General features: G+C 38.9%; 3 protein-coding genes across 4 annotated transcripts in view; 1 reads left to right on the top strand and 2 right to left on the bottom strand.

Moving 5' to 3' along the window:
* Positions 1–3001, top strand: part of LOC113121088 (insulin-like growth factor-binding protein 3) — a 14119-nt gene extending 11118 nt beyond the window's left edge. Inside the window, exon 4 of one of the 2 annotated variants that reach the window (XM_026291327.1) lies at positions 673–3001. In XM_026291327.1, coding sequence (XP_026147112.1) covers positions 673–780 — 108 coding nt within the window. In that variant the 3' untranslated portion in view covers positions 781–3001. The remainder of the gene's footprint in view (positions 1–672) is intronic. The other variant, XM_026291326.1, reaches the window with a different exon arrangement.
* Positions 3002–4906: 1905 nt separating this feature from the next.
* LOC113121089 (insulin-like growth factor-binding protein 1) lies at positions 4907–7513 on the bottom strand. Its single transcript, XM_026291328.1, has 4 exons — positions 7023–7513; positions 6153–6310; positions 5481–5609; positions 4907–5230 (listed from the first exon to the last, which is right to left on the bottom strand). The coding sequence occupies exons 1-4, from the start codon at positions 7396–7398 to the stop codon at positions 5105–5107; spliced, it is 789 nt and encodes a 262-aa protein (XP_026147113.1). The 5' UTR covers positions 7399–7513; the 3' UTR covers positions 4907–5104.
* Positions 7514–25713: 18200 nt separating this feature from the next.
* LOC113121087 (adenylate cyclase type 1-like) lies at positions 25714–71114 on the bottom strand. Its single transcript, XM_026291325.1, has 20 exons — positions 69942–71114; positions 65958–66107; positions 56092–56210; positions 54273–54384; positions 48045–48172; positions 45847–46005; positions 45610–45751; positions 44496–44651; positions 42273–42467; positions 37445–37542; positions 37204–37288; positions 35645–35734; positions 35220–35473; positions 34819–34945; positions 33489–33605; positions 31265–31411; positions 31041–31139; positions 29293–29407; positions 26767–26891; positions 25714–26683 (listed from the first exon to the last, which is right to left on the bottom strand). Exons 1-20 carry the CDS (start codon positions 70557–70559, stop codon positions 26381–26383), a joined length of 3339 nt encoding a protein of 1112 aa, XP_026147110.1. The 5' UTR covers positions 70560–71114; the 3' UTR covers positions 25714–26380.
* Between the last annotated feature and the right edge of the window lie 975 nt (positions 71115–72089).

Raw genomic sequence — 72089 nt, 5'->3', positions numbered from 1 at the left:
ACTTCAAAAGTTTTGTTATAAAAAGTTACTTATTTTTTAAAATAGAATTGCACACAAGCAGTTATTATTGTGCATAGCGTTCTGATTATAAAATTTGCATCGCAAACAATACGCATACCCTAGCAATCACATAAAAAAAAAAAAAATATATATATATATATATATATATATATATATATATATATATACTTTGGGCTTATCAATAACATTTTTGTCTCAGCCAGTACAATTGCTTTGGGGTCCAAGAGGGATAGATATTTGTGAGGGGACTCTGGGATTCACATAAAAATAATAAATAATTGCACCCTAAAATTTTCAATTGAAACTCCCCAAGAGCAGTTGAATAATTTACACACTGAATATAAATTAAATGGGATATTTTATATTTGTGCAAATTATATATATATTTCAATGCATTTCACTTGCTCTGTCCCTCTTTTCCTAACATACTTCCCCTTAAATCCCCTCTGGCATTTCTTTACCCCAATCTCTCTCTCTCGTTCTCTCTCTGGCTCTAGTATCCGTGTTACTCGCTCTCACATAAGTGTGATGCGATGAGAAATGTGTTTATGCCACTGTCTCTTCCATTTGGAGCATGTTGTCTGTTTTGCATATACCTGTCCAAATATCATATGGTTATGCATTTCTCTTCCTGTCTCACCCACTCTGTCCACAGTGCAGTCCATCCAAAGGCCGCAGAAGAGGCTACTGCTGGTGCGTAGACAAGTATGGACAACCCATACCCGGCTACGACGGAAAGGAGAAAGTCCACTGCACTAACATGGAGACAAAGTGAAGGGGAGAGAGAGGCAGAGCGGTGGAAACAGGGAGACAAGAGGGATATCCCCCCTTTAAGAACTACATGAATACAAATTCAAAAGTGCTGTCCCAAAGCTGACCTCCCACTTGTATGCTGAGGCATGGACTCACGTGACCAGAACCTCACTTTACACTTCAGGAGAGTGGGGAGAACGAGAGGAGACAGAGAGAGTGTCATGTCTTCAGTTTTGGACTGTATCCTGAGAGGGAAGTGTGAACATAGTCTAAAGTACAAAAAAAATTTAACTCCGTAACGGCATGCTATGTACTCTTGTGTACATGAGGGAGGTTGTGTACTTGTTCCGTCTCTCTCTTCTGCTATAGCGTGTATCGCTCTCTGCCGGCGGGTCTCTCTAAGTCCTACTTCCTGTTTCTGCCCTCCTGGTGTAGGGTCGTTTAAACTGGGCATGCTCCGTGGCACTAGGCGGCTCTAGCCATAGACTCCATCTGAAGCACAAGCACTTCATGCACTTTGGCCCCTCCTGAACACGTACTCCAGCCTGTCACCAGGCCAACAGATAAATAAAACAATTAGACCAATTGTAAACGATTCTATACCAGGACATATTTAGATCTACACCCTTTTTGTTTATATAGTCTTACATGGGACGCAGAGCTGTTAGCTTGTGTTGTCGGGACAGCATTGATATGCACCGCATGGGCATTATCTCACTTTCAATACATTATGAAGCACTTTGATTGTTGCTCCAGTCGCTGACTATCATTGTCCATCACATTTCTAAGTCTTTGCTGAAAGCATGTATTTTGCGCGACGTCTTGTTTATGGGTTTGAATGTAACCATAACGCCACAGTGCCCTGAATTACTTTTGCAAAATCAGTGTTGCTATGGCAGTTTGTGAAATCGATGCCTTAACAGAAACCCGTGTGGAAATGTGTCGCAGGTTTGTTCGCCCTCTGCCTCTCTAAAAATCCATATCGATCGCCCCAGTAGGAAAGCTACAGGCTAACATGGTGGCCATGTTCGATAACCAGGGCTAGTGTTGTCTCAAAACTGACCTCCTGAGAAAAGACTTGAAAGGTGGAGGGTGCCAGAGAGGTAGCCCACAGGTTAGCTTATTAGCATAGCGTCAACAAACAGCTCACCCCTTTCCTAAACAGCTTAAGAAAAGACGAACAAAAATATTTGGTGCTACACCTTATCTGACTTGATTTTGGGGAAAGAGCATACGAGTGTGCTAAGCTATTAGCCCTTCCTTAACTTGTAATTTTGTCTTGTGAATTTTTTTTATATGAATATATACAGTATATTGTTTCAGACCAGCTAAAGAGGCATGTGAACTTTATGCTAAAAAGATTATTTATCCAAGAAAGAAATATAAGCTGATCCAAACTTTATCTTTGAGAACAATTCAGTGACCCGTTGATTGCACAGTAGTGAAACATAGAACTCAGCATATTTTTGGGAATATAATCACTAAAGTCTTTTGTTTTTGTTTTAGGTTTGTTGTTTATCTACAGTGCGGAGTACGATGTGTCTTTTGTTAGCTTAGCGAAGATGCTGTCCTCGAATCGTTTTGTATAAGGTTTAGTTTAAATCTTCAGGTTTTGTAGGCCTTCTACGGTATGAATTAAGCTAAATCTAAGCTTAACTTTAGCTAACCTAAGCTAAACTAAGCTAAATTAAAGTGAACGCCAAGATTCAGTAAAGCTGAGGCCGAGCTTGTGTTTCAAAGAACATCAAGGTCAATGTTCAAGCTAGTTGATCTTCAAGAAAGCTTGCCATATTCTTTCTGTGCAATGCCAGGGTCTCTTACCCGCAAGTCACTTTTAAAGATCCCTCCGTTCACGGGTAATTGCTTTTTCTTTTTCTTTTTTTTTCTTTTTTTCATTAAAATTTTGATTCTTTAAAAAGCTTTTATGTTACTAAACTAGAAATTATACAGCTATCACTTTCTTCAAGAAAGGAAATGTTTTTTGTCCAAATATAATTTGTATTTAATGCCTTGTTTGTTTGTTTGTTTTTAATAAAAAATGTAAACACTCTTCTATTTACACTATGCCAGAATTAATGTAATTTCACAGCTTCTACAAAATTTAAGGGATTGTTCACCCTAAATTGAAAATTCTGTACACGTTGTACATAGAGTGAAACTTTGAAAAAAAAAAGTTTTCAAAAATTTTGTCTTCCACAAAATAAAGAAATACATGTTTGGAATGACACAAGGGTGAGGCAATTACAGATTTTTTGTCATTCATGGGTGAACTATTCCTGAATTGTATTCAGTTTGGATTTGTTTTTAACATTTGGAGCCCATTCATTCATTTAAGGTGAATAGTGTCACCGTCAAGAGTTCCAAAACAATGGTTCTTTCACAGAAAGCGTATTTGTTAGCTACAGTAATTTTGTCATTAGTATAACAGAGTGCCAGGGGCAATGGAGATTTCAAATCTTGTGTGTAACAGGTCAACATCTTTGAAGCGCTTCATTTCACACTCTAGCTTGAGCCCCACACAGGTCATTACTCCTCAAATCTACACACAGAGACCCCATTCACATTAGCATAGTTATTCGCTTGTCCGAGCCATGTCAGCGCAGCCAATTCTCAAAAAAGAAGCTGCGATGCTACAATTCATGAAATGAAATCGCTCAAACATTCAAGAAGGTACTCTTCTTTTTTTTCCTCCCAACTTAATTTTAGGTGTCTATAATGAATTCTAAAATTCCATGAAAATACCACAAACAAAGTGTTACAATTACCTTCCATATCGTGTTTGTTTGCTTTTAATTGAGTAATTTAGACACCCCCAATGTCTGGCTGGATTATTTCAATGAAGCAACTCAATTTCGTCTCCTGCGGTTTACAAAACTGAGATTAAGGTGTAAAGGGTGGTGCCACGGAGGCTGGTCATCAGGAAAAAGGAGCGAGGGGGGTTCTGCTGGCTGGCCAGCACAAACACAGCCCAGGTCAAAGGCACCGTAGAGAGAGTGGAGCCCGGTTCCCCAAAATACTGAGCTATAGTTAGTCTGGCTCATTTGAGATTACCACGATAAGGACACACATATGCGCCCACACACACGGTTCTGCCTGCAGGCAGTTTTAAATATAGACAAGACAGAACATAATCAAGCCTTAGCAGGAGAAATCGAGAGAGGTATGGGGATTTTTTGCACTTTGTGGTTTTTGTTAACCAGCTTCCCATTATGTTCAGGTGTTGTTGTTTTTTCCTGACATTACTAATTGAGTTTGATTAAGTCTTGCTTCATAGTTCACTGCAGCTTCTCGTCTGACCCGAGGGCGAGTTTAAACAGCTGACAATGAGGTGCTTGTAAAGATGATTTATTAAATAGTTATTTTTTACCCACAATGACTTACAATTACAAACCATGAAAAATATATTATACACATGAGCGACTGCTTTGGAATGAAGCAACGTCTGAATCTCTTTTCCTCATCATTTAAAAAAATAATAAATGGACCACAGTATTAAACAACACAAACATGATCGACAAATACAGTAAGACTGTAATCTCACTTTGATGATACAGACAAGAAATTTACAAACACTTGATAAAGAAACAAAAAATCTTAACTTAAAAGACAGAGAGGTAGGAACAGGCAGTTACCCGTTTCAAAAGCTATGAAAATCCATACTCTTGCATGTAAAAAAAAACACAGGATTGTTGGGAAAAAAAGATTCCCACTTTTATACCCATCTAATCTCAATATTTATAAACAAAAACAAAGAATTCATTATTAAAATATGATGATGATAATAATAATAATAACATATACAGTATAAAAATATGGCAATGTAAGGACAGTGACAAAGAGGTTTGGTCATGCAGTGCTTTTTTCCCCATAATAGTCCTTTCCGACAAAGCAAGCCTGAAGGAAATCTAAGACAAGAGACATCTATATACAGCAAATATACAGATTTACACCATACAAAAATATGTATACGACATAAAGAATAAATATTCTTATTCAGATATTGAAATTAATACATTCAGTTTAAATAAATAAGTATTGGTTACTTCATGTAAAATACATATTCTTTTTTTTTTTCTTTTTTTTACAGAAAAATATATATATATAATTTTTTTTTTTTTTTTTTTTTTTTGAGTTTTGGGAGTTTACCAATCAAAAACAGTGTACCTGAATTAAATACCACCACTAATAATAAATAAATACTAAGATATTTTAAAAAATATATAATGATAAAAATCAGTGGTATAATATGTATGTGTGTGAGAGAGAGATCAGTGGTTGAGCACTTCAGATCCTCCAGCATGTGTGTGTGTGTGTGTGTGTGTGAGACAGATTAGTGGTTGAGTTCCTCGGGACACTCGGCATCTGCTGGCAGGTCACTTGATCCAGGAATCTTCTTCCCGTTCCAGGATGACACACACCAACACTTCCCCCTCTGACCATCCAGAGATGATTCACACTGCGGGGAGAACAAGACAGAGAGAGTGAGCGTGAGACGGGTTATTTCATTCTCTAGAAACACAAGCTTGCATGCACAGCCTAGTTCTCAGTGAAGTGTGGTTCTAACACTCAGACATCACACATATATCATCGTGTTGATGAATATCACACGTTAAGCTTTAGATACCAACACACAAACTCTCAATGTGAAATCAAGATGTCAGGTGGTTTCTGTAACACATACTTGCACACAAGACCCTTCTTCTTACCTGCTTGACTTTGTAGCGACCGTGTTTGTCACAATTTGGAAGGTAGAATCTGGTCATTTTGTCTCCCAGTTTCTGCTGTGATTTAGTGATCTTGTCAAGGGCTGTCTGCAGGTCAATATGACAAGGACCCTAGAAAAATCAAATATAGTTATTTAGAAACATTTTTCAAATAAAACACAATTTTTCAAAAATGTCAAAAAAATAAAAAAAAACGAATTCAATTGTTTAGGACTTGATCATTAATAAAAACTACAACTAATAATAAGAATAATTGGTGGTTTATGTTGTTGCTGTTGTAAAAATAATACAATTCAACTACTTTTACAACAACTACTAATAATAATGATTATTGTACTAAATATAATTATTAAGAATTGTTTTATTTGTTGTTATTTTAATATAATTATGCCAGTTTTGTGTTATTTAATCATTTCTGGTTGTTGTTATTATCATTTACAACCTCAATAAAAAAAAATCGGCTAAATATAGTCACTCTTAAATGCAACTGCTCTGAAAAAGTGCATTAAATGATGCATCCTAATTCCCCTTGCAGCATATACGAAACCATTGCAAGAAACCTTCTACTGTCCTCTGGTGGCCGCACATTGTACCACAGTCTCGTTTTACTAAGCCCTTATGCATTTCCATGCAACTGAGGCGCTGTAGACTCACCTGTTGTATGAGTTTATTGCGTATTGCGTTGATTTTGGCCTTCATGCTCTCTTTAGCAGCGATGACCCTCGGGTCGAAGGGCTTGCCGTGGCCGGGCACGAACACCGCTGAGCCGCCTTCATTCACTGCGGTTGGCCCGTTGTGTGACTCCGGCTGATCTGAAAGAAAAGGAAAGGACAGAATTATTGGCGGGGTTCCTTGAACAGACTTTAGTTAAAGTAATTTCCCATTTTAATTGTCTCTTCAGAATGCTACATACAGGTTTAAAACTTTTTTAAAAACGTTTGTGCTAAATACCGATAACTTAGTCAGAGCTAATAGTTCCCAAAATGGCGCTAAAATAATAGAATAACTAGAGTACGTAACCATAACAACGGAACGTCTCTCACGCGCTTTCCGCCGAGATTCTTTTTGACCGGCAAATCGACACAACGTGACAAGTCTTTTGTAGCCTATAATTGTCTTTACAAATGTACATACCACGAAACTTTGTGTTGCTGTTGTTATTTTTTTAAGAAAGTTTTGTTTGTTTGTTTTTTTGCTTAATATAATTGACGTTTGCGCCAATTTGCATTGCGCTATAGGAACCTCGACAGATTGCGCCCTTTTGCATTTAATAGCTAATGAAGCAGACATTTATTGAGATATGAACATTTCATTTTTTTTAAACTGAAATTCCATTATAATAATCTCTCCTATTGTTCGCTATATTTGTTCGCTGAAGATGCATTTTATCTATACATCTAGAATATCCAAGTGAGTTGTTAATGCTGATGATGAAATCTCGCGAAGGGTTGAATCAGCGAGATCACATGATGCAATGAACTATTAGGACCAGAGCTGCGGTGCAGTCCTGTTAAACGCGGGTACCTGGCGTGTTGTCGCTTTGGTTCTGATCAGGCTCGGGGTTATCGGTGCACACCGCCTGTCCTCGGGTGAGCGCGTGCAGGGGCCGGGCTTCTCCAGGTTTGGGCAAGCAACGGAGCCCCGAGCCGCAGGGCGCAGTGTAGATCCCGCACGAGTCACCTCTCTTCAACGCACAGGCGAGGCAGCAGCCGCAGCCCGGCTCTCGAAGCACCTCCTCACAGCCGGCATCCACCGCTGGACACTCGGCCAGCCGCTCCGGGGAGCACGGGACGCAGCGGATCGGTTCCTGCCCAACCACTGGAGAAGCCCGGAGCCCCGGCGCTGACAGGAGTGCGCTGAATGCTGCCACCCAGAAAAAGTTCAGAAGCAGTCTGTTCATCCCAAAGCAAGGCTCAGAATAAATAGATAAATAAATAAATATCAGTTGAAGTGAACTGAGGAGTTCCTCGCTGGCTTTGTGCTCTCCAAAATGACTAGCTCTCTCCGGGTCGCCTCGCGGTATTTATACGCGCCCTGGGTCCCGCTGACACGCTCATGTTTGACGCATTGGCAATATTAATGATTTCTAAATGATCCCCCCTCTGCTCCTATTGGCTGGTGGAGATCCAGTCCTAGGTGTTTCCTTGAACACAGTGCGTAAAATGCGTCACTGTTTGTGTCGGAACAGAATGTGTATAATAGTGAAAACGTGCGCTTAGGCTACCCCAAAACATCATTTCGGAAATAACAACAAGTTGTCTTCTCCATAGATTCAATCCGGCTATTTGCAGACTAAATACGAAATGTGTTCTTTATGAAAATAAACTAATTTACATTTATTAGTTTTAAAATATAGATATATTAAACAGGACATTCAGTGTACATAAAAAAGTTTTTGTTTGTTTAAACAGTTTATTAAATATTATATTTTTGTCCAAATTCCTTATACATGCAATGCAAATTCTCAAGGCTATTAGAAAACTATTAGTTAAACCAGTAAAGCATTGAAATAATGATTTTGAACTCATTTGAACTATATTCCGCGACCTCATTTTGGACCTTAATTCATTTATGCTATTGAACAACAACATCTCCAAAAAAATGAAAGTAGGAATATGTCTAGCTCTTTCCAAACTAATTTTCCATGCAGTTTTGATAGACTGAAGAACACTCTATTCAGGTTCATTTCACAGCTATTCAGGTTCTATTCACAACTTACTGAAGCTGAAAAATTGAGTAATGCAATTTGTGATTAATTTTTGGACAGCGAGAACCGAGCTCATCACTCATTAAGTTCCCTCTTGAAAACTCTTATACAACCCATTTCTAATGCCAAATTGTCGCATCCCGTTCCTTTGGTCCGGGATTCAATTTGACGCGTTTATTTGGCGCAGTAACGAGATGATAGACCGCGCGCTCCTACATCTCTGTGGCACCGCGTGCACTCGCATCGTGGTACGTGACCTCACTCAGGTCAGGACGGGACCCCGTTTTGGACAGCTCGAGAACACTCGAGAATAATAGCTGCGCGGGAAAAAAAAGACATAGCCAGCTACACGTCTCCTCCTCTCCTCGACGCGCGTCGCGAGGCCCTTTGTCGTGCTTTCGCCACGGAGTTTATGAATGGGCTACAGGATGTAACACTCAGCTGGAGAAGGTTGCTTTAATAATGTGTCAACCGCGGGGGTCTCAAATGTCTCTGCGAGAAGTTTTGTGAGATCACATGATCCACGCAATTGTCTTTCGGAGTTGCATCATTTATTTATTTTTTTCTCCTCAGAGCGTGGAGAGTTTCTCTGCGTGTCACGTGACAGAGTTGTCCGTTCACGCGCGTGTGGAAGCTCGCGTATCTGCTGACGGAGATAAAGAGGCACGCGCGTAATACCGGTAACAGTACCTACTTTACTCCTCCAACAAAAACCCCAGGCATGACTGCCAAGAATTCATTTAGAATGAATAACCTGAAGTGTACATGTTGTCAGACTATATATGAGCTTATTAGAGTGTCAAAAGCGTTTTCTACAAAGCCTGCAGTTGTTATTAAGCCAGTAAAACCATATAAAAATAAGACCTATAAATGAATAACAAATAAATACATATAGCATCTCCCACACACACACAAAGTTTTAAGTGTATTTTAAATTCAGTTATTATAAGGGGGGAATGTGTTTTTGATAATACCACCCTCATGTCACATCATGTTCTTTCTTTATCATGCAATAACCATGCAAACGTCCAAGTTTTTCATGTTGGTGGTCACTAATGTCTATTACGATAATTTTGCAGCCTACCTCTCAACGGTCAGACACTGATTTGGAAGTGCTTTATCACTGAGGACACAGATATATTTTTGCTTAAGTGAGTTCGAGATAAAAGAAAAAACACATTTGCTCATCTGTGATGTATGAAAGCCCATTTCTGCCATGTAAGAAAGAAAAAAAAAACATGTCATAATTTTGACTTTTAAGTCATGGACTGTTTCTTACGCATCGGAAATGGGCTTCCATAGTGATGCAGCAATTTTTGATACTCAATTATTAATAATAATGCTGTTTTTTTTTTCAGCATCATTACTCAATTCTTCAGTGTCACATGCACCTTCAGAAATCATTCTAATATGCTGATTTGCTACTCATGAAACATTTCTTATTATTATCAATGTTGAAAACAGTCATCACTGCTTAATATTCTTGTGGAAACAAAAACAGAATGCCGATAGAAAGTTAAATGAACAGCATTCATTTGAAATATAAATCTCATGTAACATTTTAAAATGTCTTTACTGAGTTATAAATATTTACACCCCTTGTTAAGTTTTAGTTTATTTGTTCTTTATTAATCCACATCACCACCAAACAAAAGTTTTTGTTTGCTGTCGTTCCTAAATCTTTAAGAAAAAGACATTTCCAGCGTCTGGAAAGAGCTGGGGTTATGTTTACAGTGCGTGTAACTTAAACAAGAGTGCACTTGTGCATGTCACTAAATAGCAAGTGGTGTTTCTGCCATAGCATGACAGGTGTTAGTTTTATTGTCCGGCAGAAGCCATGTGCATCTACTTTTCCATTCACGGTGTGGCTTCTATGTTTCTGTTTTCAGCTCAAATGAGACAAAAAAAAAACAGTCAGACATTTAGCTTAAAAAAATATAACCCTCTTTAGGCAATAAAATCATGAAAACATCAGGTCAGTGTCCTTAAATAACCATCAGAATGGAGTACCCCCACTCCACCCCCGACAAGCCCACCTTTATTAACAGCCTACTCAAATGACCTTGTTTTTCTGAATAAAAGAATGTGGGAGTGTGTTAAGCCTTGTGGGAGTGCAATTACTGACAGAATATCCTCAGACTCTTGAATTTGGTTTTCCATGACAAGCTTAATGAAGTAAATCCGTTGTAAAAGAGAGCCATTTAGACATGTTGTCTCGAGAATCTCGGGAGGCTGGTGTCACTAATGTTTTCGTAACTTTGAGATCAAAGAGTATGAAAAAAAAAAAAGTTATCAAAATAGTGTCATTTAGGGTCAGGGCCAGACCCAGTTTGAAAGAGGGAGAAACAACATGCACACCCACAATGACATCAGCAGATCCAACATAAAAGGTCATGTGCATTGCAAAAGCTCTCATGTTCAACTCCAAAAGAAGACAAAAACACTCAGAATGACACAGGAGAATTGCTGGTTAAATAACAGAAGTGCGGAGCACTCGCATTAAAAAAATAAAAATAAAATAAAATGGACAAGCATTTGCTTTTAAGTCATGACCACTCTCTGAAATTGTATTTTTAAAAATGAGCACAAAACAAACTATACTGTACTAATTATATATAGCTTTAGAGCTTGACACGCTGTGACATATTGTTTTTCTGTTGGTCATACATCTTGATGTATTCACTAAACCTAAACTCTGAAATGCAGAGAAACTCATCTGAGCTTGTGTTTCAGTCTCCCGCTTTCACATACATGTAAATTGAAGTCAGCGTAACAAAAGTTTAGTGCGACCAAATGTTAGTGTCTTAAAAGCTTAATTTGGCACAGAGAGCTTAAATTATGATGCTGGATGCGACTTTTTTTAGTCTTTGCCTTTGTAATGGCTATAATTCTCTCTTTTATGATCAAGGGGTGAAAGTTTAGATGGTTAGCATAATGGCAGGTTAGCCCCTACTGGTAGATGTTGTAATTACAGCATCTTGTCCCACAAAACATTTAATATGTATATTGCTTACATTTCATATATATAGTATAGTAAATATAGTAGATTTTTACTGGTAGGCGATTTGCTTTCAGAGACCTTTAAAAGCATAAATTAGACATTTTTCCATGTGTGTTGACTCTCATCATAGCTCAGGATAGTCGCTAGTGAAGGGCTTGGGGTTGTCTGATTTCTATCAGCCATTAAATGTATTCACATGAAATGTATGGCTTGTGTGATTGGCTTAAAAAGTTCTGTGGTCACAAAAATCTAATTGCATACTTTCAGGAGGTCCTGGACTAGTATAGGTTCATTGAGATAAATGCTAATGGACAACTTTCTCCAGGTGTAGACTTATTTGTCCAACCAAGGCTTGTTGGAAAAATGTTCCTGTGGTGATATTTCTGCTAAATACATAACTGCATGTGACTTTAAAAGTTAATGTCCAGTAAGTGGTGCTAAATGTATGTTCACTTTTATCTAAAGCAGATGAAGATGAATCTGTTAACTTTTTATTACATTGGTTGTACATTGGAAATTAAATGTCCAGTCTATGGTGTTTGAAAATAATGCACCACCTACACTAAACTCTCAACCGATAATGTTGACAAAAGTAGATCAAATGTGAGATCAAAACGTATTTATTTAAGGGAATAGTACAAGGATATTTGAATTCCATTATCATGTACTTACCATCATGTTGTTCCAAACCTGTATAAGTCACTTTTTTTATCTGCTGAACACAAAAAAGTTGTTAGTAGCCATTGCTTTGAATAATACTTTTTACCTACTATGGTCAATGGCTAGAGTAAACTGCTTGTTACCAACATTCTACAAATATCTTTTGTGGTCAGCAGAACAAAAGAAAATCATACAGGTTTGGAACATCCTGAAGAGGAATAAATAATATACAGCTTTTGTAAAACAGTAAACTTGCTCAGGAGCTCACCTGGTTCTTATGTGATTCCAATGATAAAATGCATTAGTTTTTCAAATCATAGTTTGGACTATGATAAAAGTGTTTTTAGATTATAAAATAGTAATGTGCAAGGAACTGAGTGAAAAAAAAAAGTTTTAATTAATAAGTACACCCATCATCATAATTTGTGTAAAAAGGAATAAAAGTGTTCATTGCAGTGAATCTTATGTACAGTACATTTGTATTTAATTTTGGAACATTGTATGTAGAGGCACTTTTTCCAGTGAGTATATGGTGTTTTTATATCTTTAAAAAGAAGAGGGGGAAAGAAAAAGAAAGATTATACTGCAGATTGAGAATCAACCATTCTGTTTCACACGATTGTGTGACATGATAAACTGCACCTCTATCTGATCCGTTCTATATATAGTATCCCACGTTCACACTACCGGAGAGGTTAAGTAAGGTAATGCGAGAGAAAACATTTTTTCCATTCCTGCTCCTTAAAAGCATGATTGTGGAATGTTCTTTAGGGTCAGGCATGGCTAAGGATGATAATCTAGTGATTAGTGCATCTTAAATCCTTCCAGATGTCTGTGGAACACACATGTGAAGAGATCTATCAGTTTAGTACGGTACCAGCAGAACTGAAATGTGAGATGAAAGAAGTGACACATACACAAGTTCACATGTACACACACACACACAGTCTGACACACGCTCGCCACCTTTCACCCACATTGTCCACCAAGAGTTGAATAAAATGTTCGCTGGTTGTGAATACATGACTTTGGATCAGAAATCTCATAGATGATTGTGGGTGTGACCACACGTTTGTTGTTTAAAGAAGCAGCTGCTCCGGTGCCAGATCTCCTGTCACAGCGTGCATTTCCATCAATTCTCATGAAAGCCTTTATTCCCGAGATGTACACACACATATAGGATGACTCTTGCCTCGCAGGACCCGAAGCACTTTCTTTCCTTCTCTGTGGTTAGTTACGTACACCATGTAGCCTACTTCAGGAAATCGTCTGTAAGTGAACGGCAGTTTAACTCTTTTATCAGCTTGGATGTGTGTTTGTGGTTATTTGCGCATAATGCTTAGAAGTCAAAGTGTCAAAATGGTTTTATATGTGTGTGTGTGGGAAAACTTTTTCATATGCGCTCTCATGCGCAGGCCTCCATTGTGTGAGGCTTCCTCTGGCTCGTCTCTCCAGCCAGCATGGAAATGGCCAAACGAGTGGTGTTTATTTGGTCAACGGTAAAGTCCAGGCATATGTAACACTCATTCATATACATACACTCACTCACACACACAGTCTCCTCATCTGTGTCAATTCAAGCTGGGCAATCCCACATTTCTTGGATTCAGCAAATGTGATTATGCCTTTACCTTCACCAGAGATGGACAGATTTTTGACAGATGTTGTAATGCTAACTTTTGAATTCTGTTCCGTCTGTTACAGATCACTTGTTAAACCTGACGGAATTTAAGTAACCTGCAGTACAGTACAATGATGTTGACACGTCAGAGTCGAGCCACTCCTGTAGGATGCAAGTTTCATGACGCAAGCCATACGTAATCTGCAGAAATACAGTTTGGGGATTGGTTAAAATATATTTGTTAATGTATATAAAGTCTCTAATGTTGAAAAATACAAATATACAGTATTTATCAATGTTGAAAACAGTTGTGCTGCTATAGTATTTTCTTTTTATAAATGTGTTTACTGCCCAAAAACATCTTCCAATTTTTGACAATATTTTAGCATTTCTGCATTTTTTTTTTTTTTTTTTTAGAAAATGTGTGGATTTCTGTGACATAATTAAACTAATTATTATTAACAAAAAGAAAAAGTTAGCTAACCAAAGCGTCATATGAACAAACAATGTAATTAATGCATGTTCTCGACCACAGTGACATTATTAAATTAGCCAAAATATTCAATTAAATTCATTCTTTTTATTTTTATTTTTTTTATCTGTGGTACTCGAAATTCTGCAGGTCTAGATATCATCTCAGTCTGCTAATTACATATATTTCCCACTTTCTACAGTCTTTCTCTATTATTGTTTTTGTTAGGCATAAAAAGACCAATTCAACTAAAAAGTAACCTTTCAACAAAGTAATTTTCGACACTAATTTAACCAATTATAAAAAATACCTCCCTCCTAGCAAGCTCTGACTATAGCATAAAGAATTACATTTATTGCTGTAATCCTCATAAAACATTCCATTTGTATGACAATGACTTTTTGTGCCACATAGTTCTCTGTTTATTCCTGCTCACCTGCCTCAGTAAAATCTTACAACTAAAAGTCATATAGCTAATACTTAAATGTTATTATTATACAGGTGAATCATGCTTTTTTTTTTTCTTGGTGGCAGTAAAGTGGATTGATGATCTGGCAAAAGCCCAAAACACTGCGAATACAGAATACTCATCGTATTCTGAAATGAATGGAGGAGTCTGTTTCGCTGCTATTTTGGTGTCTTTCATGTTGCCAAGTTTGAGCTCGTTAATCCGTGCAACTGAGTTTCATTGTTTGAGAGTGTGATTGATGATGCAGATTGCACTTTCTAACAAAGAGACATTGCCGAAAGCCTTCGTTGTATTTTTGAGGGCAAACTGGAACGTGTGGCACTTTCACAAAAAGACTACAAAACTGAAAATCATGAAAAGGAAGCCTTTTATTTATTTAACATCATTTTTTTAACAAATGGTCTGTGAAAAGAGCTAGGTGTGTATGTGTGTGAGAGACAGTGTTTTTCTTAATTTTTTTCTTGGTTCAAATATTAATGGAACAATCAGTTGTGTTATTTTGCGAAACATTATGATATTTTTACTTTAATTATTACTTTACTCTGAAGATTCTTAAACAAGGAGTAACCTAGTAACAATTTAGACAAACATCCAACTAATATTTAAGGGGGGAAAATGGTTCTATGAATGTTTAAATAATGTTTTTGTGATAATATTTCGAAAACTGATGAAACATAACCAAAAAAATATTATAGATTGGTACCTTGAGCTTTGGAAGTTTGAACTTATGTTCTTTCTTATTGACAAATTTTAAGTTTTCTATACATTTAAGAATTATTTTTTTTTTTTTTTTGGAATATCAGTGGCTTTTCTAGCATGGTTGAAGTGTCGAAGATTTTTAAATGTTTAAAACTAGCTACTTTTCATGGCTGGCTTAATTTTATAGTACATAAAAGTTTATCAGCATATCAAATAGGAAAGTCGTGTATAATGCAAAGAACATGTGTTCAGCATTTCAACAGTGATTTATCTTAACACTAAATACACAATCAGTGCTTGACAGTTTTATTTGTGTGTTTTATGATCTTAAAATAGAGCAGGCCATGCCTTGCGTAAAATCAAAATACAACACGCTTTCATCAGTGCACACAAAACAGTCTTTGAGTCCACCACTGGATCCTCTTATCAGATATGCTTTCTGCACTCAATAGCCTTGTACTGTATGCCTGAAAGCAGTTTTGAAAGTGTTTTGTCACAATTGTTCAGTTGGCTAACTCAAAGTGGAAATTGATTATTAGCCCCATGCTGATCTGAGGCCATCTTATCCAATCAAGTATCTGCGTCGTTGTGATCTCAGGAGCAGATGGGTTTGATGTGTGCAAGCTGATGACCTGTTAGCGCTGCTGTTTATCTTGGCATGTCAGCCATAAAAAAAAGTCATGAGTCATTTCCTCCCTGCAGGTAATAAACACTCCTACGCCTTACTCATCAGCATTTACACAGAATATCCACACATCTTCATTTAGCAGGAAATGTTTAGAGTTTCCCGTAAGAGGGGACCGACTGTTAAAAAGGGGAAAAAGACAAGTTCTGGCAAGACATTTGATGGGAGGAAAAATGGGAGTGAGTGAGGGCATCTTCGTATGAAAGTAATTGTAAGCGCTGAGGGCAGAGATTATCATTTGAGAGATGAGGAAAGGAATGGGCTTGGTTAAGAACTGGAAAAGCAAGCCCAGACCTGATCTGAAACCGCTACAGTATGTGAGTTACATGACAGACTGCAGATCTTCCATAAGCAAAGCTCCTTGTTAACTCACAATGGGTTCAGTAGGCTGGGCTGATTATTCCATTGCATTCACTCCAGCGTAAGGGTGCAGATAATTCAGCAGGGATAGTTTGCACATACGAAAATATATATTCTGTCATCATTTTCTCACCCTCATGTTGTTTCAAACCCATATCACGTTATTTCTTCCATGGAACACTCATCAAGATGTTTTTGTGTTTTCATTGGAGTTTTTTTTTTTTTTTCTTTTTTTTTTTGCGCAAGAGAAGACATGACTGAAAGGAAAATAAACACTTTCTAATAATAGAATTGTTTATAGGAGTGTAAGATGTGTTAGTCTTGTGCTTAAAGGGGCAGTTCAGCCAAAAATGAATATTCTGTCATCATTTACTCACCCTCATGTTGTTCCAAACCTGTATTTCCTTCTTCCCTTGAGAATAAAAGATATTTTGAAGAATAATCAAAAAGTTGACAGTAGCCATTGCTTTCCACGTTATGGAAAAAAAAGTTTGTGGAAACAATGGAAGTGTTGCCCTTTTTCTGTAGATTTGTTCGGCAAATCCTTCCTTCCTTTTAGTATACATATTTTTTCTTACATATTAATAGTGCAAATTATCTACAATAAACAAAGGAATTACACCAATTCAATTATCATTTGAGGTCATTACACCCTCCTTCACACATAAAAAATTAATAATAATTTTTTTTTTTACTATTTCTGGGTAAATATTTAAAAAGTAAGTTCCATTTACAATGTAAACAATACACAGCTTAACAATACAATCAACATCTTCTACTTCCATACAATTGTGACATTACTTCAATTATCTACGTGTTGAGAGGTGTCTTGTCTTTAGGTTCGCTGGTGGACCCCCCAAAACATACTGTAATGACAAGTGGACACAACCATATACACTTCAACAATGTACCGGCACATTTTCAAAGTCACTTTAGCACTACATTAATCTCTGAGCATTTCATCCAGCCTTTCAAATATCTCTTAAGCTGGCAAAAGTATAATTCTGCTGTAGAGCATTACTACGACTGTAGAATTACAATACCCTGAACTGTTTATAACCCACTTAACAAAAATATCCCTTTGAACTTAACTATTTCAACACTTACTTAGAATAAAGGATAAAGATTCAGGTGATCAGTACTAAGCTGAGGTTGTACACAGCAGGTTATCACATCAGTATTTCCACCACAAACACTCCAGTTCACAGGTCGAAGTGTGGGCTCACCCAGGGTGTCAAACAAGTAGAGATTCCTAAGCCGCATGTTTAAGGCAGAAATTTTCCTCATAGGTTCTGATGCAAAGTCAACCTCTTAATGTTCTGCTTCTTCTATGGATCCTTCCTCCTGCTCCTCCCCTTGAAAATCTCACAGTACCTTATCATCAGATTCCTCTGGGTGCCCCTCTAGGTGACAGGTTCTTCAGTGGCAGGTTCTTTCTCAGGTTTTCTGTTTCTCTCCCATCATCTAGGTTGGAATTCTGCTGCACGTGGATGCAGATATGTTCCTGTTCTCTGCATTGGAATCCACAAGTCAAACTCTTCATCACAGGAACTGTCCGTGCTGTCATAGTGAGTATTCCATTGTGGTTGTGCATCATGTTTTGACCTGTTGCTCTGACCTCCTTTTCTTTCCGAAGGAACATCGGCTGTCCACTGCTCATTAACCAGGTAAGGACAAGGTAATAGAAAGTTTTGGTGTAGCACTCTTTCCTTTCCAGTCCCATCCAGTGGTACTACTTCATACACTGGGCCATCCTCTCCTCTCCTTCCTTTCACCACTTATGTTTGTTTTTCCCAATACGTTCCTTTCCTATAGGCTGCCTCTTTCTGACAGGTTCCTCACCAATACATGATCACCTGGCTCCAAGACAGAACTCAGTGCCTTCCATTTGTAATTCCTCTACCCCATTGCAGCAGCCTTCTCCATGTTCTTTGTTGCAATCTAATATGCTTTTTGCATCTTTAGACCTCTTCTATCTTTCAACATAGTCAGTATGAGACTGAGTGTTCTTAACTTGCTTTTTGGGGAGCACCAGATCAGTGGGGAGGACTGCCTCTCGACCAAAGAGGAGGAAGAACAGAGAAAATCCCATTGACTCGTGCACCATAGAATTATAGGTATGGACAACTTTGTTAAAGTGGTCTTCCCAATTCAACTTCTCTGTCTTCTCTAGGGTCCTCAACATCCCCCTATTGAACCTCTCTGTACGTGAATGCCTAATCCCAACCCAGATTGCACACGTATGTCTGCAAGATGTCTGTTAAAGATCTTTTGATCTGGAAAGCATCTGCTCTCTACAAACGTCTGACAGACGTCTTTCAGATGTCAGTTTTGCATACATTCCAAATCATAAACATCTTATAGACATCTAATACACATCTATTTGACGTCTGAAAAGGAAACGTCCTATAGACGTATTGAAGCGGAGCAAACACTCTAGATAGGTGGATCTTTGGGGGGAAACCAAAGTGCATGATGAAATCTTCAAAGATTTTCTTGGCTGCTGTCTTTCCAGACTTGTTTTTGGTAGTGTATGCCTGTGCAAACTTTGAAAAATGGTCTATGACCACGAGGATATACTCTGCTGCACCTCTACTTTTCTCCAGGTGGAGGTAAACGATCGAGACCATCTAAAATGGGGCCATTTTTTCAATGCTCTGGATTGGGGTTCTGGTGATCCATTTTGGCTTCTTCTATCTAAGGCATCGACACACTCTTGTTATAAAAAAAGAAACACAAGCTGCTGCCAATGAGGTGAGCCATGTCTTCATGTAAGTACTTGTATATTATCCTTTTCAAATTTTCTGGGAATACTAACTGAGTTTTAGTCATTATGTTTCTTTACATGATACCTTCCTCATCAATCTGCAGAGCCCCTTTCACACTGCACGCTGGACCCGGAAAATTGCTGGAACATTGCCGGGTTGCCTTCTGTGTGAACGCAAACACGTCCCGGGATTGATTCCAGGATTGATCCCAGGATTGATCCCGGGATGAGGACCAAGTAACATTGCCGAGTTATAGAGTTGTTTCTTTTTCAGCTGGGCATTCCTGATATCCAGACATGTTAGCCGTCGACCGGTCTCTGATCCACCCTTCCGCTCTTCAGGCACGACATCTATGTTGCAGGTGAATATTATGCCGATATCCAATCCATGTCTCCCCATCGCTGTGCTTTTAGGGCTTCTCTGATTGATTTCAGAACTTCTGGCTCACATTCCTGAGTAAGCTCTCTGACTGTGACTTCAATGGGCACTGGTCTCTATGACAAGAAGTCTGCATCCTGATTTGCCGTCCCTGGTCTATACTTCAAGGTGAAACTGTAGTCTGCAATATCCCATTGCCCCGCTGTGTTGAGCTTTGCAGTTTTCATGGCATATGTTGTTATAACGGGTTGTTATCACTGTAGACAGTGAAATGTGGTGCATGAAACAGGTAGTCATGGAAATGCTCTGTGATCATCCATTTGAGCCTCAGGAATTCCAGCTTCCTTTCGGCAGGGGTCAGAGTCCGAGACCCATAACCCACAACTTGGAGTTTGCCTCCCTGTCATTGGTACAGTACAGCTCCTAGCCCTTCTTCTGAAACATCCATGTGAAGAACAAATGGCTTATTGAAGTCTTGGTATGTCTCCCTGTCCACTCTACTGGCTATGATGGGTGTGTTTGAGAGAAAGAAATTCCTTTCTTTCCTGACAAGCCAATTTCAACCTCAAAATGTACACTTTTAAAAAAATACTAAAAAAATAAAAAAATATAAAAAAAAAACGCTTCTTTCTGATTTTCCTCGAAAGTTGTGCTGCCAACTTTTGTCACTGGTTTCCGTGACGGGTCACATTTTGAATTTTTCTGTCTGTTTTGGCACATTCTGATTCTATTACCATGACTTTCACATGTTTTTCTGGTGCAGTTCCCATAACCCCCACATTTAGGTTGAGCAGTTCACACAAACTTCTTAGTTGCAAAGCGGAAGTTATTTACTCTCAATTTAATTTAGCATAGCCTCCCACACAGCCAATATTATTGCCACTCACTGAACAGTCTCATGTATATTTGTCCACCATTTCACAGATCTTTAATATTAAAGATCTTTCCCCTCGCGCTGAATTCCAAGGCCATTTCATCACTCGCTGGCCACTCCATTGCTGCATTTCCTGCTTTCTTCCTTTTGAAATCTGTCAAAAACTGAGCAGAAACATCAGTTTTATGTTGCCCCATGAACAATGACAACCTTTGCTTTTCTGTAGATGTATTCACCCGGTTGTTGTTTTTTTTTTTTTTTTAAATAATTATTTGAGGTCATTACAGAAGTCGATGGCTACCGGCAACAAACACACACATATCAAAATATATTATATTGTGTTCAACAGAAGAACAACTCATAAAGTTTCAGAATGAGGTGTCAAAACTCGGTGCTGGAGGGCCGGTGTCCTGCAGAGTTTAGCTCCAACTTGCCTCAACACACCTGCCACACCAGCTTGATAATCTGCTTTAGATGTGTTTAATAAATACACTAGCATTCAAATTCAAAGATCAATAAAAATATTATAATTATTATAATTTATTTATTTTTTCCACAAATTAAAACTTTTATACAGCAAGAATGCATTGCATTGAACAAAGGTGACAGTAAGGACATTTCTAATGTTACAAATGTAATTGTTTTTATGCCTTAGAAAATGACTTAAAATTGCCACAGCACTGTTTTTATGGTGTAATGGCTGCTTAAAATTCAGCCATCACAGAATTAAATTACATTTCAATATTAATATATTAAATCACCATAAATATATTTATAAACAAAAGTTATGTTCCATTGTTAGAATATTTGTTTTTACAGTATTTTCACAGTATTTAGATGCAGCCTTGCATGTTGAGCATAAGAGACTTCTTTCAAAAAAAATAAAAAAATAAATAAACAATTAGAAAATCTTACCAAACCCAAACTTTTGAATCAAGCAAAATGTGAAACTTGACGGCTGTGAGCATCATGCAATTTTATTTCTATGAAAAAATTTCATTCATGTTGATTCAAATATAGCATGTCAAGATTGTGGTGGATTTGCATTAACTCTTCTTTTGGTTTATAATAACATGAAATTGAGTAAATATTACCAAACTATAATTTTTAAAGGAACAGTTCACCCAAAAATGAAAATTCTGTCTTACATTTCTCACCCTCGTGTCGTTCCAAACCCATAAGACTTTTGTTCATCTTCGGAACACAAATCAAAGGGATCATACTTTGTTAAAAAGAACATTTTGTGTTTTTGGTATAATGAAATGTTTATGCGGTTTAAGGTTAAAAACACATTATTTTCCAGAAAGTATACATTATTGTTTCTCCTCTATGCCCCGCCTTTCTGAAACGCATAGTTTTTTCAAAGGTCATTGGTCTGAAAAGTGAGGTGTGCTGTGATTGGCCAGCGATCTGGTGCTTTGTGATTGGCAGAATATCTCAAGCATGTGATGGAAATGTTACGCTGCTTGCTATACTGTGATGGCAATTCATACATTCACGGATTTGTGCTGCACAGGATCTTCACACAAAATAAATACAATTTAAATTCAGATCTCGCACACTTCAATGCACTTTAAATGGAACATATACATTCACTTCAAACTTGAATAATGGCATAATATCCTGTGATGTCATTTGCAGGGCAGTTACGTTCGAATAGAACAAATGTCTGAAGTACAAAATGTGCAGAGCAGGGGGGTCGTGAGGACTGGAATGGAGAACTGCTGCTCTACACTGCTCAAAACTTGTGTTTAAATCATTATTGACAAATTCTTTGCATATGTAAATGTACTTACAAACTGTGAGTCAGAACAGCCGGCATCATAGTCTTCTCTCCCAGGATCAGGAAACAGTCCTCCATAAAATGCACTTCACACATCTGAATATTTGGGGTGAACTGTTCTGGAACCGTGTTGTAAATACAACTTAACCACTGATTTCTAGTTGTGTCCTCTTTTGGAAGATATTTCACAACGAAATAGCGTCTCCATGACATGGGGCTGGCAGCAACAGCAAGAATCAAAGGTATGTCTTCTTTCTTTGCATGGACATCTGGGTGGCATTATGCAAATCTTCCCACATCGTGATGTAGACATGTGGGGGCATGTTTAAACGAGGCATTTTAGGAGGGCGGGGACGAGTCTTAACTTTTATAAAGAATATCTATTTGGGTTTAAGACTTTAGTCTTTCCAACTTTACAGATCTTTTCTATGCACCCAGAACTTGTAACACTCCAAATGGAAAGGAAAACATGAAAAGATATATTTGATGAATATATGGGTCAAATATGACCCTGCAAAGACAACAATTCAATTACCATGTTCAAAGCCCAGACTGTTAAGATGTTAAGTGTACGTAACTTGAAGTGTACTGGTTCAACCGTAATTTTATGAAGCTACGAGAATACTTTTTTAGTCAAAAACTATTTAAAAATCTATGTCAGAATGCCAGTTCCTGCATCAGCAGCACAACATACATGCATCCTGATACTCTCGTGGGCTACCTTTCTGGGCTTTGAATGTGTCAGTTGTATTGCTGCCTATGGAGGGTCAGAAAGCACTTGTATTTCATCCAAAATATCTTAATTTGTGTTCTAAAAATGAAAGAAGGTTTTACGAGTTTAGAACAACATGGGCGTGAGTAATTAATGACTGAATTTTTATTTTGGGTGAACTACCCTACCCCTTTTAAACTCCTTTTCCTATGTTGTTGGGTAGGGAAGGATGGTTTATACTACAAGATGCAGGCCCTACATTGCAGGGTAATGTCAATTTGACACTATGTAAAGTTAAGAGTGACAATTTGACCCCAGCAGGCCATAATAATCAGTAAATATGGCGATGATCATGGGTCATGCTGAAAGGTCCATCCATCCTAACACCCTGATGTGATTGTGCATAGGTACGTTTTCTTTCATAAATAACATTTGCAAGTCATTTCTGGCAGTACGATGTGTCACATCCTATCTATTTGCTGCTTACACATGCCAGTCTGATAAGACTTCTTTGTTTTCCCCTGTTCCCCAAAACGCTTCGGAACGGGCACATCCTGTATATGAAAAAAAAATGCAGTTCCCGGTCGGAAAAGCTGTGGAAGTATGCAGAAAAGAGTAGTGGGACAATAGGCCGGATCTACGGCAGTTCCTAAAGCCTCGATGTTCTGAAGCACTTCTGTTTATTTCACACATTAATCTAATGCAAATAGCCAGGCAGGAACAAACAGTCTTTTGTGGGAGAGGAAACTGGTTCATAAACTCAACTCAACAAAACAATAAATAAATAAATGTAAAAATTTTATATGAAGACATGGACTTATTTGGAAGAGGAAGCATTTCCATCGTTTTCTGTAAGATAAAATAAATGAAAATATAATTAAATTCGATATATATATATATATATATATATATATATATATATATATATATATATATATATATATATATATATATATATATATAGGGTCTGAATCTTCCTTGTTTGGCCCATTTATTTTTCGTGAGTTATACAATGTCATAACTCCCAGGTCATTCACTCTCACAATCAGTCCATAGACTGACGTCTCTTTATTCAAGGTCAAGGCCACAGCCATGACAACACAACAATTGCAAAAATAACACAGAATCCCCATGTCATCTCTCATTGTTATTTTATTCCCGAACAGTGCAAACACAGGTATAAAAGATCTCAATATGAAATTTACATTCACATAGAACCATCGCAATAAATGCAACCCCAAAAATAGCACAAATATTACAAATCATCAATAAAATACTCTTTTCGTTTACTCTACAATATATTTAATACGTACAATAATTTTGACCCGTATCAAATATGAAAATATCTAATCGACATGAAAATCTATTCTATGATTTTACTGTGCACACTTTATGCAGTAATAAAGTTAATATATCATTAATGTTCATAACAGCAGTAAGTTAGGCCACTTTAGTCAAAATAGATCATATTAAGCTATATCAAATAGAACCATTTAGCTGTTTGGCTACATCTGTTGGATCATAGAATCTGAAATATTCAGTGATACGATAAGCATTTTGGCATTTTGCATTCATATTCATTAAAGAAAAAAAGAAAAATCTATGTATATGAAACTCGAATGAACAGCTCCTTACTTTACGTTAATAAATATGCGAAATTCCGTACATGGCAAATGAAGCTAAATGCAGCGAAAAATAGAATCAGAGAGAGCATTCCTGAATATGTAGCTTAACATGTATTAAACGTCGAAAAATATAAAGGAATAGCCCATTTGCGAGTCGGTATTGAGCCCCATGTGGTTCAATCCGTCCATATGAGAGTTAAGTTCGAAACGGAACCGAATGCACACATTGTTGCAAAGTTGCGCTAGAAAAGAACACCGTTTGATATGTTGGTAACCGTATGTGTTGGCACATATTCAAAGAAATACACTTTCTCCAACAGACCCTGGATAAAAAGGCAGTCACTTCAAGAGCTTGACAAGGCGCCAATGCTACAAAACTCCCAGAAAGCTTTGCCCACAGCACCACACACGGACCAGGTAAGCAGATACACCGTCAGATAATGAAGAAAAAGATGGTTCGTTTCATCAAGGCCATTTTTCTGGGCTCATGCAGTGCTACTAAAGCATGTTTCGCAACATATCTTCAACACTTTTCACCCTCAGTTGTGTTTTTGCAATAGGCATGCATTAGAGACACAAATCAGTTATCAAATAGAGCGACGTGACAGAATTACGGCATGCTGAGAGGGACATGCAGAACGGCATGCTTGAAGCCAAACTTCTTTCGCTAGGCATCATGGGAAATCTATCAAAGATACAGTAATAGCACAGAAAAAAAATAACAAATAAAAGATCATTCTGAAATCCGAAATGAGGCTTGTGAGGCTTTCCAAACCGAGAGCAGGTTTGAGACGTTCACATGCTCCGAAACAGATGCACTAAAATCCAGATGTTTAACCTAAGATCTAGAGAGTACATGACACATCCAGCACTAAAATATCATGCATGTTCAACCGTGTGGGAAAGATCGTTCTGCAAGCACAGTGAGAGATGCTACCTTTGATAGGAGAATCTGAAAGCGAAGTGCCACCACCGACAAAATGGAATAAATGTATATTAAGCCACTTGATTACATACTGGAAGCCAATCTGGTTGCTTTTTGTGAATAGTATTATCGGTGACAGCCTTGATTGTGCTGGCTTCTCAATTGTACTGGTATTTCACTTCACCGACTCTTAAATGCAATGGGATCGCTTGTCGTGTTATTACTGGAAAGGATTTCCCAGAGGGCAAAGGGCAGCAGCAAGTGCATACAGATGTTTTGTCCAAGCACCAAGTGCGTACACACATCACATACAGGAAAACTGTGCTGAATCAACCCACGCAAAGTTAAACATTTACCCACGTCACAGACTCGACCGAGTTTCTGTAAATGATTACAAAACAGGATAGCGTTCACATTCGCTAGTAAATCATTGCAGTCTCTGATTCACTGCGGTTGTTTAGTATTTCTGCCTCTCTCTCTCTGCAACCGCAGACGAGTGCTTGAAACCCGAAGAGCTGGGAATAACTTTGCTATCAGGTCTGTAAAACCCGTGACGTGTTCCTCATGTAAACAATTTATCCAAAGCAGATCTCAATATGAGCAACCAGCTTTTCTTTTGTCTCGGTGGGAAAAACCCGACATGTGCTCCGTCGTCTCAGAAACTGTCCTGACTCAGTCTCGTACGAAATACAGCGCTGTTTTAAAATGAAATGTTTGGTCCTCACCATTCACATGTTCAAAATATTCACCACCGTGGCATCTCTTGACATTTTCAGATGCAAGATAACACAGACGCACACACACACACACACACTCACACAAGGTGGGTACTTGTCTCCTCGGCTGGTGTGAAGCTGCCTTTTGCAGTAGATCGCATGCTCCCATTTAGGAGACCCTGATATCCTGTTTGTCGGGGAAGACTCATTAAAACACATGCATACGTGGACACAGAAAGACATACTTGCTTATTATGTACTTGCGTAAAGGGGGAGGACCTTTCTCGGTTTGGCACATTTGAACGTGCAAAGACTGTCTCGTCTCTCCTCGTTTTTCATCTCGCTCCTACCTTGAGCTCGGTTTCCCTCCCTGCCTCTGATTTAATAATGCATCAACTGATCACCGTAGAGCCCGTCTCCTTGTCGATCACACCTCCATGTCAACGGACACAGAGGGCAGGTACAGAATGCTGTTGTTTGGGGTGCTAATGTGCCCTACAGTGTGACTTTTCACCCCGTAGCTGCTGACAGCGGGCGCTGATCCCAGTTTGGTCCGGATGCAAGGGCTCGACCCACACTCAGGGATCTTGGATCGTGGGTGCTGTGCGCCTTGCGTGGTTCGGCCTTCCAGAAAGTAGGTGAGCATTTGACCTTTGCCCTTCACGCTGACCTGGCCGCGACACTGGAAGTGATAATAACTGGAGAGTAGGCGGAAGACGTCCTCGGTCACCTGGGATGAAGAGGCCAATGAAGTCAGATTTGTTTGTTTGAGTTGTGTGCTGGATTGTTTAAATGATGGTGTATTTGTTTCACCTGTATTTTTCCCTGAACTCCAGTGCTGTCCATTCTGCTGGCAACGTTGACGGTGTTTCCCCAAATGTCGTACTGAGGCCTGCGAGCCCCAATTACACCAGCAACTACTGGACCCACGTTGATACCTGATCAGTGATCAACAAAAATAAGATCAGATTTAATGTCCTTTTATCTGCCATATTTACATGTTAAACATATTTTGTTAAAAAATTAGGGTTGGTAAGATTTTTTAATTTTTAATTGTGATTTTTATTGCTTCTGTGTGTGTGCGCGTGTGTGTGTGTGTGTTTGTGTGTGTGTGTGTGTGTGTGTGCGTGTGTGTGTGTGTCAAACTTAAATTTATTCAGACACCTTCAACGTTTCTCACACTATCAGTTTATTTGATACAGTTTAGAAAATGGTAACACGCTATCAGTTTATTTGATACAGTTTAGAAAATGGTAACAAAATATGACAAGAACTCAGAGTTAAACTGCGTCAGAACAAATTCTTATTGATAATGTCTGATGGCTTTGATAGAAAGGTATGAAATGAATTAGGCTGAATAGATGTCAACTGTTAAATTTAAAGATATAGTTCACCCAAAAATTCTGTCATTAATTACTCATTAATTAATGATCTTCTTTCATCTTCGGAACACAATTTAAGATATTTTTGATGATATCTGAGGAACGCTCTGACCCTCCCATAGACAGCAAGGGAACTACTTCTGTCAATAGGGTTGCCACCCGTCCCTTAAAATACGGAATCGTCCCGTATTTGATAATAAAATAGCGCTTTTGTTTGTATTGTTTTGAATCAATACGGGACAGGGTTTGTCCTGTATTTTCGGAGTTGTCTTCAATGAAGCATCTCATACAAATCTTCCCACCGGCATTCTGTTGAAGACTCGTCCTATTCTGCCCCTGATTGGGTAAGACTCGCTGCCATCGTTGGATTGATTGTTTTGTTTCAGGTTCACAGCCAATCAGAGTCAGAGGAGGGCGGGTCAATTTGTCGATTTGTTCACTGTTAAGCACAGTAGCTTTTCAGATGTGAGACAGCATGCCTCGGGAGAACTCAATCATCTCCTGAGGCAGATAGTGTAATGACAGTGTTTTTATCACCTCAATAATTTTCTGATTGATTACATTAGATTTCATCGGCTGCCTATTTGTTAAGAAATAATGTAAAAAATGTTAATGTATCATGTTATGGTATGATTTGTTGGTAACACTTTACAATATGGTTGTAATAAACATTAATGTATTAACTAACAATGAGTAAGTAATACATTTGTTACAGTATTTATTAATCTTTGTTAATGTTAATTAATAGAGATAGTGAAAAGTGACGTGACATTCAGCCAAGTATGGTGACCCATACTCAGAATTTGTGCTCTGCATTTAACCCATCCGAAGCACACACGCAGAGCAGTGAACACACACACACACACACACACACACACGGAGCAGTGGGCAGCCATTTATGCTGCGGCGCCCGGGGAGCAGTTGGGGATTCGATAACTTGCTCAAGGGCACCTAAGTCGTGGTATTGAAGGTGGAGAGAGAACTGTACATGCACTCACCCCACCCACAATTCCTGCCTGCCCGGGACTTGAACTCACAACCTTTCGATTGGGAGTCCGACTCTCTAACCATTAGGCAAGATTTTAAATGTGGAAATTAACATGAACAAACATGAAAAATTGCTGTATAAGTGTAGTTAATTATTAGTTACTGTTAATTAATGTAGTTAACTAATGAATCTTATTTTAAAGTGTTACCGATTTGTTTATTACAGTTAAGGTGTACAGTCAAAGCATTATTTTTATAAGAGATAAGAGAGATATTTAATAATATTTATATAATATTTAATAATATAATATAATATAATATAAACTAATATAAATTGTAGAATTTCATTTTTCATTACCATGTAGCCTTGGTTAAATCAGCAAAAAAATATGATTCGGAGGTGGAGAAAGCGATTACATTTTGTCATTAGTTTCCTTCTCGTAACTGCAGTTTGAAATTATGCAAATGCGACTTGTCAAGTGGCTTAAAAATGTAATTACAGACTGATCATTTGGGACAGTTTTACAGGATTGTGCCAGTTCTCCATTCTGTCCGCCCTTCTCATTAAAAATGATTTGTAGCAGGTATGTTTTTCTGAGCAGCTCCCTGTGCTAAAGAAAAAAATGAATTCTACTCAGCACCTAGAGGCCATCAGAACTGAAGGGATGGATATTGTGTTAACAGCAGGGTACCAGTAGTGATGTGTTTAAATTCATGACATTTTGTTAAGAAGTGTGTATGTAGTGTACCTTGTTCATGCATGTGCGTAACTGTGTGTTTGTTATATGTAATCTGTTCCTTACAAAACATGTTACACTCAGGACATCCTACTGGATGTGGGATGTCCGGCACAATGTCCACACTTACTGAGGTATTTCCTCCACTTAAACAAAAGCACACACACTCATCTACACTTACTAACACACACAAACAGACATGGTTGACACCTCGCTTTAACAAGGTCACTAACCAACTCGAAGCACAAAATCATTGTAGGACTGGTAGTTGATGGCATCCAGTACATCAAACATCTCGATGGCGAAATCAGCCACTCTGCACAGGTGCTCAGAGATAGACTTCTTTATCTATTCAGAGAGAAAACAGAAAGACATTATTCATGTACCACCACCTCTATATTTGTTCTGAGATGATGGTAATGAACAGAGTAATTGTTGGATGGATTTATGATCAGAATAGGGACTATTTCTGCCAAACAAACAAAGGTTATGTTATAAACGCAACCATTTGAAGTTTTTGTGAAACACAAAAGAAGATATTTTGAAGAATGTAAATGCTGCTCTTTTTTCCCCCTTCAAACAACGTATAACAGAGACCTGGAGCTGTCAATCTCCAAAACAGACAAAAAAAATCTTCCAAGTTTTCTGAAGTCACATGACAGCTTTGTGTCGAAACAGACTGTTACAGTTTACTTTCTCAAAATCTTGACCTATGCCATAAATTATATCAATCTGGTTATCATGTGTCTGAATATGAGGAAGGTCAAATACAGTTTACTTTCTCAAAATCTTGACCTATGCCATAAATTATATCAATCTGGTTATCATGTGTCTGAATATGAGGAAGGTCAAATATGATTTCAGGTCCACTTGCTTTTGGTGCATGGAAAATGGAAGCTTGAACATTCTGAGCATTATTTTTTTTTTCCAATTGAGGAATTTTACTGGTTTAGAGTGATGTGAGGATGAAATCATTATGAGATATCATAATTTCATATTACTAACACATTCATAATTTTCATATCACTAATCTGAGAGAGAGGTCATCATAAATTGTTGTTCCAAACCTGTATGGCTTATGAAGGAACTTAAAAGACTATATTTTGAGAAATGTCTCTTTATTTATTTATTTATTTTTCTTTGGTCCATTAAATAGAAGTCAATTGGCTCCGAAATGGTTTGTTTCCCAACATTCTTCAACATTCCCTCTTTCTTCCTCAGAAGGAAGAAATGCATACAGATTCAGAGCAACATGAGAGTGAGTAAATGATGACAGAATTTTCATTTTCATGTTAACTATCCCTTTAATTAAGCCGTGGGCTGTGTTTATGTTAGCTTTAGGGTGAGGACAAAATATCATTAGCTCGGTATAAAAATCGATGAGAAAAGTCTCCACTATGAAAGAAAACCAAACATGCACGTGCGTTTGCATTTGATATTCGTTTTGCTTTCACGGCAGTGGCAGGTTTGAGTGGTGCCATGACATGATTTTCATCATTCAAGGGCAAATGCAAATACACCCAAACTGAGATTACCTTGAAAACACACACACGCCTGCACACGCGTGCCAACACACACACGCACGATGATTTCTGCAAGATCATGTGACACTGAATGACTGCAGAAAGTTTAGCTTTGCAACACAAGAATTAATTACATTTTAAAATATATTCCAAAAGAGACCAGTTATTTTGCATTTTAATAATAATATTTCACAATATTGCAGATTTTTTTATATTTTTGATCAAACAAATGCTGCCTTAATAGGTGTAAAATATATAATATAAAATAATAATAATAATAATAATCTTACAAACCCCAAACTTTAGAACAGTGCATTCTCTAAATCTAAGTCTTTTTGCTTCTCAAATAATATATCGTTTTAAAGTTGTTTAGATCATTTTATTGAAAAACATTGCAAAAATCCTGATTGAGAGAATGATTTTTTTGCTGTGTTCGCACACATACACACTCTGTGTACCTTTGATCCCGCGGTGGGGACGAGGCCGACCGCAGCCATGTAAGTACTCCCAATAGTTTTGATCTTCTCAATGTCTCTGTAGCATTCCTTATCCATAAGCTACAGACAGAGAAAGAGAGGGATGATGTGATGGGAGAAATAAATGAAGCCTATGTGGGATAAAGGTAACTTGCACACTGAGCCAAAACATACATAACTCGGGCTGGGAGACTAGAAATTCTCACCGCATCAAAGTCAGCGATGATCTCGTTTAGCAGCCGGAGGCATTCCACACCCATGTTGTTTCCATCCAGCTCAATGTAGAAGTCATTAAAGTTGGGGATGGAGGCGAACAGGACGCCCACCTGAGAGTAAGACTGATAATACAGGTCCTAGAACAGTAGAGCAGGAAAGCAATGAGACCCTCAGGGGACGATACCACTGATCCAGGCTGAGCTGATATATAACAGCGGTTAAAGAAGTTAAGTCTACAGTAATTAGTCACGACATGCATGAATTGGACAAGTTGATTTTGGTCAAAGCAAAACTTGCTTTCGGCATTAAAATGTAGAGTGCATTAGATTGACCCTTCCATCTCAAATCAAAGATTCAACAGCATCACAGTGGTTTATGAGCACAAAAAGGGGTTTTCTTGCTCTTCTTAAATAGAAGGATTTGATTTACTATGTAGACATATCGGCCACGTACACACTGCAAAATTTTGGGAGTAACAACCGCATTTAAATACAGAAGTGACTCCCTTTAATTATCATTCTACAGTATATGTATGGAGTATAGGAGTCACTCCCAAAATTATGATTTTGGAAATAACCATAGCAACAATTTGGTGTTTCATGGCTGCAAACAAGAAACATGGCACCAAAAGATTAATATAACGGTGTCATTTTGTTTTCCAAACTAATATTAGTGTTTACATGCATGTTTGATTTTAGACAGGCTAATTTGTCAATGAAAACAATAATCTGTCTTTTTAAGTGTGACATAAATTATTTTGTCTGGCTGAAATCATACACAGAGGTTAGTCATTTTACACTACCATTCAAAGGTTTGGGGTCTGTAGGAGTATATATATATATATATATATTTTTTTTTTTCTTTTTTTTGGTGCCAAAACTGAATTTTCATCAGCCATTTCTTTAGTTGTTAATTTTTAGATTTTGTCACATGACCCTTCAGAAATGATCATTCTTATCATTCTAATCATTCTTATTATCATTGTTGAACATTGTGTTGTTTGTGCTTCTTTTTTTTCTTTTTTTTTATCTTTGCTTAAAACTACATTTCAAAGGGTTATTGGAGTATAATGCATTATAATTATTCATAATATGCGTTGTAATACATTATATATTGTCATAAATAATTATAACTTTAAAAAATGTAATGCATAGTGTAACAATAAATTGAAAAGTGTTATAATGTATAAACTGTGGTTACAATTATTCATGAAATTGTATAATGCATTATAAGGTACTGTATAATTAATGCATTTAAACTACTTTTATAATGCATTATACATTATGGCTTTAAGTAAAGTGTTACCTGTTTTTTTCTGGAATTATTTAGGACTCCAGAAACGATAAAAAGTGTACATTTGAAATATAAATCTTTAGTAAAACTATAAATATCTTTACTGCCACTTTAAAGCATTCCCTGCTGATTTTTAGTATAAATTAATTTCTACTAAAATTTATTTAAATAAATATTGATCCCAAACTTTTGAATGGTAGAAGAGAAAGAAATGATAATGTAAAATGTTTTGGAGTGAGAAAATATGACTAACATCATAAGAGGACTTCAAAAAACAGTTGTACACTTTTTCCAAGCTATCATTAAAAAAAAAAGCATTCCAGTGATGTTTGCATTGCATGTGTACTCCTGCATATGTGTCCGATTTTCACTTCCTTATGCCACTGTTTACAATATAATTCCATGCTCAGGAGAGGATGCTTGCTTCAGAGTTGCTGCAACAGATTTCAGGATGTCTGATTGCATCAATTCCTGTGAAGGATCTTGGACAGGAAAAGAGCCGAGCAGCATGTGTTGAGCATGCAGCAAACATAAAAAAAAAAAAAAAAAAAAAAAAACCTTTACAAAACACATAACACACATTGATTGTGTTCATGAGGCCTCACAGTGAAGCCTGGCAGTGAGATCACAAAGCCAGACGGAGCAGCTCACAATCACAATCTTATCTCATTTGCATGATCAAAACACAAGCTATCATCAAAGCATCTGCGCTGACCTCTCACCTAATTAGCAGCTGGTTCGTAACAACATTGCTATGAAGTGGTGACTTTGGAAACTACAACATCTGACAGACCACAACAATCCCCACTTCACTTCATCTGAATGCTCTTTGGCTTAGAGCTGTGTCAAATTTTTAGAAGTTAATTTGTATCTTGTGTTGTCTTTAAGGCTATTCTTTGTGATCTGTAAATGAAATCTGACCATGTTTCGTGGGTTGGACAGCAGAAAGTGTTGAGCTACATGTGCAGGCAGAAGGTTGAACAGAATCCTCTTATTATCCAGCTTCACTTTCTCCATGTCATCTCTGTCCTCCTCAGCCTGTGGACAAAACACACACACTGACATATTAACAATTAACTGTATTCTCATACTAGCTGTATCGCCTGTCACTGGATATTTTAAAGGTCAATAAAAAAATAATTTGTGTTCATATTGAATTAAACTCTGAAAATAAAACATCCACTAGAGGGCACTGTTACTGTTGAAATCGCTTGCTATCACAGTGCTGATGATGCTTAAGATGTTCCACTATTTTTTTTTTTTTTTTTTCTTTTGAAAATATACACTTCTGCTCAGAACAGAAGTTTGGGGAATTGTTATAAAAGAAATTAATCTTTTATTCAGCGTGGTAAAGTCAACACATTAAATTCACAGTATGCTACAAAATATTTTTTATATCAGACAAATGCTTTTCTTATGAACTTCCTAAGAATCTTGGAAAAAATGTACCACAGTTTGCACAGAAATATTAATCAGCATAAATGTTTTCAACATTGATAATAAAAATAAATGTCTCTTGAATACCAAATCAGCATATCATAATGATTTCTTATGGACCATTTGACATTTCACATAAAATATTCAAATAGAAATTGATTTAAATTTATATTTAAAAGTATATATAAATATTGGTGAGCTGAAGAAAAAAATAAAAATTCTTGCCGACCTCTAACTTTTGAAAATGTGTGTGTGTGTGTGTGTGTGTGTGTGTGTGTGTGTTTATTTTATCCTAGGTATTCTACAAATACATTTACATATTTATGTACTTAAACAGTACCCTGCAAATGTACATTTATTATACTAAACAGACACCGTATACTTAAAGTATGCTAATTTGGAAAAACTTAATTTTGTATTTAATGCACTTTAACTGTGCTGAAGTCCGACTAAAGATATACTGAAGTATATTTGATTGTACTAAAGTGGAACTATTACAATACATCAGGTACAATTTAAATATCTTGCATTTAAAGACTGATATTATTTTCAAAATCATATAATCCTCATCAATGATGAGATTACTGCACATTTTAGGCTTAATATTAAGAAATGTGCATTGTGCACAAATAGTACTCCAAATAAAATGAAATCATAATTTTTATGCCACTAGATCTCAAACAAAATGTCAGGATTTAATGTCAACAGATTACTATACTGAACTACACTTAGTATAAAATAAACTTATTTTATAAACGTATTGATGCATTTATACACGCACAACCTTAATGTTTGCATACACAGGTGCACTCACCTGGGTGGCCCAGAGGTAGTCCAGTCTGAGTTTGAGATCCAGCTGTCTGCAGTGAAGCACCAAAGCTCCAGAAAACAGCAGCATTGCCAGAACCGGGTCATAGCTGTGTGTGTGAAAGAATCCACCTCTACACACACAATCACAATGACACCAATCAGATTATCAGATAAAATAGGGGCTCAGCCTTTTGACCAAAAACAATTACTTTTAAATTGGCTCCTGAGTTTCAATAATTTGACAACACATTTACATGTTCTCGGTTCTCTGGTGTCAGTTAATGGTGATATTACTGGCAGGTAAACTAAATATTTCTCACAAATCCCAGTTTAGGTAACCCTGAGATAATTAAACAACTATGAAGTACAAACACTCCTATAACCTTTGCGTTTAGCTCGACTCACCCTATGGCCTTCCGATAGCTGCTAGTCTCCATGACGACAGTGTGGAGGATGTTGAGAAGGAGAAGCAGGAGGATCTTGGGTAGTGATGACACACGGAGGTAGAGAGCCACAGATAGCGACGCCATCACACATGATAAAAATACATACGGAGTGTATTTGCACACCCCGGAGCCCACGCTGGTCCCGTTGACTGTGACAACTGTCACCATGGAGACATTGGAATTCCCCTCCAGTGACCACGGTACACATTCCACCTGTGTAGTTACAGCAACACAAACACACTCAACATCAGAAAGAAACTAACAGATGAACACTTATTTGGAAGTTATATATATGTTTTGATCGGTGTATATTCTATGAGCAAGATCCTCAGTCATACAGTTGTTACTCTCTTCTACTGTACACACACACACACACACACTCACCACACACCCCTGGGTCACGGAGTACATCAGCAGCACCAGGAACCCACACAGAACCGTTCTGATCTGCAGGGTCAGACAGTCAGGAGAGCACTGAGAACACAAAGATAGGAAAGAGCAATCAGAAAACCTACAGAACAAATGCACACAAACAACTAGTTTGACATTTCCTGAAGAAAATTACTTCCATGATGCTAGAGCTCTGTGGATGGCTGCTAGGCGGTGCTATGCTGTTCTGTATGGTTTCTAAGGTACTATGTGGCTGCTAGGTGGTGCTACCGTGTTCTGTGTGGTTGTTAGGTGCTGCTATAGTGTTCTGGATTGTTGTCAAGGTACTTTGTGGCTGCTAGGTGTTGCTAGGTTGCTCTGGGTGGTTGTTAAGGTTTTGCTATGTGGCTCCTCGATGGTTCTAGGTTGCTCTAGGTGGTTGTTAAGGTTTTGCTATGTGGCTCCTCGATGGTTCTAGGTTGCTCTAGGTGGTTGTTAAGGTGTTGCTATGTGGCTCCTAGATGGTTCTAGGTTGTTCTAGGTGGTTGTTAAGGTGTTGCTATGTGGCTCCTAGGTGGTGCTTAGTTGCTCTGGGTTGTTGTTAAGGTGTTGCTATGTGGCTCCTAGATGGTTTTAGGTTGTTCTGGGTGGTTGTTAAGGTGTTTGCTATGTGGCTCCTAGATGGTTTTAGGTTGTTCTGGGTGGTTGTTAAGGTGTTGCTATGTGGCTCCTAGGTGGTGCTAAGTTGCTCTGGGTGGTTGTTAATGTGTTGCTTCAGTATGTGTCTACTATGTGGTGCTATGATGTTGTAGATGGTCGTTAGGTGATGCTAGGTCGCTCTGGGTAGTTGTTAAGGTGTTGCTATATGGCTACTGTTTGGTGCTAAGGTGTTCTGGATGGTTGTTAGGTGGTGCTTGGCTGGTCTGGATGGTTGTTAGGCTGCTAGGCGGTGCTAGGGTGATCCGGATGGTTGTTAGGTTGTGCTAGATTACTCTGAGTGGTTGTTAAGGTGCTATGTAGCTGCTAGGTGGTTCCACTGTGTTCTGGATGGTTGTTAGGTGCTGCTATAGTGTTCTGGATTGTTGTCAAGGTACTATGTGGCTGCTAGGTGTTGCTAGGTTGCTCTAGGTGGTTGTTAAAAAAAAAAAAAAAATTATCATCTGTTTTACTCACACCCGAGGCATCCTAGGTGTATATGACTTTCTTCTCTCAAGTTTATGATTTGACAATATTCTACTATCATTCAAATTTAATGAGCAGGGCAAAGGACATGGCAAAATAATACACACACTCTTACACAAAACTAAAAATAAAATATAGAAAATGTATCTAAAGAGCCAAGTTTTGCTTTTGTTATGAATATAAAAACTTTTTTAAGAATATAAAAGCCTAATATAACACACCCTTTCATAGTCATTCTTCAAGTGGGAATGAATTATCTTTTTTGAATATCTAAAAATGCAGAAAGTTTTGATTGAGGGACAGGTTTAGGAGTATGGGATAGAAAATACAGTTTGTACAGTATAAAAATCATTATGACTATGGAGAGTCCCCAACCTGGAGACCAGTGTTACCTGCTCATGAGTGATGTGAAGGTACATCACACTTGCCATGTGGAAACATAAACAGAGAACCAGTAGAATCACAACCAGAAGACCTCTGCAGCAAGAGAAAGAAAGATCAAGAGAGAGGATGTTATATGCATGTATGTTGTATCTGAGCATGTAAAATGTGTGATCAATTTAGTGCGTTTGTCAAATAAAGAAAAGGTGTGTTATGTTAATGTGTCAGGTACAGTGTGTGTATTTTACATACTGAGGAATGATGAGAAAATAGACCACTGCAAAAAATGAAGTGAGGACAAGCGAGATAACCACCGCACTGATGAAGGCATCATCATACACTTGCTGATACTGTGTGACAAAGAGAGACAGAGACAATTTGACAGGTTGTAGCAATTATGCAGTCAGTTTTTCTACAGTCCATGTGTGTAAAGTTGTTTCTTCAACTTCTGTAAGGGTGCGTTTGGGTCTCCTAAAACAGATTTTCCCTGCACCATCATACACAAATGTATTCCACAATTTATTTTGTGATGAAAATGACAACAATGGAATAGCTTATTTATTTATTTATTTATAAATGAAAGTGTGACTCTTTTGTCTTTTTGTGGCTAATTTTACAGCTAGCATTTAATCCTAAACAAACACAATTATCTACAATTTCCAGACAATTAAATTTGTTCAGAAGATTCTATAAAATTACAGCTTGATTAAAAATAAAAACACAAAAATATTATGTTCTGTTCAAATGATATTTAGATTTTTTCCTTTGTGTTCTTTACATATCTTACTTTGTGTTCTTATTACATGTGCTATTCACCACCCTGTTGTCTCCTTGGTAACAAATTACACTTTAACAAACTTCATGAAGTGCAAAACTGTTTTGTGGGCCTGTGGTGGTTTTGATTTAAAATTAAATTATTAAATCTTAATTCAACTGAAGAAGGATTTCAAAAGTAACAGTAATCAGTGTTGAAAAGTGTCATAGCAAAGTCATTTTTTTTTTTTTTTTTTTTTTTTTGTACACAGCCAGCCTTGCACTCTCTCCTGGGTTCACAAAATCCTGGGTGCATAAATTCGAATATATGGGTTGTGCTATTCTGTTGTAAATAAATCTTAACCAATGATTCCTCATTGCATCTACTTTCGGAAGGCCAAATAAAGTGCTTTCAGTTTGGCACAGAAACAGACAGCGTCTGCCTAACATGGCTGCATCAACACTACTGCGGTTCCCTTTCTGCCTTGCATGCCATGGCCTCACTTCAGGTCTATCAAGCCAAGCTGCTCCGGCAGCTGCACAAGGACAGTGGTGACCCAGGGATTTTGCAGGAGGCACGCACTGCTACCGACCTCGCTCTCCAGGTGACGAAGGTCACTGCGCACTCCTTGGGTCAGGTGTTGTCCACTTTGATGGTCCAGGAGCGTGGCGCTGAACCTGGCAGACATGAGGGAGTCTGATCGGGCTCAGCTCCTCAACTCCCTGGTCTTCCAGGATGGCCTCTTTGGCGACGCGGTAGAGAGCTTTGCCCAGCAGTTCTCTGCCGCCCAGAAGCAGTCTGAGGCCATCAGACACATCCTGCCCCGGCGGCCCACTGCTGTCTCCAACCCGCCACCAGCGCAGTTGCCTCAGCCTGCTCGTCACCGAGGGTGCCCCCCTGCGCCCTCCTCCACTCCAGCTCGGCCACAGCAGCAGCCTTCACCCCGGCCACAGTGAGGAGATGGCTACTGAATATGGTTACTCCATATGAGACCACTTCAGCTCTGGCTTCACGACCGAGTCCCGAGATGGGCATGGCAACAGGGCACGCTGAGGTCGCTTTGTGCCATTCACATTCGTGCCATTCACATTCCGGACAGGCTCAATCGTGCAGCTGACGAACTCTTACGGAGTCCCCCCCACGGGGAATGGAGACTCCACCCCCAGTCGGTTCAGATGATTCGGGAACGATTCGGAGACGCTCAGGTAGACCTGTTTGCCTCTCCAGAAAATTCCCACTGCCAGTTGTTTTACTCCCTGACCGAGGGCACTTTCGGCACGGACACCCTGGCACACAGCTAGCCTCTGGGCCTGCGCAAGTATGCGTTTCCCCCAGTGAGCCTTCTTGCACAGACGTTGTGCAAGATCAGGGAGGACGAGGAGCAGGTCCTCATGGTTGTGCCTTTTTAGCCCAGCCGGACCTGGTTCCCCAAACTTATACTCCTCGTGACAGCACCTCCCTAACCAATTCCTCTGAGGAAGGACCTTCTTTCTCAGAGATGGGGCACCCTCTGGCACCCATGTCCTGATCTGTGGAACCTACATGTGTGGGTCCTGGACAGTCATGGAAGGTTTAGGTACCATGATCATCAGGTTCCTGAGAGGAGCAAGGAGGCTCAATCCGCCTCACCCTCAGCAAGTCCTCTCTTGGGACCTCACAGTGGTTCTATCGGCACTGCAGAGGGCTCCCTTCGAACCCTTGCTCTCAGTTGAGCTAAAGTTTTTATCTTTGAAAACTGTGCTCCTGACGGCTTTGGCTTCGGTGAAGAGGGTCGGGGACCTGCAGGCATTTTCAGTTGACGAAGTGTGCCTGGAATTCGAGCCAGCTAACTCTCATGTTATCTTGAGACCCCGGCCTGGGTACGTGCCCAAAATTCCCACCCCATTCGTAACGTCGAACGTGAACGACTGAAAGGGAAAGTCTTGGTTACGTATGTGACCCTCGTTCCCTAAAGGAGGGAACGGAGACGTTACATCCCCTTGCCACATTGCTGTTCCTCTGAGCTCCTCAGCGAAGACTTGAATGCGAGTTGCTTGTGTTGCTCCTTATATACCCGCTCTGCGGGGCAGAGCTTGCGATGCAAATCCCACAGACCAAGGTACTTTGTGTACCATTGGCTCGTTTTGTAACACTCAAAGGTGATTGGGCTCTTACATACATAAGGCGTTCCTTATAACACCTTCTTTCTTTGCATGAACATTTGGGCAGCATTACGCAATTATTTCCACATTGTGATGTAGACATGTGGAGGCGTGTTTGAACAAGGCGTTTTAGCCCAGTCTGGATCAGCCTTCTCTCTTAGATTGAATAAATCCTTTGATTGGAGACTTTGAGCTTTGTAACTCTGCAGATCATATACATGCACAAATAGCTACATAAAAAAAACTAAAGAAAAACAAATTCTGAGGGAGGGGCTTCATAAAAGCAGGAAATGATCAGCCTGTTTATAGGAGAAGGGACAGAGCGGTGTGGAATAAAGGTAAATTATGTGGAAAAACTTTTTCTTTTCTTTTTTTACAAAACAAAGCATTAACACATGTTGGACTACACCCCATAAACACAATCAAGACAAAAAAAAAAAAAAAAAACAGTCAACCACCCCTTTAAATCTACAGGGATTTTAAAAAGTAGCAAAGAGATATGAGACATGGTAAAGTTTCTAAGAAAAAAAAAAAAAAATTACTGAAACATTTAAAGAGTTCAGTTCAGAATCTTTATGTAAAAGTGCCCAAAGTTGCAGAAAGACCTTGTGTGTGTTTGTGTAAGCATATGCTTTGTTGTATCTCTTGTAAGAGACACAAGTAACATGTAGCACAAGTAGCAGCCTGCAGGAGATCAATGCAACACACTGCTTTGTGCGTCAGCTTCATTAGAGTATAAAAACCACCATCCCTCTCTTTATAAGAACCAGATGCAATGTCATTATACTCCCAGAGAGAGCAGGGAAAGCCACTGTGCTCCTGCACACATGAGTGTGTATGTGTGTGTGTGTGTGTGTGTGTGTGTGAGAGAGAGAGAGAGAGAGAGAGAGAGAGAGAGAGAGAGAGAGAATATGTCGTGAGTTTGACAGATTTTCCTAAATCATTACTGTTGCCCCCATTCTGTTAGGGTGGGCGGACGTCTTACATGAATCGAAGATGGGAGGGATTGGAGAGGACTGAATATAGGCAAAGAAATAGAGGACAGAGCAATGGAGAGAGCTAGAGAGAAAGGAGAGTGCGAGAGAGATGAGGGGGAGAGAGGATGTTGAAAGTGAGAGGAGACAGGGAGTCACGAAGCTCAACAGAACAATGCGGGGGATGCGGCGTGTGTGTCTGAGGAAATTCTTCAATCCATCTCCCTCACATTTCGCCAAGTCACTCCTGCCAATGCCCTGGATTGGCTACTGCTTTATTAGGGACACCGGGGCAGGTTGTCACACTTTTCACTTTGCCGGATATTTCCTTGAGTAGGTTTATTTTGTTCAAGTTTCTGCATAGCCATAAACCACCATTCAAAAGTTTGGGGTCAGTATGATTTATTTTTTATTTTTTTAGTCTGAAAGGAGTCTTAAAGACTTTTATAGTGTTACAAAAGAAAAATCTAAATACTGACCAAATTAATTCCTAGCAATGCATATTACTAATCAAAAATTAAGTTTTGACATATTAATGGTAGGAAATGTACAAAATATTACTTATATATCCTAATGATTTTTGGCATAAAAGAAAAATAGATAATTTTGGCCAATACAATGTTTGCTATTGCTTAAAATATACCCTAGTGACTTAAGACTGGTTTTGTGTTCCAGGATCACAAATATATATTATACTGTTACATTACAATAATTCAGTTTTTATTGTATTTTTATCAAATAAATGCAGGCTTGGTTAGCATTAGGGACTTCTTTGAAACACATACAAATAAAAAGTAAAAGATACCAGAATTTAACCAATAGCAGGATATGTTATTACACCATATGGGGTAAGTTGTCACAATTCAACTTGCCATTAAACATTGTATTGTTGACATTTTAGTTTTATTTAGACTATAAAATATTAAAATAACAAATGGAAGAAAAAAAAATAGATATGGCAACTTTGGCCAGCAAATATTTCAGTTAAAAATAATTTCAATAAATGTATGACATTTAAAACCAGACATTAAACTCTGGGGGTCAGATGTATGTCTTTGTGGTTTTATGCTGTTTACTCATTTTCCCATCAACTGTAGCAAGAAATCATTCTATTTTAAAAGGTTCAAACCCTCTCTGACAACTGTCCCCATGTGACAACTAGTCCTGCTCTCACCTACATGTTTACCCATCATACATCTGTGTGTACTCACTCTCTGCTCTCTCTCTCTGCTCCTGTATGTGAGGGTAATGAAGTTGAGGTCTGTCGTCTCTGACTCTGTCTGCCGTGCTTCTATCAGACGGCCGATGTAACGGTTCACTCTGGTCCCGGGAGAGTTCTGCACCATGCCTGCTGAAAATGACGTCCGATTACGCAGCTTCTCAGAAGCTGTTCGTAGCGCACGTCTCTGGAAACACAGGGGAAATTTACATTGAAATAGAGTATTGCAGATTCTAAATTTGAAAATTTAAGTTTAGATACAAATAACTCCCAGTTCAACTGAAATTAGGATCTTTTTGTAAATAGTGAAAAAAAAAATAATGATAATAATAATAATAATAATAATAATAATAAAAATGATTTTGGTTTGTTCTATATGCAAAGCTAGGATATGACTTCAAAAGATTTCAAATATATTGCAAGAAATCATATGGACCTCTTTTATGGTGCTCTTTTGAGTTTGACTGTGTTAACATTACAAAATTACTTTATTTGTGTGCATACAGCTTTACAATGACACGATGATGAGTGTGTGATTACAAAAGATAAGTTTAAGGTAAACTACCCCATTACAGTTAGGTAAAAAGAAAGAACAGCACACTCACGTGTACTTTTTAAACTCATCTACACACACATCAACAGTACATGGTGACAGATGGGTGTTCAACACATCTCAGCATATTTTCTCACACATGCAGTGGTGATAAGATCTTTAATTATGCAGTGATACAAGTCAAAACACACACACACACAGAGAGAGAGAGAGAGAGAGAGAGAGAGAGTCAGACATTATGAGAACAGTAAATCTGCAGTAGTGATTGGATCTGTGTGCAATCATCCACTCATCTGAAGGAGTGGCATTAGAGAGTGCACTGGATTAACACAGTGAATGTGATTTGTGTGGGTGTGAAATGTGACTTTGGGTGATTTGGGGATCTTGGATTATTAAATGAAGGAGGATTTAAAAAAAAACAGCAATCACAGTATACAGTATCATCAGCAATGGAACTTTTCGATGACTGTTTGTGACATCATGACATGGTGATGTCTTACTTCATAAATATTAATTGGATTATCAATACTCATGAGCCGAACCTTTGACAGTTTGGCTCTTGTGGAGATACACTTGACTACATTACGGCAGATGGTTTTGACATGCTACTTCAATTGAACATCAGACCGCAACTGACCTAAACTGAAACTGGTGTGGTTTTATGCTTAAATCTGTTTATGTTTGGACAACATGAATCCCAATGACTTTCATAGCCAGGTTTAACATACACTTAAATATAAATATTTCGGTGACACGTTAGAATAAGGTTCCATTAGTTAATATTAGTCAATGTTTTAATTAACAAGAACAAACAATGAACAATAAATTTATTACTGTATTTATTAATCTTGTAAATGTTAGTTAATGAAAATACAGTTATTCATTGTAAGTTAATGTTAATTCACAGTGCATTAACTAATGTTAACAAGCACAACTTTTGCATTAGTAAATGATGAAATTAACATTATCTAAGATGAATACTGTAAATGCTGTAGAAGGTTTTTTTCTTGCTTAGTCCATGTTAACTAAAGAAGTTAACTATACATTAACTAATGGAACCAATATTTCTTAATATTTGTTACCATTTTGTCTTACTGTATAAGTAAATACAGTATGAGTTCAGCCGCAGTCATTTGTATGACCAAACTATTACCTTCATTCATTTTGCCGGTTTCGATGCAGGGACTTTGTGGGTCAGTGGGTAGATGTTTGGTTCAGACATCTGAATATTCTTTTTTTATAAATATCTAACTCTGAAATAATATCTGATGTTACAATTGTAAGGCAAGAATACACTACATGACTTAAAAAGAATTTAAAACACAAGGCATCATACACTTGTGTTGTTCTGAATATAACAAGCTCACACAGAAACGTACGTCTTGTTGCTGGGAGACATGACAAATGAAAACAATGCGTTCTAAAATTGTCTCAAAATCTCAAACATGTTTATTATCCTCTTAGCTAAAAATTGGAGTCTGTGACTATCGTACACTGTGCAATTGCTGTGAAATCTGTAAATTCCAACTGTCCAAAATCAAAGGTTGTGTAGTGTTTTCCTGATATTCCGGATGTTAAAACAGTTTCAACCAACTAGAAAGCTATTTAATATCAGTCAGCTATGTTTACTTGATGTGGTCCTCCTTGTTAATAATCCCGCACCTTGTCATCATCCTCACACGTCATGACGTTGGAGAAAGGGATCTCAGCCTTGAACATCTTTCTGCAGTGCATGAGCTGCACCAGCAGGTAACAGACGGTCTTAAACTTCATCCTTTTCGCTGGCTTTATGTCTGATAGGATCAGCCCAGGAAAAATCTGCAGAGAGAGAGAAAAAGAGGGGGTGGGAAGAGATGTGGAATGAGGAAAGAGAAGAGATTAACTGAATGTGAGAAAATGGCTGCAGTGACTGTTGGCTGAAAAAAAAATGAAGTGGCTTAAAAAAGTTATATAAAGAAGACGCTTCTAATCCATTTGTAAAGAACTCCAGATAGACTAGGCTTTTGATTGTGCATGTGTGAATCAGTTTATTACGTTGCACTCATCTCTCACATTTGGAAGATACAGTTTTGCAACTCAAACCTTTAACAGAAATAGACATCTTATGGATGTTCAGGTTATCAGACCTTAGAGAGACTTGATTATCATCAATGTTGAATATAGTTGTGCTGCTTACAATTTTTGTAAAAACCATGATATATAAAAAAAAAATCCAGGACTGTTTGATGAAACAAATTTCGAAGTTCACAACAAATGTTAGTCCAATTGCATGCTGAGAACTTCTTTAAGAATGAATGCTTCCTTTTACTACTATAACTTTAGCAATAAAAATAGCAATAACAAGAAGCAAATAATAATGTAAATATAGTCTATTTAAATGCCCCACTTCCTTTTTCAAAATAAAAAATGTCAACAGAGGAAAGACAGCTGCTCATCAACTGATTTCTGAGGTGCTTTAAAAAAGCCAACTGGTTCAATGGCTCTGTTTCGTTGTCAATAGTTATTAATCAAATGCAGTCATTTTCACAACCAGTAAAATTACCAAATCTTTACTGCCAATGTAGTGATGTAAGAAGAGAAACATAATACTACCCAGTAATATTACTGCTTAAAACATGCTCACTTTTAACAATCCAGTCAAATTCTGGATAAAACCAAGTTTCCCTTTTACTTTTTTTACAGTTTCATTTAATTAAAAATAAAAAACACCACATTCCAGAAGTGAAATGCTTTACTGCAGTATGGTGTCATGTTGTGTATGATGATGTGTTTGTACCTTCCTTCTGTGTGAGGGCACGATGAAGAACGTCTCGATGGCATGTTTGCTAAGGAAAGCGTGTCTCTCGTTGCCAAATCCCGGCTCCACCTCGTAATCTCCATTCAGACATTCCAGTGTTGCCTTGGTGATATGAACTTTCCTGTTGGGGGAGGGGCAAACAATTAAACTCTCACCTTTCTGAGAATACACCTTTCACCTATATGAATATGTTTTTAAATGTGGTGAGTGACTGACCCAGGCAATCCTCCTGCCTCCATCATGTTGGCCAGTGTCACATCATTGGACCAGACATCATACTGCCACTTGCGGAGCCCCAGAACCCCGCACAGCACACGGCCCGTGTGCAAACCCACACGCATGTTCAGGTCCACCTCAGTCGCTTCCGCAACAGACCTGATTATACACATATATTCACAAAAAAGGTCAACTTTTTATTTTCGATGATACATATGGTGGTCTTTATACTGAAACCTACTGGTACATAAGTTTTCCGTTTTAGCAATGGGTTCTCCAAACATTTGACACAAATTTACAAATTTAGGTAATATATTTTGACAAATTTAGGTGATCTCAAAATGCTGGCAGCCAATAGAGTTTTTTTTTATTTCAAATAAAATAAAATAATTTCAAATACCCATCCAATGTGCAATTTATTTGAGTGCTAAATAAATAAACATTTAAGTAAATTAACTGATTTCAAAGAAAATGTGCAAATATCATGAAATTGTAATTTCAAACCAGGGAACTGGAAAGGTCCTTAAAATGTCAGCTATAATTTTAGTTATAATCTGCTGTTCAATATCTTATTGTCTAAATATTATTTGAAAATAAAATTTGCCTCTAAACTATAGTGATGTTCAAGCTGTGTACAACCTGTTTTCTTCATTAAGATGTCTGTTTTTTTATTTTTATTTTTTTTATTAATTAGTTAAACCTGTTCACAAACCATTTTAAATAATTCATTAGTAGATCAAAAGATAAACAAAAGATTAAAGTTATTTGAACTTTTTAAAAATTGCGATAAAAAGTAGTGACAGATATTCCATACTATGACATAAATTTGAGTAAAAAAAAAAATGTAGGGCCAGACTTGGTTTTGTTTGTAACATGGAGTCAGAGATGGTCGGATCCATATGCAGTAGTTTATTATAGAGTGGTCAAACAGGCAGTAATCCAACAACGGCATCAAGTGTGTAAAGGGGTATCCAAAATCAGTAACAGTACCAGGCTGAGGTCGGGGCAGGCGGCAGAGAATCAAAGGCGGTTTACACAATCCAAAATCAGACTCGGAAAGAATAAACACTAAGAAACCAATCGGAAATGCTGAGAGTCCAATGAGAGTCCAAACACGGTATGTATAGGGGAGTGGTAATGGGGAATACCTGGTGGTGATTAGCCCTAAGCACAGGATTATGGCAAATGGAGTTGGGAATGGAAATGGACACCAAATACAAGAGTCCTGACCTCTACAGGAGTTCATGGGCACTCCAGCTGATGATCGTGACATTGTTAATCAATTAAGATGAGGGTTATTATAACTAAAAATAAAACCATGAAAAACATTCTCATTACTTAAAATATAACATTGACTGAAATAAAATAAAATAAAATAAAATAAAATAATAACATAATAATAACTCAATGACACTAAAATAACACTAAATGATCAGAGATAGAAAATAAATAGTTTTGACATTTTGATAAAAAAAAAATGAAGGTACAAAAAAATGAAACATATGCATGGATGATTCATATACAACAAGTTCTATAGCAAATGGATCTTAAATGTATTTTAAATCACCACATATAATCACTATAACAAACAAAACCACAAACAACAAGAAAGGTCCTAGAAAAATTCATTGGAATAAACCTGTGGGAACCCAGTACACCATATTTTCCCATCTAGAAAACTAGAGTCAGGTTTTTTTCCTCTTTTTCAAAAGCTCTTTATTCTCTCCTCATCGCTCACTATAATGCCGGATCTGATGATTGAAGAGAGAGAGAGCTTTGGCAGGAGGAATTTCTTCTCTGTTTGCTACCAGCACAAAGCAGGAGATCTACACTAATGTGAGATGGAAAGTGTATGTGTGTGTGTGTGTGAGAGAGAGAGAGAGAGAGAGAGACAGAGAGAGAGACAGAGACAGAGAGAAAGAGATGTATTTCTGTGTGAGTGTGAGTTCTGGTCCGTGTATGCATGCGTGTGTATGCATATTCTAGCACCTGTGTGAGGTGATAAGAGACTGCAGCAGTGAAAGCCGCCTTAAAATTCAGAGCAGAGAAATGAATATAGTGGTCTCACACACACTCACACACAAATAAAATCACTCTAGCTTACAAATACAGTCTGTCAGATGATCGTAGCAGCTGCTGCTGCTGTTAAAACAGTGACTGGTGTTAAAACAAAATGAGATTTGGCCACAAACACTCACGTGATGGTGTCGATCATGTCCAGACCCATCTCCACACAGCAGTGAGCATGGTCTGCTTTGGGCTGGGTCAGGCCGGACACACAGTAATAACAGTCTCCCAAGATCTTAATCCTCCTGCAATGGTTTTCCTGCCAATCAGACGCATCGAAGCATGACGGGAGTTGTTTAAGAGCCACACAAAGCCAATAAATTGGATATATAGTTGAAAGCAAGTCTGATGATTAATGTCACTTCTCCCCAGGTTATAAAGAATCTGATTTCTTACGTATATACACAATTTCTGAGTGAATGAAAGAATGATTATAGTACTGCTAAAACAATCTATTACTATTTTTCCATATTTTGACAGCTAATAATTGAGCAGATGAGAGTACTTACCAATCAAAATGAAGAAATATTAAATAAACTTCTCTGTTATTGTGCTTGTCACTTTATTTGGAACTTGCGTTCCAAGTCACAAAATGCCTATAGCAAAAATATGTATTGACAAATAGGTTTATAGTGAATTTTAAGTGTGTTGACCATTTTAAAACCAAACTAAATTTTCTACACTTAATCAAAATGTTTGGGCTCAGTAAGATTTTATTTTGTTTATGAAATATTTTTATTCATCAAGAATGAATTAAATTTAACAAAAGTGACAGTGAAGACATTTATAATGTTACAAAAGATCTAATGCAGTTATATTAAATGAATCCTGAAAAAAATAATCCACAAAAAAATCAAGCAGCACAAATGTATTCAGTATAGATAATAATAAGAAATTCTTCTTGAAAACCAAATCAGCATGTTAGACTAATTTCTGTAGGATGACATGACCAAACGGACTAAAAGAGACACTTTGTCAGATTTACAAAACTACAAACACACCCAGATTCTGATACAACCTTCTGCAAATATATCAGGATTAGGCCCTCCACATTGATTAAACAGAACAATAAAACACTTTAAACTAAAGAAAGTGAGACAAACAGAAAGATAGAAAAGAAGAAACTCTACAGATCGAGTGTTCTATTTCATTAGAAATGCACCATCTGGCACCACAGGGCAGGAGGAGACTGTGGGAAACCCCCTGTCACAACACACACACACACACACACACACACACGCACCATCTGTGTCAGTCATTTCCAACTGTTATCTGAATTTCAAACTGTCAAACTTGAAAATAGTTTTAGCTTTTGTGACAGAGAGCTGCATTTCACAATAAGTTTTGCTTTTCTCTGGAACAGACTGTATTTAGCCTGAGATTTACAATTGCTGATTTGGAGATACAGAAAGACAAAGTGAGCCATGAAAGGAAAATTACAAAGGTGAAAATGTGAAGCTAAACTCCTTTTATCTCTTTCTAATACACAAGAAACCACAGTTCCCATTCAGTCGGTCACGCACGACGTTACGTCAGAAAGAGACTGACAAATGGGGTCTCACCCAAGAGTGGTAACAAAACGAGCCAGTGGTACACAGTGTACCTTGGTCTGCGGGATTTGCATCATGAGCTCCACCCCACTGTGTGGGTATATAAGGAGCAGCACAACCAACTCACATTCTAGCTTTCGCTTCAGAACCGAGCACATCTCCTGCTGTTTTCCCCGGAGTTTTTACAAAGCAAGTCAGCTGGTGTTGGTATGACAGCGTGATTCAGTGGTTCGTCAAGAGCTTCCTGCCTTCAGCTCCAGCGTTCCCCTGAGCGCTTCAGCACCACTGAAAGAGCTTCTAAAAGAGTTCAGGTTGTGTTTGCGTCTTTTTAAAGAGGTCTCATGTTCTCATTGCAGGAACATGACCATCTCAGTGTAAAGATCTAGACTTGATTACCTTAAAAGGTACAGAGAACCCTCTGCCACACCCCATTCTAGCTCCTCTTCTCGTAAGAAGGCTACTTCGGCTGGTGGCCAAAGTGATCTGAGGGTTACCATGTGGGCTTTCCCGACGAGCCAGCCTCCTCGCTCCACACCCCCCTCACAAGGTTGAAGGGGGTTGAATTTCCAGATGAGTTTGCTGGACCCTCTCAGGTTCCTGCCATATCATTCGGGGCTCTGGAGGAAGACCAGATGTCGATCGCCACATTACAAGGTGGGCTTGAGTCCTCGGGAGATGAAGATTCGGATGCATTTCCTTTCTTAGGAGTGCCAGCATTGCCCGAGTCTGATCCCGAGCTGATGGCCGTACTTTACCAGGCAGCTGAGAGCATCAGGCTTGAGTGGAATCCTCCACCCTGTCCCGAGCACTCGAGGCTGAACGATTGTTTCGTGCTCGTGCTGATCGCGAGGATCCCCACTGGTTCCTTTCTTCCCACAGGTGCACCAGTAAGTGACCAGTTCATGGAAGGCACATTTAACTGCTCGAAACCGTTCTGGTATGCCAAAGGGTATGCTGGGATTCCCCCAGTGGAGCATTCTGTTGAGATGCAATTGTGTCCTCAGAGCACCTCCACATAGTGTGGTAGTCCCAAGCTTCCGTCCAAGGCCTGTAAGTTCTCATCCATGCTTGTGGCCAAGGCTTACAGAGCTGTGGGTCAGGCCGATTCAGCACTGAACACCATGGCCACCATTTAGGTTTACCAGGCCAAGGTGCTCAAAAAGCTGACGGGGCCAGTGCTGACCCAGAGGTTTTGCAGGAAGCGCGCACTTTTTTGCAGGTTACTGCATGCTCCTTGGGTCAGGTGATGTCCACTTTGATGGTCCAGGAGTGACACCTATGGCTAAACCTGGCAGACATGAGGGCATCTGATCAACCGCTCAAAGCAATCTGAGGCCATCAAGCATATTCTGCCCCAGTGGTCTGCTGCTGCCTCCACACTGCCACTGGCGCAGCCACCTCAGTCTGCTTGTCACTGAGGGCACCCCACTGTGGTCTCCTCCACTCCCGCTCGGACATAACAGCAGCCTTCACCCCAGCAGCAGCGAGGAGATGGCTGCAGAAGGGCGGTGCAGCCCGTCTCTGCCCCCAAACCTGCCAAGCGCCAGGGAAAGCGGCGTTCCTAAGACCGGCAACCCGGAGTTGAATCCTCCTTGAATCCTTTGTTCTCATTTTCTTTTTGTTCTTTTTGTTCTTTTTGTTCTATTTTTCTTTTTGTTCTTTTTGTACCCACACCTTCATTAAAAGAGCCGTTTTCTCTACCTCTACATCTTTTCTCGGTATGGAAATAGACTGGGTCACCATGTTCGCCCAGCTTATGAACGAGTGTACGCAGTCACTGCTGAACTGCCAGTCAACTCAAGGGCAAGAGAGAGGTTCCACTGAAACTATTTCAGAAGCTCCTGGGGCATACAGCATCTGCAGCGGCAGTCATACCACTCGGTTTGCTTCATATGAGACCGCTTCAGCACTGGCTTCACAAACGAGATAGACATGGCAACAGGGCATGCTCCAAGTGACCATCACTTAGGCCTTGCCTCCGACCCTTCACCCGTGGTTGGACCTCTCATTTCTATTGACTGGCATTCCCCTAGAACCAGTGTCCAGACATGCTGTTGTGTCAACAGATGCCTCTGCCACAGACTGGGGTACTATGTGCAACGGGCATGCTGCATCAGGTTCCTGGACAGGACCCCGACTTCAGTGGAATGTCAATTGCTTCGACTTGCTTGCCCTGCACTGCTTCATGGCCCTGCTGAGGTACAAGCACATTTTAGTCCATACAGACAACACTGTAACGTACATCAACCATCAGGCCAGTCTATGCTCTCATTGCATGTTGCAACTCTCTCAACATCTCCTCTTGTGGAGTCAGAAGCATCTGAGGTTGTTTCATGCCATTCATACCCAGGGCAGGCTCAATAGTGCAGCCGACGAACTTTCACGTCAGCAGTCTCGCCCCGAGAAATGGAGACTCCACCCCCAGTTGTTTCAGCTGATTTGGGAACGCTTCAGAGACACTCAGGTAGACCTCTCCTCTCCAGAGAAATTTCCACTGCCAAATGTTTTACTCCCTGACTGAGGGCACCCTTGGCACAGACACTCTGGTGCACAGCTGGCCAGTGGGCCTGCGCAAATATGCGTTTTCCCCAGTGAGCCTTCTTGCACAGACGTTGTGCAAGATTAGGGAGGACGAGGAGCAGGTCTTCATGGTTGTGCCTTTTTGGCATGCTCATGGTAAGTCTCTAGGGAAGCAGGATCTGGTCATCAGGTTCCTTAGAGCGACCAGGAGGCTCAATCCGCCTCACCCTCATCATGTTCCTTCTTGGGACCTTGCAGTGGTTCTATCTGCATTGCAGAGGGCTCCCTTCGAACCCTTGTTCTAAAGTTTTTATCATTTAAAACTGCGCTCCTGGCGGCTCTGGCTTCGGTTAAGAGGGTCAGGGACCTGCAGGCATTGTCAGTTGACGAAGTGTGCCTGGAATTCGGGCCGGCCAACTCTTATGTTATCTTGAGACCGGCCTGGATATGTGCCAAAAATTCCCACCACTCCTTTTAGAGATCAAGTGGTGAACTTGCAAGTGCTGCCCCTGGAGGACGCAGACCCAGCCCTGGCGCTGCTCTCTCCGGTACGTGCACTCTGCACTTATGTTGACAGAACTCAGTGCCCCAGACAAGCTTTTTGTTTGTTATGGAGGCCATCAGAAGGGAAAGGCTGTATCCAAGCAGAGGTCATCCCACTGGATAGGTGATGCTATTGTCCTGGCTTAACAGGCTCAAGACCTGCCATGCCGCCTAGGGGTGAGTGCTCACTAAACTAATAGTGTAGCCCCCTCCTGGGAGCTGGCGCATGATGCTTTGCTAACAGACATCTGTAGAGCTGCGGGCTGGGTGACACCTAACACATTTGCGAGATATTATAATCTCAGTGTAGAGCCTGTGTCCCCCAGGTACTCACCCCATGCCCCACCGCTCAGCCCTGTGTTAGACTAGGTGCCTCCATGTGTTGTGATTCCCCTTTTTCTGGGCAATCCCACATGTGTATTTCCACAGTAAGTGTGTGTCTTTACCTTGGCAAGCACCTTGCCAGCTCTGTTGAAACTTACACACTGCGGGCTGGGTACCTCAGAGTTTCATGTGTATCACCAACACATGGTTGATACCTGCCTTTGTAAGTCATCCTATGATAAGGAAGCCTGCTAGCATATGTCCAGCTAGCTACCCAGTGCATTCTGTGTCAGGTATTGGCCCTCACATACTGGTCACTGGAAGACAGCCATGTGTCATTTTGTAAGGGACATTGAACATGACCGACTGAAAGGAAACGTCTAAGTTACGAATGTAACCCTCGTTCCCTGAAAGAGGGAACGGAAATGTTATGTCCCTTTGCCACATCACTGTTCCGCTGAACAGGTGGGTCACTGGGCTCGGCTCCTCAGCGAATACTTGAATGTGAGTTGCTTGTGCTGCTCCTTATATACCTTATATACGGGGCGGAGCTCGCGATGCAAATTCCACAGACCAAGGTACACTGTGTACCATTGGCTCGTTTTGTTACCACTTGAAGGTGATTGGGCTCTCAGGTGAGACCCCATTTCATCAGTCTCTTTTTGACATAACGTCTCCATTCCCTTCTTCAGGGAACGAGGGTTACATACATAACCTAGGCGTTTTACTTGGATTGATAATTACAATGCGTGATGAAAAAGATCCAAATAATGCAAAAGCCTCTAGTAAAAGCTGCAGTTATAATTTGCAGTTATTCAACATCAAAGACACACATGTAGGATCTCAGACAGCACCTTTGAAAAATGCAAACACCATCATAGCTGTCAGGATGGCAATTTAGCATTTACTGTGAGGGCCTGCTGAAATATTTACTAGTGTTTGCTAAGACAAGTATCTCTGTTACTATTGTTTGGGATCAGAACAAACCCTTAAGCTTTTATTAAACTTCTGTGAATAACCTGTCTTGCACAGTTTGCTCTGTGAACATTAAAGACCAGATATCACTTCAATTAATGCTATCTGTTCAGGATAAAGTGTGTTAACATTTTTCTAAGTGATCAAACTTATGATTTTTATGTGCCGGACAATAAAATGAATGAGAGACTGTACATATGTGTGTGTGTGTGTGTGTATATATATATATATATATATATATATATATATATATATATATATATATATATATATATATATATATATATATATATTTATATATATATATATATATATATATATAAATGGAGATCATAATTATAATGCTGTTTAGCATATTGCAGTCAGACTGTGAGCAATCATATAAGTTACCACATATGCCCACTGATTTAAGATTCTCTCCACACATATGTAAATAGCATTACTTACTGTAGCGAGTTCATCAAACTTGCCAAAGAGCTCGTTCAGCAGTTTGACCAGTTCTTGGGCTGTGCACTGTGAAGCCAGACTGGTAAAGCCCACGATGTCTGCAAACAGGATGCTGCACAGAACAAGAGGACAACAAGTTATGGTGATTCACAAGAGACATTACTGTGTTACACCTACACTGTTCTTTGTAACGGCATGTGGACAACTCACACAAAAAAAAAAAAAAAAAAAACAGTTTAATCTGAAACATGCTTTTGAATTAACATTAAGTATATAGGGTCTATTGAATATGTTGGATTTTTTTCATAAAAACATTACAGTCATTCAGATTAGCCAAGGCCAGAGGTCCACAGGGTGAGTTTGATACAACTGAAGGGTCGGGGTTTGGCTCGTTAGTGTAGTCCAATTAAGCACTCAGCATTGTATCATTCAATTGTCACATTGGGAGTGTTATTATTGTTAACAAAAACTAAATAAAAATGCAATGACAGAAATAGTGACATATCTTGTATGACTGTATTGTGCTGAACATTTGATTTGTAATTAGAGAAGTTGGTATATAGTGTAAAAAAACGCAACAAATTCTAAGTTGTAAAATAAAACAGAGTCTTTAGAAGAAAATACTATTTCAGTTTTTTTAAATTGATCTTACTTCAGTGTGTTTTTGTCATTTCTTTGTATTATTTATGCAATTTACTTGCAATTTCTGAGTGAAAATAATGTCTACACATTTTTTTTCAGCAGTGTATGCCACCAGAGAGAAGTATTGTTTCATCAGAAGATTAAATTATGACATTTTGATAAAAAATTATAAGGTCAAAAATAAAAAATAAAAAGATTTTTGATTACATGAATTTAGTAAATATAGTGCATTCTCATTTCATGCTGACTTCAGTCAAATAAAATGATCACAAATAATTTTTTTGTTTTACTCTTAGATTATGTATTACTGAATATAAAGATTTCACATTTTACAACAACCTTAATTAACATGAAAATGTGATCATCTAAATATAAACTAAACTTTAAAAAACTGAAACAAACAACTACTTATATCAGCTAAATTAAAAAGGACTCAAACATGAAAGTAAACAAAAATGTCAATTCAAAACTACAGTAAAATACAAATGGCTCCAGAGTCTTTAGTTAAATGGCATTTCTGACTCAGGTTATGAGCTCAATAAAACCTATATCTCGAAACTAAGCAAACATGGCAGCAAGATATCAATGACAGTACAAACATATAGCTTTTACAGCGCTCAGAGATAAAGCCCACTCTTCATCTTTGATCTGGAGCTGGGCCTGCATTAACCTCATCTTTTATCCAGTCAGTTAGTCATGGAAAAGTTACTTGCATGAATCATCTTTCACTCACCAATCTCTTGGCTGGAACGGGTTTTTAAGATGGCATATGTGTGTATATGTGTGTATGTGCTATTGTTTGAATTTGCCCCCAGCACTGCCTTGTTCCATCTCTCGCTCTCCATCTCTCTGCGTGTGTGGGCAGTGTGGGTTAATTGAGCAGCTCTTGAGTTGATAGCACTAGCGCTGTGGGCGCCATACATGCTGTGCGAGCTTTGGTTGGCAGCCAGACTCAGGAACTTAGACGACTGCGCGTGAGTGGAGAGTTGTTGACTCTTATTGACTCACTGATTCAATATTCGCAATCACAATTTAAGTACAAAGGAATTGACACTGTCTGTCTAGTCTGGAAGAAAACTATGTGTAATGCTCTCATCCTTCATTCATGGAATGAGTGTGGGTTTTCAACATGAATGGTTTGATTGTTGAAACACACTCTCTATCGTTCTTTCTGTACCTGACGTTGTCATGTCGTTGGATGTATATCTTATGGAAGATTCTTTCTGGTGGCTTCAGGAAGTCCTCCTTCATCTCCATGGCAACATTTCTGGGCAGCAGGCTCATGAGAAGGCGTTCCTGTAATGTTTCCATTACATTTTAGGATAAACAGCAAGTTTCCGAATGTCTTCAGTCAAGTTGAACTCTTTTTCTCTTTTTAAAAAAGTTGCCAGCCACCGACAACATTTTTGATCATTTTAACAAAATTTTCATGGCTCCCAAAATAAATTTCTGTATTAATATCTGACAAAAAAAACAATGTCAACAGAAAAAATTTAGGTTAGGGTTAGTGTTCCAAAACTTTCATTCCAAACCCATAAGACACTTCGTTCATCTTTGGAACAAAAATTAAGATATGTTTGATGAAATCCGAGAGCTTTCTAACCCTCCATAGACAGCAACGCAACTACCAGGTTCAAGGCTGAGAAAGGTAGTAAGAACATCGTTAAAATAGTCCACCTGACATTAATGGTTCAACCTTAATCTAACGAAGCTATGAGAATACTTTTTGTGTGCAAAGAAAACAAAAATAACTTTATTCAACAATTTCTCTTGCGGGACAGTCTTCGATGTCACATGGAGCTTTTGGGCCTGGACAATTGCCTTACTGTCTATTTAGAGTCAGAAAGATCTCAGATTTCATCAAAAATATCTTGATTTGAGTTCCGAAGATGAATTATGGGTTTGGAATGGTATGAGTTAAGGACAGAATTTTCATTTTTGGGTGAACTATCCCTTTAATGCATTTGGTAAGTTGTAGGTAAGTTTCATAAAAAAAAAACTTAAAAAAAAGTAAAAAAAAAATAGATTTTTCAGACTAAGACCGAAAGGCCTTCAGAACAAACATCAAAGTACAGATGGAGAAGATCGCTTCAAGAAACACCCACAAAGCTTACACAATCCTACACCACTTACTGGGTCAACATTTCATTTGGTAAAGCTGGGCAGTTTTTTACGTTATTTTACATGTGCATAGCTTACATATGAAACCGCATGTTTCTGTTTCTTTTTCATCTGTCATTTGATCTGGAGATTCAGTACTCTTCCAGAAGATCTCTAATAGCTCTCCTACTGTATAACCATATTACGTTAATAGTGGGGAAAGAGTTAAATTTAACTAGTTTAAAGTAGTTTAATAGTTTAAAGAATAAACGAATAAATAATTCTAGTACTCTGCAGAATTAATTTATTCATTCTTTAACATGATTTTCCACATAATTTAAAACAATATAAAGTCGTTAAAAATATGGGTCACAATTTACATTCATTTACTATTATTTTTTGCCTTAATAAACTGCTTATTAATTGTCAGTAAGGTAGTTGTTATGTTTAGGTATTGGGATGTGTATGTAGAATATGTTTTTATAAGTACTAATAAAAAGCCAATATGTTAATAATAGGCATGCTAATAAGCAGTTAATAGTGAGAATTGGTCCAGATATTAAAGTTAATAAAACAGTGTTGTCAAACTATGAAATAACACAAATGGGATTAGAAGAATTCTGCAGTGAACAAACATGACCAACAAATCAACTCTCTAACATATTTTAGATTAAGACAAATCGGAAGACTGTTGTCTATGTAAACATGCAAATATGTAATTTATGTAACAAATGTGAAAGTCTCTTTAAGTAATGTCCACCACAGACATGGAAATTTCCAAGGGAAGCCGGGCCTTCTGGTTAGTCTTCAAATTGACGTCACGACTGAACAGCTCCATAAAAAAAAAACTTTCAAATGATTGTGATGGCCATTGTATTATGGTTCCTGTTAGTTTAAAACCGGCCACTTCTGTTATCTGTATGCATTTTATCTAATGAGCTCACTGATATCTGTAAAGTGGCCAATCTCTGTGAGAGATCACAGTTCTGAGCGTTGGAGCTGGTTGGCATGGCAAGGTAAGTTTCCGTGGAAACGCATATAGTTAATTTGCCAAACCATGCATTACTAAAAACAGGTGATAAATGCCTTGTCGATGAGCAAATCACAGCAAGCCATGCCACATGTGTTAAAAACCCAACAGGTCACTTTGTCAGTCACTTGCACTCAAAAGTTGAGCTAAGAGTTGAGTTGAGAGTTTGTAGCAGCATTATTATAATTGTCTCAGAATTTTTTAACTTAATATCATTAGTGTCTGTTTCGTATACATTAGATGTTTTCTTTTTCTTTGATGACCAAATCATTGCCACGTTTGTACTACACTGAGGAGCATGGAGAAGCAGGAGATTTCACAGTAAACACAAGTCTTTAATCCGTCCAACATGGGATACACAAGGCTGACAGAAACAAATGTAGACAAGGGAAAACGGCACAGGCTAGAACTTCAATAGGACAGATAACAAGGGGCAGACAGGAGAGCAAGATGAACTAATAATGAGACACACACGGGAAAACACTACACCGACAGTCCAGAATCCTGACAATCATAGCTATAAGGAAATAGATATATATGTGCAGCATAATCATTGTAAAATATGAATTTGTTGCTAAACAAAATTATTTTAATCACAGTTGTGAAAATTTTGGGGAAAATACGATTTTTCTTAAGATTCCTTGAATAATAGTTTAAAGTTCAAAATAACTGAATTTCTTTTTAATAGTGCTGTCAAACTTTTTTTTTACATTATACTTTATATAATATATGTACGTGTAAATACATACTAAATATATATTGTATGGGTGTGTATTCATATATACATAATAAGCACACATACTATGTTAACAAAAACTTTCATTTTGGTTGCGATTAATCGTGATTCATTTTTTTGACAGCATTAATATATATATATATATATATATATATATATATATATATATATAGTGGTGGCCAAAATGTTTTAGAACACCTGACAGATCTGAAATTATTACCCGTTTCCCTTAACCTTCATGAAACATGCAGATGGTTGTTTGAAGCATAACAAATATCACATGAAGTAGGTCTAACTGTTTTTATCCACTTTTAACTTTGATTTTCGGTATGGCCACCTTTTGCAGCAAGTACATCAGCACATCTCTCTGGCATAGAATCAATATATTTCCTAAGAACTAATGTTATCCAATGCCTTCTGAAACTCAAGCAAAAGGCTTTCCTTTGAATGTACAATAGATCTGTCTAGTTTTCTAACTTTCCCCAAATTTGTTTGATGGGGTTAAGGTACAGACTTTGAGGAGGCCGGTCCATAATTTTCGATGTTCCAAGCAGATACCTTCATTTGCCAGTATCTGGCAATGGTTCGTTTTATGGGTATTATAATGGCCAATTCAACCACAACAACTTAAAACTCTTAAATATGCTAAGTGTTCCAATAATTTTGGCCACCAATGTATATTTTTAACAATGTATATTTTTAATAAGTAGTCATAGTAATAGTACTATTAGCATTATTATTATTATAAATAATTATATTTACAATTACTATTAGAAATATTATTATACTTTTTTTTACTATTTTTATGACGATTTATAATTACTATTGTTAAAGCACAAAAAAATATAGAAGTTGAAACAAAACATCCATGTCTCTTTGGCCTCCCACTTTCCATTTAATCATAATAGTTTTTTTTTACTCAAATATTCTCCGTCCTTGTGATTTAATTCATCTTTGCAAGAAACTTTTGAAATCAATACATTAGCCTTTCTTTCTGAATGTGCACTTTAGTGCATATAAATGACAGATCATCTGTAAGTCCAAATGGAAAGATGAGAGACCAGTCCATATCTCCGCAGTGAGCGCACACGTGTTGTGCGAGAGTTTGACTGTCAGAGAGAGAGTTGTGCGGTACAGCTTGGTGTGATGTATAGAGTGGGTGGTGTTACCTTCTATTCAGGGAGTTTGTTGGGTAGGAGGTGGATGAGTCATGTACAAACAATTATAACCAATTTCAGTCGCTAAGGAACAAGGGGAAAGTGTCCTCTCCACTTTAGTTTGTATGAGTGTGTTTTGCATCTTTCCATCTTATGCCCCTCTCCACTTCATTTATAAATCATTCAGTAATTATCCACTGCAATCTACCCAAAGCTCAGTGAAGGGAGATAAGTTATGCTAATGTTGCTATTTGATTCACATTCTTTATCATTGATGTAATCCACAATGACAGCGAAAGATGAAGCAGTCTCACTGAGAATTACAGTGGGATGGTGGATCTGGTTTGTTGTGGTAGTTTGCCACTGCAAAAGAATCTTTGAATCTGCTGTGTGTGCATTTTTTTCCAGAAATGTCCATTCCGCAATATCCTATAGCAATATCGCAAATTCAGCAGATATGGCAAAGAGTTTGCTTTAAGTATATAAAGTATATAAACTAAATGTTTTATTTAGTATTGGGCTTATACAGTAGATGTGCTGAGGATCGCCACAGAGCCAGAGCCTCACAGATCATCAAACCAGGTGTGAGAGGTGGCTGCAACGCCCACCATGAGGAAGAAAGCCGTGGACAGAAAGAGTGTGGAGAGAAACTCCGCCCCCTGCACCATGGCTGACGGTGAGCTGAAAAGGTATTTGGGAGAATGCAAAGCAGAGAAAAATTTAATTGACTTGTTCACTGACCTGCCCCCTTTCCTCCCTCCTCTGTCTGTGAACTCTGTCCCTCCCATCTGAAAAAGCCCAGAGAATGTTCCTGTTCCCATGTCTAGCCCAGAGAAAGTTCCTGTTCTGATGTCTAGCCCAGAGAAGGCTCCTGTTCCCACGCTCAACCCTGAGAGGGCTCCTGGTCCCAAGTTAAGCACGGTAGGCTCACAAATGACCACCCAGCCATACTCTCTTGCCTTTAGCCCATCAGTATGGTGCAAGCTCTGCTGGTCTGCCTGTCGACCTGGCTCATTGGCTCTCCATCTCCGCCTCGGGCACCTCAATCGCTGGTTCCCACCTTGCGCCACATGCTCTAAATCCCTTCTGTCATCTCCCTGGCTCATTCCTCTGTCTGATCCGCCCTGGCTCCTCCCTTTTCCTCCTTGGCTCCTCCCTCCATCATCACATCCCTGGACTCTGTCTGCCAGGCCCCTCCCATGTTTCCATCCTCCTCCTGAGCCTTCACCCACCTGTCACTCCCTCTGTTGGTTCTATGGCACTTCTGGGAGGGGGCGAAATGTCAGGATTGGTCTGTCTTTGTGTTTCTCCCTCATGTACCATTATTTGGTCCTTCCAGTTCCTGTCCTCGTTGTCTCTCAATTAATAATTCTGTTCACCCGTGTTCCTCCCAATTGGTTAAGTCATGTATTTAGTTCCAGTCTGTGCATTCCTCATTTGTTGGGTCTACCGGTTGTGTACGTGTCTCTTCCTTCCCTTACAAGTGTGAATTTACCCTGTGTGTTGGATTTAATAAATTACAGTTTCGTTTATCCATGGCTCCATCATTCCTTCCCGGAGTGAATCTTAACAGTGACAGCCTTGTTAGAAAGTTGTAAAAAATGTTATACTCTACCGTTACAATGTTTGTGGTCTGTAAGATCGTTTATGGTCTCATATTCTCAACAAAGCTGCATTTATTTTAATAAAAGCATAATAAAAACATTTATATTGTAAAATAGTATTACAATTTAAAATAAATATTTTCTAATATACAGTATTTCAAAATGCACATTTTTCTTTTATGTATGGCAGTGTCATATGATCCTTCAGAAATCATTCTAAAATGTTGAATTGTTGCTCAAGAAACATTTATCAATGTTCAAACAGTTGTGCTACTGAATATCTTTGTGGTATAGCTGTTATGGTCATGATCTGTTTTGGTTTAGTTTTCTGTGATTCCCTTTCTCCTGCCTTGTTTGTTTCTACAGTTTGTTTGTTAATTTGCTCATTAGTAATTATTAGTTAACTCCCTCCACCTGTTTTCCCCTCTTCAGCTGCCTTATTTAAAGCCTTCTTCCTGTTTGGTATTTTGTCCGTTCTCATTTATATTTATTTGTTGATCTAATGTGGATTTATTTACCTTGTCTCTGGGATTTTCTAATTAAAATACCTTTTTGTTGATCTCCTTCATCCTTGTACATTTGTACCTCACTAGCCCATAACAGAATAACACAGTTTTTGCTGCTTTTTTTTCCCCCTGTTTCCCCTCAGTCAACATGGACAATCCTAATGTTGCCCTGTTAAGTGCGAATTCGGTGCGAATTCGGATGGTCGGAAGATCGTATGTCCACGCACACAGCACGAGTGAGTTTATCTGAAAATCGTACGGACGACATGATGTATGACACGATTTTACAACCTGCGAATTCCAGAAGCAATCGCACGAAGTTGATAGATATTCGACTTGAAGCACAGCTGCACGCACAGAAGGATCACTGTATGACATTAAATTACCACGAGAGCGATAAGAGAGCACACATATCCAATGCATTTGAATCGCTCTCGTGGTACTCTGATGTCATACAGGTGATCATTCTGTGCAGCGCTGCTTCAAGTGGAACGCGCCTAATGTAACTGCTCTCCCTCTCTCATAACTGCATATAAAATATTGATACGAGCCGTGACTTTTTCCTACACGTACAGGTTATTTTTCAGCAATAGGAAACCGGGACGTTTGGTTACCCTGTGTATGTGTTCTTGTATATGGTTTATAAATATCTGAAATGGGTATAAAAATGCAAACATGGTTTGTGAGGACAATTACTGTGCCCTCGTAAACCAAATGGCTTTAAAAAATACTATACGGTGTTTAATAGAAATTTTAAACAAGCATTTTCCTTGATGGATAGAGGTAGTGTATGGAGATATACAGTATAGAATACCGTTACGTTTATGGAAAGTCCCTGTAAACTACATATGCGTGTGTGAGAGAGAGAGAGAGAGAGAGAGAACTAAAAAGACATTGGAATACGTTGCTAGAAACATCATACAGCGCAAGCTGTTCCTGACAGACTTCAGCAAGTTTATCCTCCTGGTCAATAGTCCACATTCGCCGTGGCGCTGCCGTCTTCATCTTTCTTCCTAGTTCGTGATTGGTCAACTTCAGATAAATCAACAAATCAGTTCAACCGCACACATGTCACAAATTCAAACCGATAGCTCACTAACTTTTTAGACATGTTTAAAAATGATCGGGAGGTCGGGAAGTGCTCGTAAGCCACTCTGCTCGGCTCATAATTCATCGCAAATGATACGAGCCGCGACGATGCGAGAATACGCGATTTCAACACGATTGAAAAAAATCTCATGCGAACTCGTACGACAGCAAAAATCGCACCGTGTACGCCCGCCTTTATACCTGGAGCAGAAGGACTGCGTCCTAGAATCTCACATCGGGGATTTTTTTGGAATTGGCATCCCTAAAGTACTACACAGACCGCTCACTTTGTGTGTTTTACATCTCCAGCCTCAGCGAGTGATCCAAAGCATGCCTCTCCGGGATCGGTCCTCGGGATAACTTCGCTACATATGTGGAGTGGGTGCTGGAGACCAGTGGACTATATTTCTCTGCCTGCTCCACTGGTGAGGACCTCTCCAGTCCTACTCCCAAAGCAGAGACCAGCCAGCTCTCATCCTGCTGCACGGAGCCATTTCCAGAGCCAACGTGAGCTGGCAAGCATCACCGTCAATGAGCCTTTCACCACCCTGGAGCCCGAGTCTCAATACCGTTTGGTCGGTCTCGTGAGCAGGCAACACCGCCCATCCCCCTAGGGAGTACTGGTGGAAATCGAGGGCTTAGAGGGAATCCCCGCCCACGCTCCATCCTGGGCTCCTCATCCATCGGCTCAGTCTCCATCAATCTGCCCCTGGTGTTGTCAGCTCCTCCCTGGATACTCCCTCCATCCACTCTGCCCTGGCACTATGGACTATGCTCCCTCTCCATTGCCTGCTCCTTGCCTGCCCCACACCCTCCTCCTGAACCCCCACCCACCCTGCTCTGGACTTTTTTGTTGGCACAAGGAGGTGCCGTTCCAGGAGGGGGCAAACTGTTATCCCCTAGTGAGCTGCCTTAAAGTCATCCTGTTTGGTATTTTGTCCTTTCTTGTTTGTTTATTCGTTGATCTAATGTGGATTTATTTACCTGTCTCCTGGATTTTCTAATTAAAATACCTTTTTGTTGATCTCATTCATTCTCATACGTTTGTACCACACCAACAATGTCAGGTTCAAAACTTTTTTTTTTTTTTTTTATGGGCGCGTTACCAATAACCCTTCAAATTTCGCAAATTGAAACTGCAAAATTTGGTAATGCATGGTAATGCATCAATTTAGCAAAAACACCTATATATAACAAAAAAAAGTACGCTAACATGAGGTGGTTTTTCAGGAGGTTTTTCTCAAACACATCATACGTGGCTGTTCTCCAGTATAAGGGGCTTTCCCTACCATTAATGCTTAGACAAGTTACACTGCACACATCTGAAGCCATTTGTGGCCACACTAATCAATGCTTGTGTTTATTCCAGCCACACAGCACACGTTTCTGAAACGGGTCTCTGCTGCATCAGTAAAGATACACACATAGACCTCCTATAAATACCATACCAAAATCCGTTGCCATGACTTATAGCGGGAGGCAAATAGTTATTTTTTTAGTCGTATAACATTGGTTAATGGAAACGCCATCATTTTGCAATATTTTTTTTTATAGAAATGTATAAAATACCACCAAACTTTTGCACAAATCTATAATCTGTCACCTTCGATTTAAAGGGTTAGTTCACCCAAGAATGAAATTTCATCCATCTCATACTCCCGCACGAAGCATCCTACTGTAGGTGTATGTAGCTTTCCTCTTTCAGAATAATCCAATCGAAGTTATATAAAAATCATCCTTGCTCTTCCAAACCTTTCAATTTCTCACTTCTGCTGACTGTTGGAAATCGGAAGACATTCAGGTGGAAGATGGAATACGTATGCATTGTTTGCACGTGCCTCTGGGAAATGTAGGAGCAAAGGAAACAAAGTTCCCTTACTTTAGAAAAGGAAAACCAGTCTCCTCTTGGCTTATTTCAAAATCCTCCAATGTTTTCTTTCCAAATCTTCATTTTGTGCTAATTCATTACTAGCTTATTGTTTTGTTGTCTCTCCACGCTCGTCACAAACCATGCAGCACTGACGAACTACAATATCCATCTGCACATCTTCCAGTTCCCCGCAGTCAGTAGAAGTGAGAAAAAAAAATTATTACATTTGAAATCTAGATATTTATTTTACAAAAACACATGGATTCAGTACAGGGGGCCTTAATCGACCCTCTGGAGCTGTGTGAGGAACTTTTTATTACTGAGGCGCGCACTTTATTTCACGTATTCTGAACAGTTGACAACAAACACCCTCTTACCCCCATTGAAATACTTGTAAGAGCAAGAACAGATTTTTAAGTCATTACTGTTGAATTGTAATTCATTGAAAACATTAATTGAACTTAAATTCTAATTCAACTTTTATCAAGCTTTTTTTCTTCTTTTTTTTTAAACATGTACTGTTAAATTTTACACAAAGCGAACAGTAGGAAACTAAAAAGGATATTGAATTATTTCAATTTGACTTATAAGTTTACATTTGCAGTTAGTAAGTCGAATAAAAATGCTAAGCCATTACTCACATTAAGTAGCACTGAGAGCTTGTTCTGAGGGGCTTTTGGTGGGCTATAATGGCATTAAAGTTTCATACAGCCTGAATACCAACTAAGTCAAGCACCTGACCTTAGACCCAATCTCACAACTGTTTTGTGTGTCTTAGCCTACATGCATCTGTGTGTGCGTGTGGAAGTGGGGGTAGGGGAATGAAAGCAATCTTGCAAGGTAAATTACCTGTCAAAACTACAACTTTAACTTGTGGGAAAAAATGAAACATTGAAATCATGCAGCTGTTCATTTGCATGTATGCCAGTACACGTGTCTTGAAAGTCTGACCTGTTTCTCGTTCTCATCCTCTAGTTGCAGGCGTTGTTGGATGCAGTTTCTGGCTTGTAGGAAGGCCTTCCTTTGGGCGCGCTCAGTAAGGACTCGCACAAACACACCCGACAGATTCACGCCAACCAGCAACACTGCATTTGCTACCAGCTACACACACAGAGAGAGAGAAAAATAACAGGGTCTGTGTGACCATCTCTGTTTATCAGACCATGCTGAAGGATTCTGACATTTAAACAACATTCAGTGACTGAATATGAACTTTCAGTGATTAGGAGTGGCATACTGGTAAGTGTGTGTGTGTGTGTGTGTGTGTGTGTGTGTGAACGGGAGTGAGAAATGGGGGCAAAGAGCGAAACTAGCTTGAAGGAGAGACAGAAACAGATGCCGAGAACGGGGGCAGAAGGTTCTTTTTTTAAAATCCATCCTGAGATGATAAACTCGAGTGCGGAGACAAACACAAACCCCCTACGCTAGATAGCCAGAGAATCTCTACGGATTAGCTTCTGTGACCAAAAGAATCAGCAATTGCCTGGGTTTTGAGACAGATCACTTCAAATGGGTGCAAATTAAAGGCTTTGTATTGTTCATTTATAGATCAACAGAATATTAGATTACCCAGAATCCCTTCAATTGGTCTATGCATTGTTTTAAAACATAATCTAAAATATAACATTATTTGCTGTATTTGGTGTAATGAAATGGGTTTATGCGGTTAAAGGTTAAAAAACACATTATTTTCCAAATACTGTAAATTATTGTTCTCCCCTATGCCCTGTCTTTCTGAAATGCGTAGATTTTTACAAAGCTCTTGTTCTGAAAAGCGAGGTATGCTTTGATTGGCCAGCTATTCAGTGGGGTGTGTTTGGCCAAATGCTTAAAGCGTGTGACGAACTCTTTTGGTTCAGTGTTATAAATACAACTTAACCACTGATCTCTATTTATGTGTGAAATGGCATCATATGACCCCTTTAACAGCCCCTTTGTAAATGAAAATGAAGGCCATTTGTTAAATAGCACAAAGCAAGGTTATGAGGTTTACAAATTAGCTAACAAGGCTAATAAGAAATGTGGCATATGGAAGCCTGTTTTCTGCCATGGAATAATTATTTTTATATCACTTTGACTTTTTTCACAATTCTGAGAAAAAATACATATGAAATATGAGATAAAAATATGAGAAATATAAACTCAGAATTTAAACTTTCTTTTATTTTTATTTTTTTCCCCTCAGAATGCTGACCTTACGTTTCACAATTCAGGCCCTGTTGCCACTAGTGTTTTGTTTTAAAAAAGCGTTTTAAAATGAAAATGATCCTTGTCTACACTGGCGTTTTCACTTCTTTTCAGAAATGATCTCCTTCCACTCTACACAACCAAAAACGCATATCACGTGACCATTCGTGCCAGTAAAACAATGAGCATGATGTTATTGTTTACACGGTTGTCGAGGATATGCAAAGCGAATGTGGGCAGCCATGACATCGGTTTCAAAAGTTCTCCATCTAAAACGGGGTCTGCAGCACGAGTAGCATAAACGACAGGTGTAACCGAAGCAAAATGTATGTTTTAGAAAGAAAATACACTAGTGTAAATGTACCCTCAGTGTTGTTGTTGCTTTAAAAAACGTAATTTTAAATATTTTATCTCACAATCCTGAAAATTGCAAATTTATATCTTAAAATGCAGATTTTTCTTCTCAAAATTGAGAATTCGAAATTTATATCTCGTAATTCTGCAATTATATCTTGCAATTCTGATTTTTCACAATTCAGACTTTTTTCTTTGCAATTCTGAGAAAAGGGAATTCAGAGTCCATTTTGACTTTTCTATAATAATTGTAAGTTGTATGTAAATCTTTAAGTAAGATTATCTCACTTTTTTTACATCTTACAGTTCTGAGACTATCTCAAAATTAGTTTATATCTCACAAATTGTGAGTTTATATCTGACATTTCTGCATTTATATCTTACAAAACAGAGTTTTTAATCTCACAATAGTGTTTGTCTTGCAATTTTGAGTTTATATCTGAGTTTTAACATCCTGCACAACTCCTTGTTCAAGCTCTTGTTCTGTCCAGACTGGACTATTGCAATGCTCTCTTGGCAGGTCTTCCAGCCAGTTCTATCAAACCTTTACAATTAATCCAGAACGTGGCAGCAAGATTGATTTTTAATGAGCCAAAAAAAATGCATGTCACACCTATGTTTATCAGTTTACACTGACAATATTTGTTTTTGGGTATTGATTGGTTATCCCTGATCAAGGATTTAAAGTCATGTGGCTTATAGACAGCTGACCGTCCTGTATCTTAATGCGATGTTCATCAAGGTTATGCTGTGACAGTCTGGGTTGTGAGTGAAAGGGTTGTAAAAAAAAAAAAAAAAAAAAAAAAAAACTCATTAACTCAGCATGTGAACGGTGACACTTGTGTCTAGACGTGAAGTGCACTTGAAATTTGGAGAGCAATAATGAAATACTGTATCTGTGTGCTGTGCAATGCTGTTGTTTTAATGTGAAGTGGTATCCTGGTATTTTTAGATGAGGTTTTTTTAATGAGTTTATGTTGATCCTCCTTGCTTAAGGTCTTTGGAGCATTTTGATTGGATTTCAGGCACTCTACCAGTCTTTCCGATGAAATCAAGGCTTAGTAGGTCACCAAATCTAGTCCCTGTTCTCACAGGTTGGTTTTTGATGATAGAAGCTGCAATTCCTGTGTGAGCATTTGTCACAAACATCATTTAGCATCCAGCAAGGATGTAGCAAGACTTGTGAAACTGTCACAGCATTCGGTAAATAAGAAGCGTAGACGTTACAAGCTGAACTGAAATCTGTCATTTTGTCCGTCTGCTGGATTAAATGAAAGGTCAATGCATACAAATACTCTCCATATTAAGATTAAAATCTTGCTCTGTTTACAGCCTCACTCCTTTCATTTGATCGTTCTTGTTCTGTTTAGATTTATGCTGTTTAATGTCTCAGAGACACCATTGATGTATGTATAACAATAACAGTAGTGATATTGAAATTAGCCTCTTATTTTCATGTCAGTTTCTTTAATTTTGTTTCTCTAACCTAATCAAAACTCACTTCTGTTAGTGGAGCCTTATCCCTCTGTGACTGGTATCTATTTCAGTAATGCTGTTTCTGTTTTTAATTTCACTTCAGCAAAAAAACACATAGCAAACATATCCAGCTTCAATTACAGACATTTTCCAAAATGTATTTTATCTTCCAGAAGGAAAAACTCAATGGTTTGGAATGACATATGGATGAATGATGGCAGACTTGTATTTTATTTTATTTTTATTTAACCTTCTCTTTAAGTATAAGCCTGATGCCTAAATGTGTGTGTGTTGGAGGGGGGGGGGGGGGGGGGGGTGGAATGCCCCAAACAGTATATTGTGAAATGTTAAATGTGAAATAACATTTATAATGTTTAGAAGTATTAAAATAGATTGTTAACAATTTTGTGGTAAAGGTAAATCTCTGTAGCTTCAAGCATGCTGTTCCTGACCAGTTTTTGTCGGAAACAAACTGAACTGTATAAAACAGTTTAACTTAATATCAGAGCTGCAGCCTTGTGTTTATAGCCAAAACTGTGCTGACATATATATATATATATATATATATATATATATATATATATATATATATATATATATATATATGTATACACATATTTTTGAATTAACCATTAACTGACTTTATGGTGGATTTTTTTGTGGATAATTTTACATAAAATAAGTTTTGATAGGTTTCTGACTGACTGCTCTCTCTAGGAGCTGTCCATCCTCAGTGGTGCTGAAGTCAGACTGGCCTTTGCGCGCTCTTCACGCCACCTGTGTGCACTTGCAGTGCGTGCGCCCACAGACCTCATGCTCCGCCGAGCGCGCTAATCGCTTGTGCATCAGCCTATATGACACGCCAAAAGCAATAAATGCGATTTTTTTAGGGATGGAACGTGCAATGACAAAACTTACCGGTGTCCACACGCGAGATCTACGCGCCGTTACCGATGTCGCCGTCACGATGAAGTGAGACGCAGCCACAAGGATGCCGAACAAAACCGCAAAGAGCGTCCTGACAGGTAGCAGAGAGTAAGCAACGAACGTAACGAGCATCAGCTGCCAGACCCCTTGCTCAGGTGTTGCGCTCGATGCGTCAGGCCCCTGCGCGCCCTGCGACCCGTAACCCAGCACGAGAGGAAATGGGCAACAGAGCAACGCGAAAGTGAAGCTGAAAAGCAGCGCAAGCCGCGCGATCTGCTGCAGCTGCGTGACCTGCAGATATTTGACGTTGGTGACGATGAAGAGTGAGGTGAAGATGACGCAGTGGACCGGGTGCGAGCCCTTGGACATGGTGAAGCGCGAGCCAGCGGAGAGCAGCTCCACGAGCGCCAGCGCGAACGCGGCGAGGATGAGGATGGCCAGCGCTTTGAGCGTCGCGGTCTGCTCAAGTTTCAGGTTGTACTTCTGGAAGAGAGTCTCGAGCTCCTTGCAGTCAAACTCGCGCTCGCACGCTCCGGCCAGGCAGCGACTTTTCCTCCGCCGCGTGCGGACACTGGGAAACGGAACTTCGTCCATAGCGGGGCCATTCATACAGCCAGAGCTCTTCTTCACAAGCAGCGCATGTCTGGCACTTAGTGGTCGCTGTCCTGGCGGCTACCGTCGTGCCTCGAGACGGACTCGCGCGCACTGACCCCAGCGCGAGACAGTCTCTAATCCGCAGCACGCGCCGCCACCATCCACAGGTTGGTGACTGTTGTAACGAGCGCCTCCTCTTTTCTCCCCCTCGCTCTCTCTCCTCCCTCCTCAAGGCGGTCTCCAGGGAACAGCCCACCCGCTGCGTTTGCTCGGCACCAGAAAGAGGTTAACATCGATCGCCCAGTGTCGGGACTCCCCTCTCCGCATCCCACAGCTGCATCTCAGCGCCGCGGCCGGATCACGCATGCGCAATGTCAGCGCGAGATTGAGAACCCAGGCACGTCTCCCAGTCCTCAAAAAAGATAAGACAAGACAGCAGCGCAGCTCTGACAGGGCTCGTTTTAAATGGGAAAACGGCGAGCAGTAGGGCAGCCTCCGTGTTTATAAAACGAGCTGTTTTCGTTTTCGACTCACTAAAGCCGAAATAACCCTGGAGAGTCTCCCCGCCGTGCGCCTATAAATAGCGCACTGATCAGTGGCCTTTTAATTAAGCACTTTAATTCCAGCTCGAGCCTTTGTTTGGAGTGCCGTTACCGATCCGGCGGCGGAGCAGGTGTTGCGGATTACAGATCGCATTCATCTTTTATTCTCGCGCATCTGCGGCTAAATTGATTACCGCCGGGTGCCTAAGTGGATTTTACCTTGGGACAATGGGGTTGAGGAGGTGTGCCTGCTCCTCCATTCATGATGAGCTCCTTGTGTTCACTTGGCTGCTGTTAAATGACCCATCAAGAGAGCGCTGGAGTCCCCCTCGGACCCTAAACCCAGAATAGAAGCAGAGTTTGGGCGCTGTTAGGGTCCCTGACAACTTTCAAAACACATAAACATAAAGTTATTGTTATTTAGTTCGTTTCTTTATCTCATTGCTAGGACTGGTCAAACTAAAAACAATACATTTAGGTCTAAGAAAATTGTGCGTTCATGCCACAGCAGATAATAACAATACAGGGAAATGAAATCACTGGAAACACTTTCAGAAAGGCTAATGGAAGATTAACACATTGACATTCTAAATACATCCAAAATTAAAGTGTGCACTGTTAAAATAATTATAAGGTTATCTCCCGTTGGTGTGGATGTTCCATGTCTCGCTTCTTGTAAGAAACCATACCCTACTGAGTTCATTCTATAAATGTTACATTTGATGTGAAATCACATTTGAACTATATCATAGAGTTTTCCCAACAAATATTTTTGACAAATTTGCACTACACTTACATTCACTCTTTTTGTTATTGTTTTTGTCAAAACTTTTGTATTTAGTGTATTACATACATACAGTATTTATTTTTAAAGGGAAAAGTTTCACAATTTCAAAATCACAGGAACATTGTTTAATTTGTATGATAAGATTTCCAAAAGGGCAGTTAAATCATCCGAAAAATCATTGCTTCTGCTGTCTATTCAGTGCTGCAGACAAATAAC

This window comes from Carassius auratus, chromosome 20 (genome assembly GCF_003368295.1).
Source record: "Carassius auratus strain Wakin chromosome 20, ASM336829v1, whole genome shotgun sequence".
NCBI classification, from domain to species: domain Eukaryota; kingdom Metazoa; phylum Chordata; class Actinopteri; order Cypriniformes; family Cyprinidae; genus Carassius; species Carassius auratus.
Note: the sequence above shows the minus strand (reverse complement) of the source record. Positions and strands in the feature narration are given on the sequence as shown.

Coding starts and splice junctions, on each gene's coding strand:
- LOC113121089 (XM_026291328.1), bottom strand. CDS start 7,398: ATGAACAGACTGCTTCTGAACTTTTTCTGGGTGGCAGCATTCAGCGCA. Junction 6,311..7,022: donor CCAAAGCGACAACACGCCAG/GTACCCGCGTTT, acceptor CTTTTCTTTCAG/ATCAGCCGGAGTCACACAAC. Junction 5,610..6,152: donor GCAATAAACTCATACAACAG/GTGAGTCTACAG, acceptor TGATTTTTCTAG/GGTCCTTGTCATATTGACCT.
- LOC113121087 (XM_026291325.1), bottom strand. CDS start 70,559: ATGAATGGCCCCGCTATGGACGAAGTTCCGTTTCCCAGTGTCCGCACG. Junction 66,108..69,941: donor GATCTCGCGTGTGGACACCG/GTAAGTTTTGTC, acceptor CTGTGTGTGTAG/CTGGTAGCAAATGCAGTGTT. Junction 37,289..37,444: donor TATTTTCTCATCATTCCTCA/GTATGTAAAATA, acceptor CTCTTGCTGCAG/AGGTCTTCTGGTTGTGATTC.